Raw genomic sequence first — 60,248 nt, 5'->3', positions numbered from 1 at the left:
GTTTATGTGTGTATTGTTTTCTTCTTTCCACTTCACCATGTGCATGTTTCACACTCGGCTGTAATTTCCTGAGATAAGATCAGTTAGATAAGACCAGCGAAATGTATAGTTAACTCAGGTTCTATATCGCTGATGTTAAACTGCGGTGCCGTCCGCACAGCTGTTTGGTTGTTTTTATTTGTTATCTGTGCCTTTCACTCCGCACGCAGCGGCAGCGCAATCATAATAGAAGATTTCACTCGATCTGTAAAACTACAGACTAACTGGACAAACTCCAGCTAAGCTGTGTGATTGAGATAAATGTTCTATTTCCCCCCGTGCTCTCCCACTATCGCTGTGGATTGTCTCCCTGTGTATTACGATCATCCTGTGTCCTCAACACAGCTCGTGATCACGTGGTGAGAGGAAGCTGCAGTTTAAGTCGGTCATCGCCAAACTGTGTGATTTGCAGAAGTTTTCTGATTAGCCACGTCTCCTTCTACCTCACTTCCTTTTAAATTTTCTGCGTCACAGCTGACTCCATTTCCTCCCTCAACCCTCCTCTTTCACTCAGCGCCTCTGCTGGTGAGACGGAGAGCTGAGTGACGAAATTTGAGCACAAGCGCCATCTCGCGTTGCCTCGCCATTATAGCGAGTGACGCCATTTTACGTGACGTATCGGTCATTTTAAGTTCCCACGCTGTCACCAGCTGCCAAAGAGTGACACGCCTCCTTTTCTTTACACACACACACATTTCTGCATTCATATCTATGTCCCTTTTTATACATATTCAGACAGTTTATCAGTAGTTATTTTAGATTAGAGGATTGATGTTTGTTTTTGTTATTATTAATACATTTTAAAGCTTTAATAAATGTTAAGCTTTATCTTAAAGTACAGTTTCTGTCTTTTGTTTGCTTGTTTGTGACAAGGGTAATTGAAAGAAGCCAGTGCACGACCTCACACCTTTCCTTCTTAAATTTAATCCTAATTAATATTAATATGCTTATTATTAATTAGCGAAAACTGATAGTCGAGAGACACTCTAAGGTCATTAAGTGACAGTCCTTCTGTCATTCTCCTCGCTTTGAGAGGAGTGGTGCCCCGTTTTCATATATTCTTAAGAAAATGTGTAATATAATTAATTAATAACATTAATTAATCATTCATACTCATATTTTCTCACCAATCATCACCTTAAATCACAACACAACAGACAGTGAGCAAGTATGGGCAGGTTACACCATACAAATCCATCTCGCCTGTCATCAATTAATTACTAGGAGAAACACTTAAGGTGTGTCTTTGCTATTTTCTCACTCTCCTTTCACAATCCAGCAACAACATTATGTGTTATAATTGCAAACACCAGCAAGTGTTTTTTACTAGTTTAAATAAAGTCTAAATATACTCTTATAGAAATTCAATTTGCAGGTGCTCCACTGTGTTTGCAGAATTGTAGGCTGCTGAGCTTCTGAGATATTAGAAATTGTCAAATGTGATGGCTGAATGATTGAGCTGTCTCTAAGCTTTCACACAGTTTCGGGAGAACAGGGTGTAAAATGCCAGACTTTTGAAATTAGCCTAATAACTTAAAAAAAAAAAAACATGTTTAAGGTCACATAGAGTGGTCCTGTTGCACATAAATGTTAGTTATGGAGGTCTACTTACATATATTAACTTGTTTTTATGGTCAAAAACCTCCTAGTTGCTGTAAACCAGCCAATTGAAATCCTCTTTTCTGACGCTGTTCGTCAGCCGCGATGTTTCAGAGTGAACTCTGACCCCCAGAAGACAGAGTCTTGTGATTGGCTAATACTATTCAGCACACCAGCTCTCAGAAGCGTAGCTCCCCCCTCTGGAACGGTGGATGCACTGCTACTCATTATCAACACATTGTTTTAACAGTGTTTAAAAATAGCTTCTTCACGACTCCCCGCCGCAGTCCCTTTTATGACTTTGACCCGGAGTCAGACCCAGAGTCAGAAGACACTGTCGCTCGTGAAACACCACAACGGACGTTATTCTTCTTCTGCGGTTCAATGTACGCAACCGGATGTGCCCGGACTAGTGCCCGGAGCAGGAGGATCTGCTGTTCAGGAGAACCGCTGTTTACGTAACTATTACGGGATTTTCAGAGATCTCGCTGAGCCCCGAGATTACAATAAACACAGCGTTCTCAGCAGCGGCTGAACTGTTTGTTTCGAAACTTCAGGGCTTCATAAACAAGGTAATGACGCAGATACACACCAGACAGCGTTAATAGGAACTTCAGGTCGAGTTCCGCTTTAATGCCCTCAAACCATCTCATACATATTCTTAATGGTCTGCTTAGTATTTTCTAAATGTGCTGTTAACAGCTTAAATTCAATTAAGACTGGAATTCATGGGTCTGGGTCTGGCCCCTGACTATGAGGTGAACATGATGTAGTATAACCTGGCAAGACATTGTGATGGAAATTAATAGCTGGAATAAAATCGGTGAGCAAGCACATGTCCATAGGTCATTTCAGCTTGAGACCACAATGGTGTTTTAGTTTGAATGGCAGTATGAAAGGTAGCAGTAGGGGAAGAAAATAAGCTGCACCCAATGCTACACAGGTTGCCGTGCTGCTCACTCAAGCGGTTGTAGTAAAGAAATGCAACACTAACCCAAAGACAAGAAGAAAAATGGCTTTGGTGTCTCAGAAATTTTAGTATTAATAGTAGTTTTAAAAAGATGTAAAAAGAAAAGAATTATAAATGAGAATAAATACTGTCCTCGTTTCTGGACCACACTATGATCAATGTGATCTTCCTTAGCCCACACCCCCATCCATTCTTTCTTTCTGGCAGAGGTAATGGCAGGAAACAGCATGACTCATCAACTGCGTGTATGATGTATGCCTGTTACATAGGTGTTGCTTTGCAGCAGGGTTCAAGTCTAAAAGTTAGTCCTCATATTGTCATTGTTATTCAATTTAAAATATTAGATTATTGATATTTTTTTTTACCTGTGCTAGTGTTTTTTTAGATATGGTAGAATATGGAGACATCCACTCTATCACTCACACCTACAGTCAATTTAGAGTGTCTCATTTACCTAATCCCCATATTGCATGTTTTTAGACTGTGGGAGAAAACCAGAGAACCTGGAAAAAAGCCATGCACATGCGGGGAGAACATGCACACTCAATGCAGAGCGGACCTTGTCCGAGCAGGTCACAAACCCGGGTCTTCTTGCCGCAAAAGCAAGAGTTCTAACCACTGCACCAACTGTGTGGCCTGCTCTCATGTCCTTTGACATAAAGGACATGACATCATGTCGACTGACTCACCTAACTTGTGTTCTATAAGCATATGAACAGCTTCAGTAAAAACCGTAGAGGCTGTGCAGAAGCAGAGAAGATAACCAAAAGTTAGCATGTGAGTGACGGATAACATAACAGAGGAAATTCACAGTTGACAGTTGGACTGCAGGCAATGATTTCCAGTTAGGTATCAGAGCTTGAATCAGAATTGGACTCAACATACTTTATTAATCTCAGGTATAAAATGAGAAGACTGTCAGGAGAGTGTGGGATGTATTGATTGCATTTTGTCAAATTGAAACCCGTCACTGCTTGCTTGTCCAGACTCGCAAATATGAACGTGATAGAAGTTATGTAATTTTTGTAACCAGTCTTTCCTCACCTCAGGAATTCAGCAACTGATAAAAAAAAAGAAAATATTTTCCAAATTATTTTCCCTCTGAGAATGACCAGACTGCTACTAACTGTGGCAACATATGCAAACCTCTGAAGCATATCGAGTTATATAACGAAAATAATGAGTGATCCATTCTCTTATAGCACCATTCTGAGAATCGGTTGTGAAAAATATACAAGTGCCGAAATCAATCTCCTTCCAAATAGAAAAAAAGAAGATTTCAATGAGGAGGGACTGAAAATAAACAAATAAGTGATTGAAAAGAATAAAGCGTTTTGGTGCTTTAACAAATTGGTACATACGAGCCAAGAGTGGTTTGTGGCCTGATGAAGCTAAAGGATAAAGAACGATGGATCAGATGAGGCTGTGAAGACTTGGTGGTGATGGATAGGTGGAGGGTGCACATGACAGCCAAATAAGAGAAAGCAGAATGAGACGACACATAAAAGAAGACAGCAACAGGATGATTGGCTAACAAGTTTGCTGTGATGCAGTGCTAAAGAGGCAGATGAGCCCAGCATATACAACCTTTGAAAGCAAGGAGTGACAGAGCATACACTTGAGAGGAGATGAAAGCAGGAGGTATGAGAATTAAACTATAATTGAAACGGAGTAGTCTTCCTGACTGAACTTACAAATGTATGCCGTAGAGCTTCATTTGTGTTTGTTATGCTTCAGAGTGGCTTGTACCAAATGGTATGCAACCATATCGCTTTCGTCTCAGCAAATCCCCTTTAAATGAGCTAGGGTTAGGCATAAGCAAACAGCTGTTTGGGGGCCCCCTGGTGATCAGGTGTGGGAGGAAAATATTTTATCATTTGTTTTATATTGCATCATCATAGATACATTTTATCTTCATTCATATATATCTGTGTTATATCAGTGTTAATTCAATATATTTTTTCAAGTCAAGTCCATAAACACCACACACATTGTTCCACTTTGAATATGAAAGTGTAAATTAAAAATAGGCCATGTGATTTTACTCCCCCATAATGCAAAAAAGTAAACAAGAGTGACACTGGTTTGGAGTAAATAACACAGCTATAATATAGTTCATGCAATTTATTGAGGTACAAATCAAATTCAGCTTTGGGCCCGATAAATGTTTGGGCCGGCCCTGAAACTAGTTAATAACAATGCAGCCACATAACGCTCTGAAACGCACACTGTGGGTTATTAAAAGACAAAACATTGTTTTAATCCCTGTATGTCACTTCAAATGAACACTAACGTAACGTAGATTAACAACGTAAATGAAAACTCAACCCATAAGAAGATAGAAGGTTAATTAGAAGTTTGGGGTGCTGGTATCACGTCATCATCTAAGTAACTATTGTGTCTGTTCCTCAAGGTGTCCAGTTATTCTCATGTGCTGCTTTTGACCGCTAAATAATCCATCCGTTTGTTGTTTTTGCAACAATGAAGTCTGCAAACGTTTAGCATAAAGTCCCTTAGCTTAAATGCTAATGCTAACGAGTCTACTCACATAGCAGAAGTGAGATCTGTGTCTGCCTCTGTCTTTGTTAAGAAGTACAGCCATGATTTAGTTCTGTATTTTTCCCTGTCCAACTTCATTCAACGATGAACACACACAGCTCCACAGCAGCAGTGAGGAGCCTCCGCTGCCTCAGCTACATATTAAGTAGCCATGTGTTTTCTCCGTGACCGTCAGCTGATTTATATCACTACAACCTAACTAGGAATGGATTCACAGCGATCAAACAACCCTAATTCAAATACAAAGTTTATGGCTTTAAAGAAATACTTCACTGATTTGCATGTGGGCAGTAATATTTTTTTTTAAATGTGCTTCCCTCCCTCAGTTTTTCACTGAGTTGTAAAAAATCCGTTCTCCCTTTTCAAAACAGACCCTATCAGAGCGTTAAATGACGCGTTTTGTGTCATTTGACGCCCTGTTAGGGTCCGCTTCGTTTCAGTGTTGAAACTCCAACTCTAGTTCTGCACTTTTTAGACTCACCCATAGCGGGACAAGCCTTTCCAGAATGTACAAGACTTCATTCCCTGAATGTAAACACAGTGTCCACCATCTTTGCTAAAATTTACCACCGGCTCTGACTCTCTTTAATGTGGCCTTGTAAACTGTGAAGACAATGACAGAATGTAGTTTTCAAACTGATATGGGAAAATGATGGGAAAATACCAGCTTTTTGGCGGTGCCCGCAACCAGAACCACGTTTCTTTTTAAGACTATTAATATTAAAAATGTAAATTCATATATGTTGTGGTTTATTTTCTAGCCCTTAGTGTTCCTCCATTACAGTATTATTAGTTGAAAAGTGAATTAATTTGGAGAAAAGGGTTGATAAACCTAACTTGTCTAGTATACTAATATAACAGAATCAGTAACTTTTCAGCTTCCTTCCACAAGTCTTTACTTTACACACGTGTACACATGCATGCAGGGTGTGAAGGTGAAAAAAATAACTTTATTATTCCCAAAGGAAAATGTTTTACCATCATATTGAAATAAACAAGGAGCCAAATCTAAAAGCACATCTAACACAATATGCAAACAAAAAAATAAATAATGAAACATGTAGAGCGGTGTCAGAATCTGATGTGGGAAAGCTGGAGTCACAGTGGTGAAGAGGAGCAGAGCTGGATGCTGTGAAGAGTTTCTCCAAGACTTGATTAAACCATGCTTCAACTGTAAAGGACAATGAATACATTTAAACATAAAATATGAACGAAGATTTTACTTTTTTTCAGGAAAACAAACCTTTCAGCAAAATATACCAACTGGGTGAACTGTGAACATTCTAATGTTGTCTATATAGACGTCTTGAACAAACATGAATAACAATAAAACATTTGAATAACACTGACACTATTGTCCAGCGAAAGCAAGGTGACTCTACTTTGCTAACAGTTTACGTGTATATAACGTGTGTGTAATTGTCTATCAAACGTTACGTTACAAAGTTGTCGCTTCACTGCCGACAACTATATCACATCGATTATGAGCAGAAATAGAGTGGAGTATTACCCTGGATTTTCACTGGACGCGGAACGGCAGCGGCGCGGTCGCCGTTGCAATTCGCTTCCATTCCAAAACAATGAGAGCATTTCCACCAGACGTGCTGCATCTCTATCGATAGGAATCAGTTCTATTTTTTCCGTTGCCGCTGCTAAACCTCGTAAATTTCAACGAAGCAGATCGCACCAGACAGGAAAAGCGACTGAGAATCAAAGTAAAACATTTCCGCCCCCCTTTCAAAATAAAAGACAATACACAGGTCATATAGCCTGTCACAACTTCACATCAACATTACGTCGTGACCGGTGCTGCCAGGTCAACAGTCAATTAATCAGAGAGTCTCGGAGAGTCATAATGTACGACGAGAGACTGATTGTTGAAGTGGAGAAACATAAAATCATTCATGACACCAGATCAACAGTTCTTCCACATCAGAGAATGAAAGAAGCTGTGTTGTTGTTGTTTACTTTATACACACAGTCTATAGCGGGATCTCGCGAACTCGCGTCCGTTCGAGATTATTGCGCGATCTTCCGTGAATACCACTGGCTCCCAAGGCTCCGCGCCGCTGCTAACGCGCCCGGTGGGGATTGACGCTGGGCAGAGGACGAAGCAGAACCGTGCCGTTCTTCGAAACATTAACTTCTTCTTTGTTTACTCAGTTTGTGCTGGGCAGACTTGTTCCCTCTTTTGCTTATATACTGTAGAAATATTGATTCTGATAAGAGTTGTTGCAAATAAAGACATAATAGATCATTTTGTTTGCATGTGATCGATGGGGCTCAAAACATTTCTAAACCAAAGGGCATCTCAAAATAGAATAAAACATCCATGGATTCAGCAAAGCTTGGAAAATCCATTCGACTGTATGGATTTCAATCTGAAATGTCAGAACGTCAATTAATGCATTGAAACTGATCCCCGTGCTTTTCACATAGGGTCATCTCAATTGCTATGATTAGGGAATTTGACAAATTGACAATTATTCACTGACACACACGGGATGTGGTTGGTTTGAATTTATTCATGTGAAATGCCATCCACAGACATAGAAGACCATGAGGTGTGGAGTGACTGAACAGATATCACATGGTCAATAAACATTTTTGCAAGATCCAAAGACAAGTATCAAAGTACAGTTCAATGTAAATATAACATTCAATAGACTATCAAGAAGTTCATACAATTTTTCATAAATAATAAATCTATGATAACATGTTTATACACAATACCAGTGTCTCAAAAAATAAGGCAACAAATTAAATTATTTATATTCTATCATCAATGGAAAATGTCTCCCTCAGTAAAGTTAACAGAAATAAATAGAAAACACATAAATAGAAAACGCATGAGACGACTTCACAATCTATTCCATCGCATTCTTGTCACAAAAATAGATACATCTATGGTAAAGTAATTATTTATCTCTAAATGGATGAAACAATCGTGGCGGTGAGTTATTGTTGTGCACTGAAACACGTCTTAAAGTGGAAAATGGAAACAAATGTATGATTTCATAATTTGGCTTTTTTTCTCGATTTTTTTTTTCCCTTGGTGTTTTCCTCACAGATTTGACACTTCTGACAAATTGCCCTGGTGCATCAGATAATCATTATGCTGTCTGGCACTGGGTGATAGGCCAATGTCATTCTGTAGCCTCTGTAACATTCTGGCTTGGAGATCCAAGTTTGGGGCCAATACCAAAAGGGGGACATTTATAAGATATGAATTATTTAGCTTTCTGTATGAACTGTCTTGGTTTTGAGGGCATTTTTTGAAGGGCTTTGTTCTTTCTTTTAACATTGCCAACATATGGCTGCACTGTCAAAAATTGAAATTTGACCCTTTTTTTTCCACCCAGTAGTTACAGTTACAAGTGAATCATTATGCATGAAACTTTTCTGATCAGAGTTTTAATGTGGGACTTTGTACATAAATCCAAAACTATAATTAATACTAAACAGTGTTGTACACTCGTAAAAATAAGGGTTCCAAAAGGGTCCTTCTACAAGGGCTGAGGTTCTACCTGGAACCATTTGTTTCTGAAAAACCCTTTCCTGAAGAAAGGGTTTTTCAAGGGTTCTTGGTAACACTAATGGTTCCAGTAAGAACCATTTTGATCCAGAGAATCCTTTAAAACCCTTTTCCTAAATAAAGGGTTTTAAAAGGGTTCTTGGTGGAACCCTCCAAAAGGGTTCTACCTGGAGCCAAAAAGTGTTCTCCTATGAGGACAAGCCAAATAATATTATATGGTTCTACTTCGCACTTTTATTTATAAGAGTGTAGTTAAGTTAATGAAACTCAAGTCAGCACTCAAGCCGACAATATCTGAGTCACCAAAGAGTCTGAGTTGTATTTCAAGATGGATTCCACTGCTCCAGATAGAGCTGACATACAAACTAAAAATGTCCACATCAAAAACAAATTGAATGTGTTATTAGAGTAGAATTTGTTTATGCAAATTACATGATTTGGGGCATCTGTTTAGGCTATTAACACTTTGGCGCTGTGGACATGTGCCCAAATTTCTATCCTCACATACTGTAGGAGTATAATTAATATTAACTGTGCATCATCAGTATACCATTATTGCAGTGCTACAGCAGCATTATTACAAAAATTCAATGTATTCAATACCAAAGTCCCAGTCTACAAAATTTGAGTCCAAATGCAGTAGTCTTGAATCAACATCTTGTTTTTTTTAGCCAAGTTTACACATGACTGACTTTTCAGGAGGAGTCCCAACCAGTATGTCTCACATGTCACATCACACAAATGCAAGGTCACAAAAACATACACAGAAGATGACAGTATTAGATTACTCTTTCTTTCTCCTCCCTTTCCCTGATGAATCGGTATTGTGTACTCCTGCCGCCACTCTCGTTTTGGTCTCTCATTGGCAGGGGTGGGTGGACTTGTTGCACAATTGTCAAGTTTCCAGCAGACTGGAAGTGAGACTAGGTGTGCGGGGTCTCCACAGTTCCTGTCTCTATATACTTTACACTGACGATTGGGAAGGTTGGCCACAAAATGTCAAAATATTAACAACAACATCATTCGATTGAAAAAAATGCACAGCGTGATCCAGACTTGTGTCCAAGCTGAGTCGTGTCCTAAAAAATTTGAACTCGGTTCTCATTCAAGTCCTGGACTCTATCAAAAGTTATTACCGAGCTTCGCTCTTCTTTTGTGATCCAGTTGCATTGTCACATATTTCCCTCAAAACTTTGGTTGAAATTGATTTATATGCACAAAGCACACAAAACCAGATGCATGCACAACGATCTAAACGACACCCAAACAAGTTAATGAGGTGCGAAACACATATTAATGTTTTATTGCAACGGTTTACACAATTTGGCCCCTTGTGTAACTCTAATGAGACAGGCACCTTCTGACACTGGTGGGTTCCACTTATGTCTGATCTTTTTTTTTTCACAGGAGAGGAGCCATGCTCCCTGTTGGAAAATCAGAACCAGTGTCTCTGCTGTATTGCCAAAACCCTAATTTGAAAAGTGCAATAGAAAAATGTCTGACCTCAACAGTTAGCAGGTCAATTGGATTTGTTTTTTTGTTTTTTTTTGAAGAATCATGTCAATTCATTGTGATATATCTATTTTACACACAGTTATTGCTCTATAGCAACTACTTAAAACAAACAAACATAAACACACACACACACTCCTGCACATATATATATACCCAGTACCAGCTCTGTTTTATGCATATTCTCTTAATGGTTGAGTGACACATCTTGAAGTCATTGGTTGTAGTAAGAGAGGATAATCAGGTGCTCTTGCGAGGCAAAAGGTCCATAGTTTAGCAATCCCAAAATACTTTTTATGAGCATGTGCTAAAGCAGCCCTTCTTTTTCATGCAGTTGTATGCTTTACTTTTGTTGTTGTTGTTGTTGTTGCTGTTAACCCTGCACCACATATGATTGCTCACAGTTGTCATGAAGTAACTGAAATCAGCTCTGTTACACATTAATAATGGTAACTACCATTGATAAGAACTTTTTTTTTTACAAATGTGTCAAGACAACTGTTTAAATCCATGCACTTCATGCATAGATGATGGTAATCGTCTGAGGCCTGCAAAGGCTTAGTGTGGACACAGAGAAGGTTCCAGCCAGTTACCTGTCCATTCACACTGGCTTCACCCCTGCTCCATAGCTACAGCTCAGACTCAAGCCCTGTCAATGACATTATCCACACAATTGCATGCAACTCCCTGCAATTCCAAGCTATAGTTGTTTCCCAGTGGTTTTTCAAACAATGTTGTACCACATGTATTCTACACAAAGCTGTTCACTCCACACCTTGCAGAAAAAAAAAAAAAAACGTTCCAGTGTCTGTATTTTCTCCAGTGTCCCTACAATATGTCACAATGTTTCTTTCTACTCATTTATAATAAACCACATGGTACAATGACAAATATACAACTGGACAGTCACAACACTTCTGTCTAGCTGCCACCATAGTGAATGCAACACTGTTCAAATGCAGACTAATGAATAGTCAATGTTTTATTATGAAGAGTGATATGTTTAGTCAGGTGGTCATACACGCTGTTGTCGCTTTGTGTGACGTCTCATTCTCCTTGTTGTTTTCCATGTCTCTGTCACCAAGACAAATTCTTTCAAGACTCAGTTTCATGCAGTCATATGTTTACCTGCTGTATTATTGTCTGTAGTATTTCTTCTTTGTTTTCTTTGTTGTTGTTGTTGTTTCTTTTTTTTCTTTTACACAGTCATTTCTTCTGTAAATGAGCCTTAAGGTATTGGTAAAGGCTGAACATGCAGCAGCTTCTATTTCATGCCGCTTCGCAGCACTTGATTGGCTGCAATGAGCATGACACTGATGATGAAAGCGATGGCAAAGGCGCATATCAGGCTCTTGCGCACACATGTTTGCTTGACTTGCTGCGTCGGGCTGGAGCCTGGGAGGGAAAAGTGAGAAGAAAAGAGAAAAATATTTATATTTGAAGGTCTATTGGATCAGGTGTTATTTGGTGATTGAACAAAATCTGATAGTAATGTCCAAATGAAAGAGCGCATCACAGAACCTTACAATAACATAAAGGCAATTATAAGGAATGAACACAGCCAATAAATTGTGTTTTCACACCTGCATGCTGCATAATCACATCCAGATTAAACCTGATTGGACTTTTGGAGCAACAAATTGAGTCGTACCTGACTAGTATATTAAACGATGCTCGTCAAAACGCCACATTCAAGAAAAGCATACCTGTAGAATCATCTGACAGATGAACCAAAGCATTTAAGGACGATGATCATGATACTTATAGGTTTGTGGGGGGAATTGGAGGCAGTCCCTGCTGACTTTGGGTGAGAGGCAGGGTGAAACATGAACAGGGCATCAACCTATCACAGGCCCAAAAGACAAACAACCATTCACACTCACAATCACACTTGTGGGCAGATGAGTCTCTAATATATTCTACAAGTCTCCAATTAACCTGCATGTGTTTGGACTGTGGGAGGGAGCTGTAGTAGCAAGAGAAAACCCACACAGGCAATAAGAGAACGTGGAACTCAAAAAGGGACAGGGATTTAAACCTGGAACCATCTTGCTTAGAGATAACTTCGACCAACTGCATTGCCATGTGGCCTGATTTCAAAATGCTTATAATTTGCTTTGTCTTGCCAACAGTTAAAAAAAAAAGAAGAAGAATGGAATTGTTGGATGGGTTTGTAATGGCTACAACAGTCGTTGAATCTACACATTATAAAATGACCATTAAAGCCACATAAAATATATATACAAATATCTATAATGAAGAGGTTTAATTAACTTTGCCACCGTGTGAAAACTTTCCCTCAATGTGCCTCTGCTTCTGCTTCAGTTGGATTTTATACATTTCCGACAATGACTTTCAAATGAGAGAATGGGGTTCTCCATGCAGAGTCTGTGTGGGTGGATGCTTTAGCGATAGTGTAGTCATTTCCACTGGTGAGAAGGAAGCATCGGGTTGGAGGGCAATGCCATGGTTTTGCTGTGCACCATTGGCCAAATTGCAAAACACACATCATGTCATACACTGCTGATGGCTGCTTCTAGTGCATTATGATCTATTTATGGCTGGTGATGGGAGTAACTGGCATATCTGTCTATGGCTGATTGCTAAATTTGGTATGAGACAATATAAAGGAAATGATAGTGAGGAATTTTTGAGGGTGAGATCTGTAATGTGGTATCTGAAAGAAAAAAAAAGAAAAAGAAAAAACACCAACATGGTGTTCATAGTTCACATATTCAAGTTATTCATTAATTTCCTATACAACTTTAGTAGTCATTTAAAGTAGCAATAATTGCGCAGAAGTCCAAAAAATAGTCCCAAATGTTTTATTTTTGTTCATAAAAACAAGCCTAGCAAATTTTGAATTGTGGCGTATTTCCAAATTTCACAAATTCAATCCGATTTTAAATATTTTGTACTTTTTTAGTTGAGTACTTTTTGCTCAGGTGTGTTTATATAGTTGGTGAATATTTATATATATGTACTGTAATGAGTAGTACTCATTAGCACTTAGCATAGCATGCTAGCGACTGCGGACCACGGCTAATTATTCACTCATTTAATGAATATATCATTATTATGTGCTGTTATGCTTCTGAAAAATGTTTTGGAACCAACTGCATGTATATAAGAATGTGTTGAATTTGAGAATGTGGTTAATTTTATATTTCTGTGTGGATAATTGTCTTTGCTAATCGAAGCAGTGCTATGTGTTAGCAATTGGGCTATTGCTATACAACATGTTACTGACCTGTACTATTGCTATATGCTAACTAATGCTGCAAAGCTAAATAAATTGGTGAGCTAAAACACATGCAGTTGTGTGCATTTCAGTTATTGAGAGACAGTAATTCGATGAATCATTATCAAACATGATTGACATGTGATTTAATTCATAGTTTGTGTGCACTATGCGGTGGTAAAAGGTTAAGAACATTTAAAAAATATTTCATATACCATTTTGTGAACAGCCCACACACACACAATTGTATATGAAATATTTCATGTTATAGCTGTATATGCTACACTGTCAATGTGAATGGTTCACATTCACTGATTTAAGATCAAGAAACAATTGCACAAATACACTGAAGGACTAATGCACACACTGATTTCGGACAAACTGGACGGTTGACTATATTTTTGGACATTATTGTTTGTTTATCACTTTGTTCTATTTGATTTGCACGTTGTACAGTATTACTTCTTGTTTTATATTGTAAATGTGTTTATTTTGTTGTTCTAGAAATCTATTAGTTACATCGTTTTCATTCAACTCCGGCTCGGTCTCCCCTGATTTGTCTCTGTCCTAGAGCCAGGACGTGACAGTTTATTGGTCATTCTAAGTTGATAACTATTTTTTTTTTAAGAGAAATATAAATTCAATCATAGCTGAACTACATAGAGCCATTTCACCCATATCATCAATTAAACAGCAGATATTTATATATTTCTTAACTTTTGGAAACCCACCTCCTATGATTTAATATGAAAGCATATTAAATGTAAAAAATTATGCTTGAAGTCAAATAATATTCAGAACATTTTATATAATTTTCTGAGAAAAAAAACATGGTACATTATCAAAAAAGGAGGAAAATGAAGTGTATATAGTAACAGTTATGTGGACATAACATAGGAGGTTCTTTCTTACTGTCTATATCCACCTGGCATTCTTCGGGATTCTCTATGTGGTTCTCCTCAGTCATAATGATGTTCTCGATGTCTTTCATGGAAAGGTGATCGCAAAAAGTGTCGTAGAGAAGCCTCTTCAATTCCTCTACCGTCAGCTTCTGCATGTCACACTGGAAATACACACACACACACACACACACACACAAATACGTGTAATTGAGCACAGGCTGGTGGACACACGTAAATACATACAGAGAGAGGCATTTACACATGTGTTTACGACATGTTTCTCCAGCTATATTCTCAAATGGAAAATATGTGGTTCATATGCTGGACATATGAAGTGACCAAAATATGTAAAGGCAAAAATATAGTACATATAGTACAAATTCAAATGAGGAATTGTGGCTGCTGTCTGTGTCAGTACAGTAATTCTAATTGTAAATACATTTGTGAGTGAGCAGAATTATAGTGGTGTGGTTGGCCCATTGAGCTCATTTTGATTCCCTATTCTGTGTATACTGGACTGTTGGTTTAGTCCACAGGTGTCAAACAAATTTTTGTTCCTGGCCACATGCAGCGCAATTTGATTTCAAGTGGGCCTGACCAGTGAAAATATGTTGCAAATCAACATAAAATGTAAAAAGTAACTTTTTTAAATGTAAAATTTGCTTTGGCTGAAGCAAAAATAAATATCTAAGATCAAAACCAGTAAAATAATAGCATAATAACCTATGAATAAGAACTCTTATATTTTCTCTTTGTTTTACATATTTTACGAAATATGAAATTTCTTGAGACAAATAATTGCAATTTCAACAATATTAAGCCTACATTTAGCATTTACACACTATTAGTTTTCTAATAGTCACTATTAGAAACTCACTATTATCACACTCATAGTTTAGTATAGTATTTCAACAATAAAAGAATCCTGCGGGCCGGATTAGACACTTAGACAATTAGACCGGCCGGTTCTGGCCCATGGGCCTTTTGTTTGACACCCCTGGTTTAGTCTACAGTAAATTTAACTGTTTATTTTGCATTTAAAAAAATATTCTGCAACTGTGAGATAAATTATGATTGACAAGTTGCAAATCAACATAAAATGTAAAAAGTAATTTTTTTAAATGTAAAATTTGCTTTGGCTAAAGCAAAAATAAATATCTAAGATCAAAACCAAGATCAAAACCTATACAAGCAGAATTCAGTCATTAGTCATTTTCAGCTCAGCCTGAGCTGTAGTTAATCTGCATGACTCTCAGTCAGCAGCACATTACTGATACTACTATCCTGTTATATGAAGCAGCTATGCCGCATTTCATTCATTTTCAACAATTTTCAACAACAACAACTGTAGGGACCTAAGGCATGTGGATGTGATCTATTGTTCTTTGTCTAAGGCCAATATGCAGACAAAATGCCTGTTATGAGTGTAACACACCTACACCCCTCCATTTTGTAAACTATGTGGTTTTATGACTGGAGAAGACTCTCCGGGTGTTTTATGGTCTCTCCTCTGTCAACCATATAAAACCAAAAGACACACATTCTTCTCTCTCTTGTTGCTCCTCTTGCTCTTGTTCATCTGATTCCTCTCCTTGCTGGTGGCTCTCCGGGCCCGGGCCTCATGGCTCCAGCCATGGCCTCTGGCATGCGGCTCTCGTCCCATGCCGCACAAACGATGCCCTTTTTGAAGGAGCCATGCCAGTTTCACACTCGCTGCCCGAGTGAGAAACTTGTCTTGCATCTAACCACGCATTCCTCCCCAACCGAGATGGCGCCGTCAGCTTCCATCCCTCTGCCTGTGGGGATCTCACCTCGGGCCGACGCATCCCTCCGTATCTGACGCCCGAACTGCTTCCATTCAGAGACACAGAGGATCAACAGCTGTGAGCCAACTAACGGCCCGTCCACACTCCACGGCTCCAACGAACTAGACCGGACCCACGGACGGACCACACAACCTGGTATCGGCTTACAGTAAGAGGCAATATGTTCTGGGCAGAGTTAGATTATGTGTCTGTGTTTGTTAAATTTTCTTTGTGTTAAAACGTCTTGGACTGCGCACCCACACGTTGGCATTTGTATTATTTTCATAACTACGTGTCGTGTTTGTTTACGTTTTGTGTTCGTTATTGTGGTTTTCCTTTTTAATGCGGAGCACATCGCTGTAGCGCTGGGTCTCCCCCCGCTCTGAGTGAGCAGACAGATCACGTGGTGAGATAATGGCTGTATAAACGTTACGACTCACAGACCGGCCTGGCTTCGCCTGTGTCAAGTCTGTGTGGTTTACACTGCCATCAACTTACGTTACACCCGATCCTGTGTTCATTCACAGAACACGCTGGGCTTGTAACACACTCTACGTCTGCACGCAAATGAATCGTGTACTCTCGCTCTCTCACTTTCTCTCTTTCATTCATGAATGAAAGCTTGCTCACAGACGCCATCTTGCGTGGTGGAGGCGTGCGTTTACAGTCACTGCTACTGCGCATGCCCCCACCATTTTGGTTCCAGGAGTTGGGAGTGGCCACCAACCGCGTCACTCCCTTCTCTTATCTTTCTTATCTCCTCCTGTTTCACTAACACAAACAAACACACACACACACACACACACAAACACACACATCCACTGGTGTTTATGTTGTATATAGTTTGTGTGATTTTAGCTTTAGCAAGTGAGATTTATTGAGTCAAATTACTAAATTATCATTATGCTTTAATGTTCATTGACTTAGATCATTCAATTAGCCTTGGATATTTAATGTTGGTGAATCAAATTGTTTAATTGATAATTTAATAAATTGTTACTTTTGTTCACTTAAAGGAATGGTCTGTGTCTTTTGTACATGAATATTGTGACAAACGAGGGTTGAGAGTCAGTGCTTGGATTCATACCTTCATTACTGTTCAATTGTACTGTTCAAAAGTGATTATTTAGACTGATTTTGAAAGGCATAGATTGATTGTCTTTCCCCTGGTTACAGGGTGGTGCCCCGATCTAAATTCAATTATTATTAAAATCAATTAATTCATGTTTATTACTTTTATTTTTATCAATCAAATTATTTCCACTATTGTTGATCCTAACATAATGGTGCCCCATGTGAGTGTTTTAAGAAATGTAATAACATATTTAATTATTAAACATAATGAATCATTCATATTCATATTTTCTCACCGATTACAACACTGGATCACAACACCACTCTACCATCAGGTGGCTTTGGCTGTCATTCTTTTTCCGCACTACAAATTCCCAGAAATCCTTTCTGTTTTGCACCCAGTTTTGACGCTTTGTGGTCGCTGCTCCACTGATGTTATCACAACAACAAACGGACAACCTTCCTATTAAATACCATCCCATTATCAAAGTGAGTGGTTCATTTATCTAGCAAGGTGTTGGTGAACACATTTGTTGAGGTTTTACGTTTTTAGTGCCACACACAAAGACTCAAGATGGAGACATTTCTTGTGAATCTTAACCTCTGAAGAGGGAAAAGTCTGAATGTTTCTGCACTGTGACACGGTTGTCGTGCCTTCTCTCTAATTGGGAGTAAATTAGTGACAGAATAACAAGTACCTTCCAAAAGACAGAGTCAAAGTCAGTGCCATGGAACTTGTCTGGCAATCCAGCTGCTGTCAGCTTCGGGCCCAGAAGAGTGACAAACTCCTCAAAGTCCACCTGGCCATCGCCTGCAGAAAAGAAGGATAGCTGGTGTTGTGATTTTTATTGGTTTTTACCCATCACTGGAGTCCAGTGTTGTTGGCAAACAAAGCTCCTGCCATGAAATCAAAGCTCACCATCCATGTCCAGTCTCTGGATGATGACTTCCAGCTCCACCTCGTTTGGCATATAGCCGAGGGAGCGCATGGCCATTCCAAGCTCCTGCTTCGAGATGAATCCGTTCCCATCACGGTCAAACACTTTGAAGGCCTCTCGGATTTCTGCAGAGAAGACACACACACATACACACACAGCCACACAACCACACACACACAAGTTTAGTCTTATAGCAGAGCAGAATATGAAAGTGGGAAAAGGTCCAGGCACTGAAGACACATTTGTTATGCCGCATCAATGCTTGAGTCATAGTCATATGTGGGTTGGGAGCTTAGGATAATAAATCCCACCAGCAAAATGGTGAAAAAATAGCCAAAATAAATAAATAAAAAGAGCTGAAATCAGGAGAAATGTAATTGATTTTAAGGCCTGTACATGCTGACCGCTTTTTGTATTTTCCAATTTTAATGGGGACAAAATAGAACCTATGAATTTGCTCATTCGTTTCCCTACTGGACAACATAATTATAAAAATGCAAGGCTTCCATTTGAACTGTATTCCCAGTAAATGACTGCCTTATCTGGTTTTTATTAACTAACTGTAACTGAGGTAAATTAGTACTGTTAGTACTTTGCTTAGCGGTAGTTTACACAAATAATAATGTTATAAGCTGATGTGTTTTGTATGTCAACCATTTTCTGTAGGGAATCTACAGCTGTCAGATAAATTATGAGAGAAAATTCAAATTTCATGGAGATGACTCAAACCTATGAAGACTTGTTCAACTGGCTGGCAAGATCTGAAGAGCTTTGATGCTAAAATAGCCCAGTGAGTAATAAGTTCTGGCTACGTATGACGTGGACAATGTGTAGAATTCAGCTTGTTTTGCCTGGTTTCATCAGCCCAGTATTTCCTGAACAGAATACAGACCGTAAACAGCAGAGCAAACTCAATTAGGTTAATTTCATGTGAAAGCTTCGATTTCCACATCATAAAACATCTGGAATGATGGTAAAGAATGTTAAATATTTAGTGAATCAAATGGACGCGAGGCTCAGTGAACCAAATCAAAACAAAAATGGACGATAATTGGATTTGTTATAAGTGTGTATTATACCCTATTAACACAAGTTAAACTAGGTCCTGGTGCCCTAATGAACATGTCTGTGTCATGCTTTAGTCAAAATATCATAAGGATGAAGCACAATAGCAGTTCAATAACTCTGCCAAAACAGCCTTTTTCAGAACGCTCGGTTTTGTGCCTGGTCATTTACATGTGAATGGGACCCAGGTAAACACACATCCACTGCTTCCAGGGGAGTGTCGATCTAACTTACTATCCACAGCCATACTGTCACTTATCACCTATTGTCATGCACCGTCGTCACAACCCCCGCTCCATATACCCCATAGTAATGTCCGTTTACCCGTTGTTACTGCGTTTCCCCGTAATGCATAGAGTGACCACAATTTTGGCTTCTCGCGGTCATAAAAACATTAAAATCGAAGAAAAAACGATAAATGCGCCGCGCGGCGTGTATGTAAATTTCCATGCTAGAAAAAGACCCTGAACGCACCAGTGTTACTGCGACGTGTGTGGATCAACAACACGAGGAGAGAACGTGGAAACACGACAGAAAGGCAGCCTTTGGTTGAGAAGAAATGTAGGACAACATCTACATCTTTCTGCAGTGCTTTCAAACGCGTGCTCCTCATATCACCGATCCACACACGCCACTCGCTAACCGCAGGCACGTAACTGGTGCGTTCAAGGTGTCCCTCCAGCATAGGAATTTACAAACACGATCAACACAAAGGGCTTGTGAAGCTTGTGGGGAGCTACGGTGGAGCTGTGAAGTACTCTGCCTGGCGGCGTGCCAACATTCACGGTGAAATGTGTTGCTATGTCGTCATTGCGAGGGGCGTTAAAACATCGCGTGTTTTATCGCCTATACTTACACAAAGTGGAACCACTAAAACATGACTGAGTCTTGTTTTTTCACATTTTGGGGACTGGTATGGCCCACTGAGTCCCAAATAAAAGTACTAAAAGATTAAAAAGTTGATTTTGCACAATAGGGGACCTTTAATGTATTCATTATGGTCTATAAATCATTTCTGTTAAGAGCTGCAACTTAATTAATTATAGGGCTCATTTTTCAATTCACGCGATAGTCCCACTGCAGTAGACGTTCAAAGACGCTCAACCCTGCGCGATGACTGTTCACAATCTGTCTCTGCTCTCGCCACGCTGGCTTCATAATTCAAAAAATTAAATAGTGGAGACACCTCACAGGAGCAGCAGGAACGACAACAGAAGCACAAAGAAAACGTCTCAAACTAAAGGGTGATATAAAGACAACAACCTTTCCGAAAAACAACAATAAAACTGTTCAAAGTGCAAAAGATGCCTCACAGTTGAGGATAAGGCAGATGTAAAGTTTCATAAAATAACAGAACGTAATAGCTGTAATCTCTTAATGTAAAATAAAAGGTGTGCAGGAAGAAATTGTACTTTCTGTCCCCCACCTCTCCTCTGTCCCCCATTTTTTCTTTCACCCCAACCGGGCCGAGGCAGATGGCTGCACAGCTTTGGGTCTGGTTCTGTCAAAGATTTATTCTGTTAAAAAATAGTTTTTTTTCTCTCCATCAGGATTCTAGTGTATATGGCGATATTGGTGCAGGGAGAAGGTGTGGGACCTGATAAGTATCGACTTCTTCCCCCTTTTCAACATATATAATTTAGAGTAATAATGAACCTAATCTCTCTTTTTTGTCATTTATTTATTTTATTTTATATTCTCACAAAAATAAAAAATAAAATCATCATTTTTTTCTTTCTTTGTTTAGTCAATTAGTCGCTGTCATGTGATGAAAGTGAGACACTAAAAATCACTCTATCATGTCTCTGCAGAGCCCAGTGTTGTAAATGTGAATTACTGTTCTGATGATTTACAGCGATGACTGGCCAAGCCTAAGGCCAACAGCCACACTGTGACAATCTGTGACAAATATATTTGCGGGTAAACAAAAATATCATTGATGACAGGAAACAGTTTTTGTGTCATTGTGTGTATCATGTCCCCAGCATGGCTTCAGAAAAAGGTTGTAATCAAGCAAACATCAACAGAACAGAAAATGTGCCATGGGAACAATGAGAACTTGGCAGTTTTAAAGTGTATTACATCTGGGCGTGCAATTTATAAAACCATGACATTCTCAGCAGCTACTTTTCACATCGTTTTCCCTCTGAGGTAAATTCTGAATAACGGAGAGGCTCGAGCTGTGTGTTGTTTTACTGCGGTGTTTGATTTCATTGTTTATAGAATAACAACACCTCAGTATTCACCTGAGGTCTCTGCTCCCTCTGTTTACTTCAGAAAAAGCTGCGGTTTCCCAGTAGACACTTGAACCTGTTATAAACTCAAACACTTAAAACAGGGTGCCAAATTGTGTGTCTCCTCTATGGGCTTTAATTGTCGATCAAAGGTAAATGTGAAAAAAACATCCCGATTCAGACAGACAAATCGAAACAGTAAAAGCTGGCATTGCATATGAGCTTTTTTCTGTAGAGTGACTTTATACTTATAGCACTCTTTCCTTTGCAGCAAGAAGCCTGAACAGGGAATTGAAATGTTATCGAAATCACAATACAGCTTACTGCAATTTTCAAATTGCAGGAGACGCAATATTTGACAAGCCAAAATGTGTGTCAAAATATCATTTTAATGAATGAACTGGTCAACACCGAACAGGTCAACTTTCTGAACAAAGCTACATATTTGTTTTTTAACGTTTTTGTTTACATGTACAGGTATTTTCACGTCATATGATGCAAAATTGTATATTTCTTGCAATAAACAAATTCTGAAGATTTTGCATGTGCCAACTTATGACTAATTGTTTTTTTATATTTTCCAAGTGAATGAAATGGCTTCGACGAGAAGATCTTTAAAAAAAAAATAAGCCTGACATATTCTGCGGTGAATACACCATTGTTCCGAACAGGAAACGGTTAGAAAACCATTTTCTCCATTTTTGGATGAGGAATATTAACACACATCAACTGATAATGGCCGCGTTTCCCAGATTTCGATCTTTCTTAAGGACTTAGGAAGGCTCTTAAGAAGGAATGGCTAGGAGCGCTAAGATACGGGTGTTTCCCTGACGCGTTCTTAACTGCCTTCTTAGGAGAACCGTAAGATCAAGCCAAAGAAGCTTCTTAAGAAGCTCTTAACGAGAGCTGTTCACCACGGTGGTGCTGAAACTGAATCAATCTATGCCAGGCAAATCGATCACCCACCGCTTTATCAGTGCATAAGTCACACACAGCGCCCCGTGGTCCCCCCACACAGGTGCAATTAGGCTCAGGGGCGCCTGCAGGAATTAATGCTATGGTACGCACGCCCATCAACGTTACACAGCCCTATAAAGGCTAAGTTACCTTTAGATTTGTTCTAGCGTGCCGTTAACGTATGGCGTTTTGTCAAGCACACCAGTTGTCTACCTTGTTAGTGCCCATCTGGAATAACTCCTCTAGCTTAATGCGTCCATCCTCCATCCTTTCTATTGTCGTTGTTTATAAGAACTTGCCATATCCATGATGAGTACTGAGTTAGTGGATTAGCTTCACATTATTTGCTGATAACCATATATATATATATATATAAAATAAAAAGAAAAGAAAAAATGATGAAAAAGAAAACAACAAGTAGCCTAGTTGCGCGTCTACGCGCGTCTCTCCCGCTCAAACAAAGTGTTTGCACGTGGATATAGCATTTAGTTCATTTCGATGACGTGTGTGTGTGCCATCAGGTGTATCCAAGTAGTAATCAAGCCCATTAGCGCATATATACCCCCGTGAATATTGGCACACACATGTGAGAATGGAAGAAATTGGCAGCAAAAAAACAAGCGGGCACCGTCGTTTACCGCGGAGGAGATGGGCGTGTTGGTGGACGAGGTGTGGCAGCACCGTGAAGTTTTATTGGTGGAACTAAAGGAAAGAGTGTTTTTTTATGTGTAGTACTATAAACTCATAAACGCGTAATTCAATAACAGTTTTTCTTCTCTACTATTAGCCTATGTTTCTTGCGCCAGTGGTCCACAGCTATGAGCGCATTTCAACATTGAACATTGAACATTGTTTTATTATTTCAAAAAGTGGAGGATATAAATTTCCCTGATGCGGCTTGATCACTGTAGCCTAGAAATCTAGACGCCCCTAGCGGCAGACTATGATCACTGGACATGTGATCGCTAAGAAGGCTGTTAAGAGTGGGTCAGCTCGATCTTACGTTTCCTTCTTAGTGAAAGATCTTCTTAAGCTAAGAGTAACTCTGGGAAACACGTTCTTCTTTCACAGCGTTCTTAAGAGCACTCCAAAGAAGATCTTAGCGTTAAGAGCTTCTTAACGAATCTGGGAAACGCGGAGAATGTCACAAAAATGTAATCCGTTTAGTCAGATGATTTTTCAAACTCAAATTAGCATAAAATCCTGACCTGTATGAGAAAAGTGTCATTTTTGGATTCAGCAGTGCAAAATGGTCCTAATTCAGTTGAAAAGACACTGGGTTTTTTTGTAACCCAGTGTTATTATTACACATCTTATTCTTCAGGCTGAAGAGAACATATTTGTTTCTCACAGAGCTGCACAAATATCACACATTAGTCCCATTAAATACGTTTTTTTTTAATGAAAATGAGAATAATGATGTAAAAGTTACCATTCCCTCTGATATCTGATACCTTGGACAGGGGCCATAAATAATAGTGTCAACAACTGTAATTAAAATTCGTACCACTGCCATTCGTGGCTCGGGCCCTATAATAAGCATATTTTTATACGTAATTGAATGTTGTATATGATACATTTAACAATGGGGTAATTATGACCAAATGTCTTATTATTACTGTTATAAAAACATTGCTAGCAAACATGTATTAGAGAATATTATTCTCACCTCACTGGCAGCTGTTCCTCAGCTACAAACTGTGTTTAAAAGACGTTGAGGTCATGGGCCATGTTTTCATTATAACATGATTATAACAAGTGGGGGGGGCGCATGTAATCGATTGGGGGGCCTCATGTGGCCCCCTGGCCACCAGTTTGAGACCCCTGCTCTAGATTGATCATAGAGTGTGAGAGTGTGTGTCTCTTTGTGGTCCTGTGATAGACTGGTGACCTGTCCAGGGTGTACCGGGAGAAGATGGGATGGACTTTATACAATACATTTTTTGCATCCAGAAATAAAAACAATATATAATACAACAATACTAATGTTTTTTTTTTCACATTCTACCAGAATAGATAAACTCTCTGTGGGATAGCACTCTTTCTTAATTATCCACAGGCGAAGCAACAATGTGGCCAAAATGCTTAAATACACATGACACCCCTGTAGTCACTTGTGAAAGAGTCATTTTTAAGTGAGCAGGAAAGCTGTATCTTCCTTCCTGCAAATTAGTGCTCTGCCAAAGTCTAAATAAATACATACAAAAAACAAACAAATAATTCCTCCTAATAGATAACCGGTAAAATGTGACCCCAGTCATGTAGCTTTGAGATTAAATTGACAATTCCGTGTCTATTGTAAACAAATATACTGTATATGGTTTTTGCATTACACCTCTTTGAAGATGTAACATGCATTACTCAGCTTTACAAGATGATGGAAAACAAATAGAAGAGTGATGTCACACTTCTTCTGTGTTGCTATATTTGCCTCAGTTGTGGTTGCCATGCCTGCTTGTGTGTATTTGAGCACACTCTGGAAATGCTGTTTATGAATATACTGGATAAATGTGGCTGTTCACTGATGAGCTCATTTGTAAACTATTAACCTGCGACAGTGACTCTACATTTTCTAACAGCTCCTGGGTTTAACAAGTTTAACATGAACGCAAAATGAGACACAGTGAGTTACAAACCCATGCGTCATTAAAACAAATATCATGCTGCAAATAAGTCGTATTTTTTGCCATTTTCTCTTTTATTGTGTGGTGCATAAAATGAGAGGAAACAATAAAACAATCAGAAATTCCCAAAGTCTGTATGGTGACTATCAATTTGGTAGTTTTGTGTGAGCCGTGCTTCAAACTCCAAAAAAAATGACATTTCAGAGGCTGAAAGCAAAGCGAGTTTGGCATTTTTCATCGATTAAAGATTTAAATTAAAGTTGATTATATGAAAATATTTGTTGAAAAGATGAAAATTCTCAAAGGTATTTGTTCGTATATATGTTATTTGATTCCTCAAAAACATACTTGCTGTATATTGGTTGCATATAAATGTGACTTCTGGAAGATCAAGTTGTTTTTTTGTTTGTTTATGTTGTGTTTGAAGTGGCTTTTTATTTTTGCATAATATTATTCATATTGCTTGTGTCTTCTTTAAACCCCACCTAATATTACTGGTGCTATGGTGTTGCCTCTTCCACTCAGGGAGGTGTGACTATTTTTGTTGAAAGTATGCGGTGTTTGCTTTGATGTTAGGGAGGCGCTTGCTGGTCTTCAAAGATGCAAAGCTATGAGGTCCCATGTGGCGTGGTCTGACAGAAGATGAAAAAGCCCAAGTTAAGCTCGTGAGCCACGAGAGACAAACATCTGAAGCTGTACTCCCACAAGAGAAAGGTGCAGTGCACTCTTTTTGTATCACTCTCCTCCATACATTGCTGTAAATATATATATACACACGTATATATGAATGAAGTGCAGTGGATCTCTGAATTGCCGCAGCACAGAGATGCCAACAGTCTGAGAACTGTGTACACTAGACAAACGCAGGAATCGCTTGCAAGTGGAACTAATTCATGTCGGCAAATAGATAACAAAAATGCTCAGTATGATTTTCACTTTCTGTCTTGTGTTGTTCTCCAGAGGAGATAAAGCCATGTTCAGCTTCACACATCAGACAAAAAAACAACTCTCCTCATAGAAAGGACAGATTACATGGGAAAAAAGTTTCATGCATGCAAAAAAAAAAAGCTAAGCTTCACCTCTGCTTTAATTTAGCATCAGTAAAAGTATTTTATTTTTGCTAATAACATGTAATGCACTTTGACCAGAATGCCTTCTGTGGTGTCTTCCGAGTGGTTTTCCAGGCAGAGATGGTCCTTGCCTCAGTGAGACTTGCATCTGCTTTGGATCCATAATTGCAGCACACCCACTCTTTATGTAAGACCTTATGAGTGTGAGGAACAACAAAGCTTCGCTGTGTACATGTGTGTGAACAGTGGGACTATTTTTAAACACCCCGAGGAACCTTAATCCATCTTTATCTGGAGATGGGCCAGCCTGGGAAACCAGAAGATTTGAATAACTGGTTTCTAACAAGGCTCGAGAGTATTAAAAGAGGATCTATGGCACTGTCTTAGTCATCTGTGTCTCAAGGAAAAATCTCATATCTGGGTTAGGACAGAAACATTTCCTTACATTATGAAATAAAACCTCAACTGCAATGGTGCAAAGACCAGAAGGAGGAACTGAAAGAGGGAAATAAACATTGGAGAAGTCCCTTAACCAGCTCTGTCACTCCCACTTGACCCTGAATGATTGGAGTCAGCCATTCTCTGATTCTCTTTCACTTTTCCCTTTCCAGCAGTCTCAATATTTTACCCTCACTCTTATGTTTTCAAAGCTACAAGTTTTAATAGTCACAGTCAAATGATGAGAAGCTTTATGCTTTGCAATTTGCCCATGACTGTGTCATCAGCTAGGTATGTACTCACTTATGGATGCCATTTTTAGATGACTGGATTTTGTTATTACCTATTTTCAACTTAGTAGTGTTCATCAAATGTAAGAAATATTACCTGTGCGAAAAAGCACTTCACCGTCCAGAACTCATTTCAGTTCATTTCACAGGTAATAAAGTCTGCTACCTCCACTCTTTCACAGCAATCCATCAAAATGGAAATAAATGACTTAACTTCATCCTACCTGACAGCCGTAATCACAGCACTCCGTGATATTGCCGGCTAATCTGCACCACATGCTTTCCAACAGAACCCAATTTGGCAAAGTAGGATGTCACACCATATTAAAGGAAGCGATCAAGACGTTGTGTCAAACATTCAGAAAATTGGTCTCTATGACGTTAATGTGTCAGGACAATGACACAGTTTTAGATGCACCTACTCTATAATGTTTATTCTCCATCCAGAAATGACAAATTAGCCCAGTTAATAACTTGAACACCTCATTAAACAAACGAGACATAAGTGCTAATGTATGTCAATAGTGCTTGCAGGTGTAGTTAGAAAGAACCAAATTATCTGTTCGCTATTAGCTATATAGTCTTAGTGCTCAGGAAGGGTAACAGTAATCTTGTACTCCATTGGTCATATTGTCTGGTGACAAATTTGCCTTTAGGGCCAATAAGTAACAGAAGCCACAGTTGAATGTACACTGAAAAATAGTAAACATTTGAAGATACAAGATATGCCCTAACATGTCGGCCCTCATTAAATAGCCCTCAGTTGTGTTTTCCTGTCCCTTGTCTGTATCGATAATCCCAAAGGCCTGTAGTGTAAATGAAGAAAATTTCACAGAATAATTAACATTTAATGTGAGGCTCAGCAAATATGTGTTTTGAACATGACCGACATGACGCTACACTATAGTAAAGGCTTTTTAATGGTTTAAAGCAGGTCTAGACCGGAAGTTCCTATTAATTATTCCTATTGTTTTTTTGGTGTGTATCTGCGTCATTACCTTGTTTATGAAGCCCTGAAGGTTGTAAACCAACAGTTCAGCCATTGCTGAGAACGCTGTGTTGATTGTAACCTCCCGTAATAGTTACGTAAACAGCGGTTCTCCTGAACAACAGATCGTCCTGCTCCGGGCACATTCGGTTGCGTACATTGAACCGCAGAAGAAGAATAATGACTGCGGCGGGGAGTCGTGACAAAGCTATTTTTAAACACTGTTAAAACAATGTTTTGATAATGAGGAGCAGTGCATCCACCGTTCCAGAGGGGGGAGCTGTGCTTCTGAGAGTGGGTGTGCTGAATAGTACTGGCCAATCACAAGCCTCTGTCTTCTGGGGATGAAAGTTCACTCTGAAACATCACGGCTGACGATCAGCGTCAGAAAAGAGGATTTCAATCGGCTCGTTTACAGCAACTAGGAGGTTTTTGATTACAAGTTTACAAGTTAATATATGTAACTAGACCTCCATAACTAACATTTATGTGCAACAGGACCACTCTATGTGACCTTTAAAAGACAATACCTTGGGGTTTTTTCTTTAGCAAGGTTATAACATTCCCATCCAAAGAGCACCACCTTATGTGAGTCCAAGAATGGCTCCAACAAAGATTTTCAATCAATACGTAAACTGAAAACACAAAATGTCAAAAGAAAAACCTTTCAGAAGCAGCTTAGCTGGACTGATCCAACCTGTGGCTCAGCAGCTGTTGTGCTGGGTCACTGCACTCTCTGAGAAATGGCTCTTCTCTGCTTCACATCTTTATCACCATCTATGTCAAGTAGAGCTTTTTCATATGCTGCTCCTCTCATCCAGGCAAGTAATGCAACATAGAGGGCCATTCTAAAATCCATTTCTGCCTCCATGTACCTGTCTTTCTGGCAGATTGTGCAAGGTGGCTCTCCATCATTTATGTGAATGGTAGATGCACAAAGTGGGATTTATTTTCCTTGACCTAATTATATTCAGTGAGATTTCAAAATGTAAGACCACTTGCCCATTAAAGGTACAATATGTAGTATTTATGGGTTTATATAACCCAAAATCCACTTTTTTATACATATTATGTGCTCCTGCATTGTCTAGTCGCTGTATAATAGTTTTTGTTTCATTTTCGTAGTGTTTCAAAAAGTCATGTTAAATAACATGACCGCGGACCGCGGTTGCATAGCCACCGTTAGCAGCGAGACGCCATGTTTCTACCGGAGCCTATAAGGACAAACGTGAGAGAACAAAACAAGCGTCTCTTTACTTGTAGCGGAAGTCCCGCCTCCTCACTCTCCGCTTCTTTTAACCCTAACCCGAACCCTCGGTAGCTCGCCCTCTCCCTCACCTCACGAACCTCATCTGCTGACACGGAGAAAGACGACGAGGACGACATTTGACCAGCTGCGGATACCGTAGCGCTCAGGGAAGGGAGGGGGTGAGGAGAGCAGCAGGTCTTTGTTGTAAATTTCAGCCTCTCCTCTAGATGGCACTATAAACTACTTACTTCACCTTTAAGAAAAACTGATGCAAGCAGGATCCATTCAAATGTTTCCTCAATACCAAGCATCCATGTCTGTATTTTTTCTCTCTTTTTTTAACACTACTTACTTACACTACACTCACTGTACGTCATGGGATTGGATGTTTTTTTTCGTGTCTTCAAATTAGGTCATGTTTGAAACATTTTCAAGATGAATCCAGTAAAATGCCTCCCCCTTATTTTGTTTTAATGACATTGTGAGAGAAAATGTTCAGAGAATTCCAACTTGAGACAGCTTTGCTGACATTGAATAAAATGACTGATGGTAAGTTCAGTAAGTCGTACAAAGTTTGAAGGCGTTTGCTTTGCCTTTTGTGACAGGCAATTTCTCCTCTGTCCATATTCCTTGTATTCTCACTCGTGTTATTGTGTTCAGCGATTCCCATCATGAATATATGTTTACAGGTTGAGAGACATCAGTTGAGAGCAACCTTATTTCTAAATCATGTGTTGCAGGCTTTATAGGCACTTAACTTTGGAATAATTTAGCAGTCGATGCTGTTGACGCTGTACGTCTTTCTTCTTTGTTCGTCAGGAACAAAAGACGTCTCGAGTAAATGTTTGCCACAATGTCAAAACAGTCAGAAAGGAAGGAAGAAGAAATGGTTTGGTGTTAGCAGTGGCACTTGAAGCCAGACTGAACACTCTTCATTCTTGTTACAATATTGTGAGATATTTATTTTTTATTCCTTCTTCTTTTATTCTGTTAAAATACAGGAGAGCTTTCTTTCTTCCATGCAATGGAAAGCAAATCATTTGTTTAGGGCATTCAATTTGAATGAGGGTTCATTTCCTGAGAGAAAGCCTTGCTTAAAGCAGTCAACAGCGAACGCAACAAATAGGTGTTTGGTTTTCCTCTAACTCATTCACACTTGTCGAACTTCACAAAATGAGCCAACACATCCACTGCCATCCTGATTGGTCATTTTATTATGTGTTGTCCAAATCATCCTTTCAGCAGCATAAGTTTTATAATGGTCTCAGCTGACCCCCTTAGAAGTGCACCCCCTCAACACCCACGGATTCTGCACCAGTGATACATCGCGTGTATAGTTTCTGTCTTGCCGAGCAGCTGCTGATGCCTTTAAATATCTTCATTTGGATTTGTGTATGTATTACCAAAGGAATGGAAGTCAACCCTGTGCCTCAGGGCAAAGACATGAGTCAATGTTTTCTGCTGCAGCTACAGTAGGAGTCGAGCAGCAACACCAAGATCCCCTCACAGGCATTTTATGCCATTAGGAACACAGGGATGTCAATGATTTCTTATGAGCTGTCAGTCAGAGCGTTTGCAGAGTCCCAAAACTGCCACAGGAAACACTAAAATATGATAAAACAGTGGTCCCAGTTGCATGTCAGTGAAAAGCAACACAAAATGTAGAGGGTTGTAAAGTTTAAATTTCGAAAAGTTCTTGCATGCATATTTAGCCTATGTTATAACACGACTAAATAGAGCATTCATCCTAACAGACTTGTTGCAGAGATGACAACTTTGTGGGGCAAATAAATCCCAGCTCTTTTCTCTCCCAAAATAAAGGGTTTTTCAAGGGTTCTTGGTAACACTTATGGTTCCAGTGAGAACCTTTTTGATCCAGAGAACCCTTTAAAGCTCCTTTCCTGAATTAGGGTTTTAAAGGGTTCTTGGTAACACTAAGGGTTCCAGGTGGAACCTTTCTCCTATGAGGACAAGCCGAAGAACCATATATGGTTCGACTTGGCACTTTTATTTGTACCAAGAGTGTACCACACGGCTGGTGTAGTGGTTAGCCCCAGACAAAACAAGGGCCTTTCTGCATGGAGTTTGCATGTTTCTGGATTTTCTCCAGGTTCTCCAGCTTCCTCCCACACTATGGGGATTAGGTAAATTGGTCACTAAATTGACCATGCCTGTGTGAAACTGAGAGTATCTGGTTGTTTGTCTCTATATGTGGCCTTGTGATGGCGATCTGTCCAGGGTGTACACTTATTTAATCTGGCTTTTAACTAATATCTTAGCTTCTTAGTCAGTTTTTATATTTTAGCCCCCCTTATTTTCCATTTATGAGAGTTCATTTTATCTATTTTTATTAATGGTATTTAATTACACTTCATCTATTTTACTAGTAGTATTTCATTTTTTTAGTTTTATATTTTTAGCTTATGTAGTTTTTATGATTTTATTCCATATATCCATTAGCTTTAGGTTTTTATTCAGTGTCTCCAGTGTTTCCTCGGTGGGAGCCGTCTGCACTGGGGGCTGTGATTACCTCTGGCTAGGACGTCTCTAACTTGTGGCGAACATCGGCCTGTCCGGTGGAGGGTCTATGGCAGTGCTTCACAGCTGTGGGCCGCTCGCTGGCCTGTGGCTAGGTGGGTGCCCGGGTGGAGGCGTCCTGGCCTCGGGTCATGAGCAGCCCTTAGTGCAGACGGCTTCCTGTGATGGTGTTTCCTGAATTGGCTCCTCTGTATCCAGCAACACGTTTCGTAGATCTTGTTTATATGTGTGTATGTGCATGCGTATGAGTGTGCGTGTGTTCATGTGCCTGCATTTGTGTGTGCGTGTGCCTATGTGCAGTGGTGGGGGTCTGGGTGGTGCGGGATGGGCTGTTTTTAAACTTTGTGCTACATATTTTAAATGTATGAAAAGTGCTTTATAAATAAAGTTATCATTGTTATTATTATTATTATTATTACTCCACCTATCGCCCTATGTCAGCTGAGATTGGCATAGCTCCCACCACAACGCTCATGTGGAGGATAAAGTGGTAAAAGATGGATGGATGGATTATTATATTTCAGTGGAGGTGCACATTACTGAGAATCAAACACAAAAAGACAAATTGGACAAAACAATAATATCACTCATTCAGAGAAGATTCATTTTCTTTTTAGGATTTATCGTTTGGTGACTACAAATGAAAATGTGATGATAATCCATGTACATGTACTGGTTATTGACAAATTCCAGTCTGGATCCTATTTGATCATCAGTGGTGACAGCACTGCTGAAACAGCTCAGTCGGCGTTTGATCTTGAGACAAGGAAATCCGCACTCGGTCTCCCACAAGTGTGAACAAATGAAGAGGAGGCTTTATAGACCGCATTGATTTTGATCACTGCAGCCAGTAACTCTGTGACTTTCTAATGCTCCTTGGAAGATTTTGTCCATGCTGCGGTGCCCGTGACAGATTTGACTCTGGATTCACTTTCATGTTTCTTTGGTGTGGACATGAAAGCTGTATCTGGGGTAGAATGTGACTTTAATCATATTAATAACCATAAATGTACCACACATTGACAATTCAACCATTAAATTGTCCTGTTTCAAATATGTCCATCAATACAAACAGTCTAACTGCCTGTATTTTCCTTGCTGTGCAGCATTTGGAGATTGACGTCTGCAAGCAAATTGTAATTTGTGTTGTTACTTTGTTCGCAAAAAAAATTAAGCAGCATATGAGTTGAGGGGCAATAAATGTTTGAGCTCCATGTTTCTGGCTACTGCTGGCTTTTCAAATTAATTACATTGTTATAATATTCCTGAATATCTCCCACCCACTGCATACTACTGAATTAACTCCTACAGAGGACATTTATTTTTAACATTTTAATTTTTTTTTTTCCTGGTAGACAGTAAGATATGAAACTTGGCTATTTTAACAACAGATGGATTGTTCCATTTTCTTGGCACTGTGCTCATGTATGTCAAATTAATTCATTTACCATCATGTTAGATTTTATTATTGGATATTCACAAATGCATTAGTTTGAAGGCCTTAGGGTTTGGGGGTGTGCACCTCTCTTCTGTAAGCAACAACATTATATAAACAATCATTCTTGGACTAAATCACTTCCCACCAACAACCTTTTCCACATGCATTTTCACAAGAATAGACAAATGAAGTTAGAAATGGGAATATGTGGGACATTTTGTCATCTCATTTGTTTCTAATTCACTTACATGAGTCTAAACATACAGCTCTGCAGAGGTCTCACGCCACCATTATACTGTATTTGTTGTTTTAGCAATGCTATTAAATTTAAATTCAAATGTACTTCATTTATATAGCACCTTTCACACATAGGAATGTAGCGAAAAGTGCTTTACATTAAAATAAAATAAGACAAAACAAACCCCATAAACATCTCATAAACACTCGCCTCACCCTCATGTAACACACACACACACACACGTGCTAGACCCACACATACCCCTCATAATAAAGTGGAGTATGGCTGAGCACTGATAGACCAAGTGAGGCTAGGTTAAGGCCATTGGAACACATGCAGAAAATACAGGAAACATGTATGCAGTTTTAAAGCTCCCATAGACCGGAAGTTACAAATTTACTCTGTAAATTGGCTAGAGGACGTGTGTGTGGTGCCATGAAGAAATTTCTGTTTCTCGACAGACCCTGAGACTTCACTAGACCTGCTAATTCTGTGGAATCTGGGCAAGCAGCCCTGATCTTCCAAGGATAGTTTTTCACTAACAGTATAGTATAGTGAGTGCAGAGAGACCATCATCTCCCTGAAATAAGCTATTTATCCATCACATTGATGCTGATAAATTAGGGTACAAATCCTGGTTAGGTTTGATCTTAGGGTACCCCTGCTTAGTTCCATAGTCCAAATACACTTGCAGATTGTGGATTAGGTCAATTGGATACTCTAAATTAGCCATATAGGAGTGAGAGTGAATGGTTGTTCTTCTCTACAAGAGGGCCCTGCAGGGACAGGAGGATAAAGTGGTACAAAATGGGTAAATGTGAATACTTTATGTCTAGCTCATGCAGAATGCAGTACAAGAATGTGCGTGTGTGTTTTTTATCTGTGAGGAGGTACAGTATACACTGTATTGAGCTCCTCCCTTTTGTGTAGGAGGGGAAATGGAAATATGGAATCCAATTCAATGTATGCTCTGCTCACATGATTGTACATTACGGTACTTGCTACCAACCCCCACCAACTACTATGGAAACGCACACACAGGCTTATCGAGCATGTGAAAAATAAGGTTTTCTTCCAATTAAACCATTGACAGCCTCTTCATTCTCTGCCATTTGGTCCATTTTCTCGGTTGTCCAAGCCAGTAACTGAGAATCACGTCCATGGCCAAGCGTGCCAAAGGGCCAGGCCTTTTGTCCTTACGTATGCACTTAACCCTAACCCACACACACCTTAACTAATGTGCAATTTCAATTTGTGACAAAGCCCGGTCTCCTTGACGGCAGAGCTGATGCATGAGACACTCCAAACTTCCAGTCAGTTCTCATACGTCTCCCATGAGATGATGACGAGACTAAGAGGCTGTCGATCTGATGAAACACCACACAGCTGTCTGACAGCTGACTGACAGCTCCTAACATTGTTAACTATCTATTATAATTGAGAGCCTGTCGACCTTTGTATTATCTGGCACATCAACAATATTAAGCACTGTTTTTGTTTTGTTTTTTAAACTGGCTTTACTGCTGCATCTTTAAGGACAGTAGCACTGCTTTTTTGTCCTTATTTACATTCACTTTTAATTAAGCTGAACCAGAAGGCATTACAACTAAATGATATGTCATGTTTTTACCTACAGAAAAGAAGAGTGTAGTGGTTGTGATCATTATGTTTGAGTTAATTAGATGTCAGACAGGTCTGATGAGCATTACTTTGAGTAATGAAACCACAACAACAAATGCTATCAGATTTCAGATGCCGGTGCTCTGGGAAAGGTGCCATCTACCATATCAAGTTACTCATTCAAACAGAAATCCTATAGAAATACACTTACATGAAAATAAAATAAAATAAAAACTGTAATAGATTGATTGGTGATGATCCTCTGTCCTTCGACCCTTCGAATATAACACTCTGTCACATTCATGTTGGTCCCATTTTGTGCTATGTAGCAGGAAAAGGCTTTAAATCTTTGTTGTACTCTTGGTGTTAACATCAGCAGCATCAAACATCTGCCTTTTAAATCTGCCTCTCTCTCTCTCTGCAGGACAGCATTTACAGGGGATCACCATTGCTCACGGTAGCTGACAAAGGCTCTTTCACCTCCTCTATCATCTAATTTCCTGTGAGACTGTCATTATGAGTTAAGTACTAAAAGGTTCATGTCACATGACTGCAGCAACACAGCACAACTTGTTTTGCGTAATTCAAGTCAAAGTGAAGTGTTGTCTTTTGATTGCGCACAAAGATAGTAAATTACTATTAAGTGGGAGGCTGAAAATGAAACAGAGATGACTTAGTCACATGTCTTTATTTTTCTCCATGTGCTAAAAATGATTTTGAGTGCAAAAAATAAAAAATGTCTGGGAATGATTTTCTGGAAACAAAAAAAAGAAGCTGATGCAATGCTATAGTCATAGATATGGCGTCATAGACGGATCACTTTTGCTGCTGATATGTTGACACACCCCTTTTATCACAGACAGGAGAGACATGCGAGTATAAAGTGCATGGGGATAATTGACACCCATGTGGCATTTGCAGTATTCCGGTGCTATGATTCCTTTTTTTGGAGGTAAAACCAATTCATTATCTTTCTGCTTCATTTTTAGCTGTGTGCAAAACTTCAGGTTCAATTAGCAATTCATTTCTGGTCTCAACCTGGAATATTCTGCACCAGCACCCACTGACAATACACCTCACAAGACTCAGCTTGTCTGAAACTCACACACATACATGTCAGTCACACGCTCATCAGAATTATAGCACCTTTAAAGACACCTGGTGCACAGTGAACACTGCAAATCTGACTCTGAAGCAAAGAAAAACATCACAACGAGAGCATAAATAAGGAGAAGAGTTGCAATTTAAATAAAAAAATCCTTCAGTAGAGACATGTCAGCTATGTTACAGCTATGTTACAGCATCGCCGCAGCTAAAAGGCAATGCTAGAGCTTTGGGAGTCATGCAATGCCCAAAGGACCATTGCATGGTAATATACAGATGTGGTAGGTTCACATCACTGAGAGCTCCAGGCGGCAAGGGGGGTGTGGGGGGGGCTGCTCAGAGTAGGTCATCATATGTCTGCATGCTTGCTGGAGAGTGTTACTTTACAGTATGTGTTGAAGAGAAGACAGTGATGCACAGAGAGTATTTGCAAAAAAATGTTCCTCTTAATCAAGAGGAGAGTTACCAAATAATATGCTGTAATCCACAGTTCCTGGACAGAATGTTAAAGGAGATGGAATATCAAAAAATCTCATCAAAAACCAAAAACACCACTTCATGGAAAGATGTCTTTCCTGTTTTGACCAAACACTCGCTGACCTAAGAGCTCATGTGACCCTTACTATTCCTCCACAATAGTTCAAATAGTAAGACCAGGAGAGGACATGTAGAAAAAAAAAACAACCCAAAATCGTTAAACATTTTTAAACTGAAAATCAACTATTTTAAAAACCTGAACCGTCAGAGACCTAAGCGCTGTCCAAGGTGCTGACCGCGCTCCACCGCATAGAACTGACCACAGATCACACACAGCGGCCTCAGAAGACTCGAAGAGCCGCACAGGTGAACTGAACACACGAACAGGTGCCATCTCACCTTCAACTTCGTCCTCGGGCAGGTTGACCGGTGCGCTGTACAGCATGTCAGGGATGGTGCAGATCCCCCGGTACATCAACGTGGAGGTGACTGGATGCATCGGCATGACTGCGACCTTTGGCTGTCACCTGCGCCCTCGACATACAGATATGTCTATGGAGATGACCACAACTTCCGCCCACGGTCACCAAGGGAACGGAGAAGTAGATGGGGAGAGGGCTGTAGTGGCGAAAGGTGGATTCCGCAGCGTGTCCGTCTCAATCTCGCTTTTGGTCAATTAATGGAGCGCAGGGACGGGTAGACGGTCTCACCTCATTGCATTTGTGTTATTTGCTTGCAAGAACTAAAGCATACAAAGTCACGAGAGAGACAGAAAGAGACTACTTCAGAGCGAGATAATGCGCACACATGTAAATCACTATTAATCAAGACGAGCTCCACATCTGTGGCGAAACGAATGAGCGCTCGTGTCTGCGCTGTAACCCGGTTAAACAAACACAATTAAAAGTAGGTAACGAGTCCACTCACAGTTTGCATTTTTAGTTCCAGGGTTTTGTCTTCTGCGAGTCAATTCGTGCATCCACTTGTTGGATACCTGCGCTCACTTTGACCCTCTCAGTCCTCGAGATCCAGACCGCGTCTTGTAATCCACAGAAACGAAACACTTGACAAATGACATTTATATTAAAAAAATAAAATAAAAATCCAAATGCGCCCTCACAGTTGACATGTCCGTGTTCGGACCCTCAAAGACGACGGTGATCGCTCGGAAACGAGAGGCGCATTGCGATCCGACTGTTCCATGTGGAGGAGAAGAGAAGTGTCATTTGTGAGCGCCGAGCGGAGCCTCTCTGCGCATCACAGTCAGACTCTTCTCCTTCTCTCCTTCTCTCCTTCTCTCCTTCTCTGCCTCTCACATGCGAACAGTCTACTAGATGTAGACCGTCATCCTCCCTCCCTCCGTGTTTTTATTTATTATTCTCACCCTGAGCATTCCAAGTGTGATTGATGAAAATGTATATGGTATCTGAACGGTTGATTTCCTCTTTCCGCACAGAAGCTATGAGAAAAATTATTGCCCTTTGCTTAAATTATGATCTATAAGGATGGTGCCTACAACCCTATAGCATCTGGGGTTTTGCAATAGCAGGGAAAAAATGCATCTGCTGTTGATTTAGTGATTCGTCACTAAAGATGAGTTTTTCTGTCTCGTCATTTACAGTTGTAGATTTAGCTGCAGTGACTGCACATTCCTTTTATTTTTGAGGACAATTTAATCTCTCGTGTACAATTCTCCAGAAATGCACCACTTTGACAATGCGGAGTGGGGTCGAACTGTGGCAGCTCCTTCAAAGAGGGTTATCTCAGTGATGATAGTCCAAGTGGGCATGTATACTGCTGACGGAAAGCTTCAGGGGTTACTCCTTTTTCTCCAGTACACTTTGAAGTAAAACTCAGAACAACATGCTGCTTGAATGGCTGTGGCATTTATTGAGAACTTTTAACGGCTTACTGGAACCTGGAGCACTCACTGCACTGTTGTTACTAACACTCTCTGTCTCTTGTGTTGTTTTTACACTCTGCACATTCTACTGCTTTCTACACACAGGCACACTCACAGACGCAGCCAGTGGCTTTGCCTGTAACAGGATGCAACAGCAATTTTGCACTAGTACAGGGCTCTGCAACCTTTAGCCAAAAGCAATTTATCTGGAGCCGAACAAAATTCATGCACCCTTGCTGCATATCACTATGCAGTTACGGGTAACACTTTACAGGAAGTGTCCCTCACTTGGTGCATTATTTGTGTCACCTTGAATTCGGCTTTGTCTCACCCTGAATTCTGCCGGACATCTCACAGTGACTTCTGCTCCTCAGTGTCGTTCACTGCCGTTTCCATGTGCTGCCTGTGACTGCATTGTGTCTGCATGTCTTAGTTTGATGTCTTAGTTTAGGTTTATTTCCTTTAGCTTTGATTCCCAATATTTATTTTGGTTGATTAAATGGATTTATCTCTTATTTTGTTTGTGTTACGGATATTTGTTAGGTCATATGTTTAAGATTTAGGTATTATATAGGTTATTTATTTTCTTCAATTATTATCTAATTATTCTGGGCAATCTTATGTAGTTTAGTTGCCCAGTCGTTATTGTAATTCTTTTGTTTAACCTGTTTATTAATGTCTTCATGTAGCTTGAGTTATTTACTTTGATTTGTTTTTACTTATTTGTGTGCCTTGGTGGTGGTGGTGCTGGTGACCTGGGTGGCAGTGTTTGTTTTCACCGCGTGCTGTGTTACCCTGGGAGTTTGTGTGTGTGTGTGTGTGTGTGTGTGTGTGTGTCTAATAACTGTTAGCTTTAGCGATATTACGTTACTTTGTTTGGTTCCCTCCTTACATGTAAACATATTAAAGTATTAATAAGCAGTTAATTTATGTGTAAAAGTCAAAGTTAGTTACTCAATAACTAAACATTAATAAAAGTTTAATATTGTAATTGATAATTAGGTATGCATTACTCATTAACACACATTAACACATTATTTGGAGTGAATAAGCATTAAGTAACAGCTAACTAATGCATCGTCTAATCATTCACTATATGGTGTACATGTTACCTGGAGGAGCATTAATAAACTTTGTAATGAATCTTAATCGTTTACTAATGCTGTGCTGTGTATGTCATCAGACAGCACCTCATAAGCATTAATTAACCATTACTATGGTTAGTGGGCCTATCCCCCATCTTCCCCTCCAGGGGTCTCCGCTCTCCCCCAATATTTTATGGCATATTAGACACTAGGGCCTGGGGGTGGGGTGGGGCATATATCGACTACCCCGCTGTCAGCAAGCAGCGGGGTGTTGTCACCTCATCCTCCCCCCCACATTTTTAATGCATACTAGAAACATCCCCCATACACACATCCCACAGCACACATACATACACACCATGTGTGAGGGGGGTGAGGGGGCTTGCCCGGGGCGGATCCGGGACCCTGCTGCCTCCTGTTCCTTGGGGACCCCCGGCTGGGATCCCTACATGAGCCTCTGCCGGCTCCCCTCTGGGGGGGAAGTCGTGTGGTTGGCTCCGGGGTAGGCGTCGGGGATAGCTGTGGCGGGCTCCGGCCTGCCTCCTGGGGGGGGCGGTCTGGGGGAGGCTCTACTGTCCCTGGTGGTGGGCTGGGCTGCCCTGGGGGCCTGGGTGGGTCCCGGGGTGTGGGGACCTGGGGCCTCAGGACCTGCCTCGGCGTGTGGTGGGCTGGTCTGTGCTTGTGGTGCCGTCGTCTCCTGCCCCCTCGGGGCGTGCTCTGAGAAGTGCCATACACGGTTCTTCACCGTGATGTTTTTCTTTCCTTTAGTTCCACCAAATAAAACTTCACGGTGCTGCCACACCTCGTCCACCAACACGTCCATCTCCTCCGTGGTAAACGACGGTGCCCGCTTGGTTTTTTTGCTGCCGATTTCTTCCATTCTCACGTGTGCCAATATTCACGGGGGGTATATATGCGCTAATGGGCTTGATTACTACTTGGATACACCTGATGGCACACACACACGTTATCAAAATGAACTTAATGCTATACCCACGTGCAAACACTTTGTTTGTGTGGGAGAGACGCGCATAGACGCGCAACTAGGCTACTTGTTGTTTTCTTTTTTGTGGATGCAGTAAAGCTAGAGGAGTTATTCCATAGGCAATAACAAGGTAGACAACTGGTGTGCTTGTCGAAAAGCCATACGTTAACGGCACGCTAGAACAAATCTAAAGGTAACTTAGCCTTTATAGGACTGTGTAACGTTGATGGGCGTGCGTACCATAGCATCAATTTCTGCAGGCGCCCCTGAGCCTAATTGCACCTGTGTGGGGGGACCACGGGGCGCTGTGTGTGACTTATGCGCTGATAAAGCGGTGGGTGATCGATTTGCCTGGCATCGATTGATTCAGTTTCAGCACCACCGTGGTGAACAGCTCTCGTTAAGAGCTTCTTAAGAAGCTTCTTTGGCTTGATCTTACGGTTCTCCTAAGAAGGCAGTTAAGGACGCGTCTGGGAAACACCCGTATCTTAGGGTGTTTCCCTAAGATACGGGGAAACTTTCTTAAGAGCCTTCTTAAGTCCTTAAGAAAGATCGAATCTGGGAAACGTGGCCAATATCACTGGGCACACGTGTCAGAGACTCTCAGTGAAGAAGGATGCCACCACTATCCTGGCTTAATTTATCTGTGATCTGGTTCACAATCAGGATAGGGCAAAGCAGGATATGTTATGACATAAGTTACCATGGAGATTTATCCTGTGGCGTTAGCCTGGTCTGGAGCAGGCTAAGTTCCAGGATTTATTAAATCTCTTCCCTCATCTCAGCCAGCAGTCACCACAAATGGAAACCAATAGTTATTCCACTGCCCACTACACAATGTTTTCACATTCAACTATACCCACGGTCATCATCTAAACATTTGCAATCATTGATTACAATAATCAATTATTATTCCTCGCCTTATCTCTAAATAAGAGGTATCCACTTTGAAAGAAAATGTAAACATATATTTCAAAAGCTTCAGGGAGCCACTGCAGAGGGGCTGCCTGGTAAAATGAGAGTGCAAACCGGTTGGAATATGACTTATAGCACAAAGAAGCACCAATGAAAAGTAAAAGTAAAGCCTGTGACTCACATTGCAAGACCTAAAAAACGTGCAAAACACAAGGACAAAAGCACACAAAATCAACGTCAACAAAACTTATGCACTGTAGCCTTTAAAATTAAGTGAGTAGAGGACACGTCTGAGCCATCAGGGGCAGCGAAAACAAATGAATTCAAGATAAATCATGTGTTGGACATACAGTATATCTTATCTTATCATATAACAAGTAAAAATAAGGAGGCAGGGGTGGCAAGTCTCAGCAAGCAGTCTTCATTGTTATTCCACTTCAACATGAATCCACTAGAAATGCAGCCGAGGAGTCTGAAAAATTTTTGAGGGGAAAAAACAAATACTGGGTCCACAAATATAGGTTGGTGCTCCTCTAGTGTTTGCAATGTGTTGTGTCCGTAAAGGTTTTTTCTTTTTTTACAAACCATTTAAGAAAACATTTAACTTCTCAAATTTCCTTCACTTGCTCACTCAGTTGCAAAAATCCCTTAGTCCACATCTAATGTGCTGGCTGGCATTTTCCAGAGCTCAACAGACCAAATCTGCAGTCAGCAGTCCCCAGCAATCACTGCCGAAAGACACTAAAGGGCACCACAAACTTTGTGTTCTCGGGTAACATGTTTTAATTCTGAAGAAACAGCCAACCCTAAAGCCCTCTCAACAGGAAAAGGAAATTTGAAGGTCAGAACACTTTGTAAATCGAATGGACCCAGTGTGCAACACAGGGCCCTTTTGTCACTGCAAATGTTAAATGATTATATCCTGCTAAGGTGGATCTGAGGCCTCTCGGGCTCTTGTTATACACCTGCAGTGAGAGCTGGGAATAGATGTCTACAAATCAAACTCATATTTTGGAATCAAAGTCATATTTTCATTTCTACAGACGTGCATTTCAACATGGTTTTGTTCGGTTGAGGCACAAAAAGCTCTTGGATAGATCTAAGGGGGAAAAGAAATATTCAATATTCAAATTATACATACATACATTTTGATTCCGTTCAAAATGTCCAAATGATGCAAAAATCACATTCTCCACAGTTTGCAGGGAAGTGTCATATAGGGACTTTTATTCTGAGAGTCCATTCTGCCACCTCTAACTCATTTGATGGGTCATTAAATGCTGCAGATACCTATATATCATCATTTATAGGTAGTAATAGAGTTTTATTTGACGTAGTGATGATGCCAGTGGACTGCATAAAAACAACACACAATTTAAAGTTTTGCTTTAATAAAAAAAACTGTTCAGTAGAATACTAAGTACGAGCCATATGTTTGAATTGTGTATTCAACAGTCACATTTTTCCCTCATTAAGACCAAGATTTCTCTAATGTGCCGTGTATGCAGCAGGAGAGGAGAATTCTGCCGCCTCTTCCCAGGAATGAGAGTTGTGACGACGAGCCAAAAGGTTATTGTGTGAGCTTTCAGTATCTGAATAATCACCAAAACTGCAGAATTAAATATGATAATCATTATGTAAATAAGGACAAGAATGTCACAGATAAAGACGACCAGTTGTGTGGCTTGCGAGTATGATTTCATTCTTACTGTCTTACCGTTTTTAACATTTTGTTTGTTTGGTTTTATGCGACTAAGGCTCAGTTCTGCAGTCTTTTCACCTGACAGCAATAATATGGTCTGGTTTTGGACTTGGTGTTTGTATACTTGGAGCTTATAACAGCTGCATATTAAAGCACTAAAGCCAGTGTGCGAAATACCCATTAATAATCGGGGGGTCCCCATCTCCCATTTGTTGCGCAATACTGTTTCACCAGCCCAGGTGCCACCCTGCAGTATTGGCTATCTTCCCTGTCAGATGTACGCTTGTGTGGGCCTTTTCCACAGCGCCATTTGGAAAGCAATTCATTAAAACATTAAGAATACACAATTAGAAATAAAATAATGGACATTTTGTAGGATAAGAAAGAATGCAAAGTGTATTATGTATGTAGATCATGTATGATAAACTGACATTACAAAAATCTTTAGGAAAAAACATGCTTTCCAATTACACTTTAACATGTTTAAACCCCCCCCCCCCCAGACCCCCCTGTATTTCGCACAGTGACTAAAGCTGCATACTGGGGAAAGTTTTAAAAGATGTACTTCTACAAAGCATACATTCTACACCTGTGCATTGCAACACCTTTGCTTTCGAATGACAGCTTGTCTTGACAGATTTCAAATTAGCCAGAAATACATAAGTTGCTTCTTTTCTTTCGCTCTTGATGAGGCTTTATAAACAGCAACGTGCAGACAGAGAAAAGCCCAAGTAGTACAAACCCTTACAAAATGAACTGTTGCACATTAAAGGGAAATTAAGTCAGACTGAGAGGAAGTTATTACGTCTTGGAGTTTCTGGTGGTATTTCAAAATGAATAGCAGCATCAAGCAAGCATGAAGCTATAGTCTATATGATAAGGGCTCAGTGTAATGGTGCCCCTGTTGTCAGATCTCTGTGCTCTCTGCCTCTGTGGAACAAATATCCCTTTTCAATCCTGACTTCAGCCTCGGCAATTGGCCGGCACAGAGAGAAAAAAGTATTGAAGTGAATAATGACTCACACTGTCAGTCCATTGAGCTGCTCCAGGATTATGAGCATGGGCCCAGAGAGAGTCAGAGACTGAGAGGGGGAAATAAAACAAAGACAGATGTGGTCATTTCACATCATAAGAGACATATGGCATCGAAGCTCTCTGCATTACAACAAGTTAATGTTGTGAGATGATGCATTTACAAAACGGGAAGTTTGGGAAGTCAGAAATCCTAACAAAGACATTACTGATTGCTCTACCTGGGATCACTTCATCATATTTTAGTGTCATTGTACATGAGATTCTTTGTTGTCCCTCTTTTCCCACGGCAGGCCTGGAGCTGCCATTCTTAAAACTTTCTAACAGTGAGAACAGTTCCAGTCTATGAGGGAATTATGGATATGACAGCCGCTGCCAGCTGTGCTGAATCTGCCTCTGAATGAAGCTGCAGGATCAACATAAGCTGCACTGCAGCCTCAAACATGAATTCCCTCAGTGTATTGGCTTGTGTTTATCTCCACAGTATAGACCCGACACTCTTCCCTCTCCTTCCTCCTTTCCTTGCTGGGCAGCACCAAGCCCAACCCCATCAGTGGTTTCAGAAAGGATCTCAGCACCTGTTTCAAGTATCGCTTTGCTATTTAGGGAGCATCCGCTGGGAAGAGGTGTGGGAAGAGAAGAGATTGGATTTGGAAGCACAAAAAAAAACCACTCATTATTTGCAAGAAACAAAACAGCAACCCCTGGTGGCCAACAGATGTAGGCAGTCTCCTCTCTGTAGTACCATTTACAACATTATTTATTATTTTTGTGATTATAAACAAAATAAATAAATAATTCCTGTGCCTTTGCAGGAGTTCAGACTTTGAGGGTATTTGAGGTTCTGTTGAGAAGGAGAAACATACAGAAACCTTGCAGTCATGTGCATCTAAACAGGGATGTCAGCTGCTATGTCTTGTCTTGTGTACAGCTTCTTTAATCTATTTTGGTATCACATATCTGTTATTATACTCTCCTATGGTCAAAAATCAACGCCCAAAACACTCAATATCAAAATGGCCTCAATTTTTTTGCTGGAAGAGAAGCGAGGAGGATTGGAGTCGATGTAATCGTGTTGTAACGCTCACATACTTCAACGTTAATTGTGTCCTTAATTTCTGAAATAATATTATGACACTGTGACAACACAACTGGCAACGCAAGCCATGAATGACTGTATTGATTTTGTATGTAATTCGTTTTGAATATGCATTCAGTGTGAACACTCAGTCATTGTGTGCAGTGGAAATGCACTTTCTCTGTTATTTCTCTTGTCTCTGCTTCATTGGTTTTTGGTGTGAACACTCTGCAAGAGCATGAAGGCAAGCTGAGGTTCCTAAAATAACCATCACAGTCTTTTCACATAACCATTTTGTTTTCTCTATTACTTAACAAAATATACTCACAGAGACGTGAATGTCATTTGCTTTCCACATGAAGCACTAATAAAAGCCTAAGCGTAATTGTGTCACAAAATTTCACTATATAAAAGTGTGTTTCTAAGCATTTATTGTCTGAATTATCTTTGTACAATATAATAATAATAAACTTTATAGCACCTTTCATAAAGGATCGCAGCCCAATGTACTTTGCAATAAAAGGAAAATACAATTTAAAAATAAAAGATATGCATATACAACAATATAAAACGCAACACACGGTGGAATGAAAAGGAAAAAAAATAAAACCCTGTTAAAGCTTTAAAATAATCTAAAAATATGCAAATAAAACACAACATGGGCTAGGATATAAAGGAGCTATTTGAAGGCTAGAGTAAAAAGATAAGTTTTAAAGGTTCATTATGTAATAAATCTAAAGCAACTGGCCATAAAATCTAATATGTCACAGAGGACCAGAAATAATATTCATTAAACATACTGAACTCACCAACAAAAACAGTACAGCCAAAATGTTTGCATTCAAAAAATCTGTTTTGGACCGCAAATGTATGTTTATGTTTTGAAATTATGTTTTGGCATGAGGCGCCACCTACACCGTCTACCAATCATTGCAGTCAGTAGAGTCTTAGCTGCTGAGCAGTGGCGGCTACGCGCCAGGCAAAACAACCAGAACAACCGTTGTTCAGCATACATCTTCTCTTGCGTCTTTTATTCTCTTTCTAATCTAACCTAATAGTCAAGGTTGTTTGCCTTATTATTGTATAAAGCATTTATAAGCTTGGGGTGCATAAAATATTACAATAAATGAATATATTGGGTGTGTGGTGGTAATTTGCCCCGCATGCCACAATGTCTCACTCCAAGGTTGTCTCAAAAGTTGGCAGCTCTGCTATACAACATTATAGAAGGGGAGGCAAAAATTAAGGACAGTTCTGTCAAATATCAGCTAACAGTTACCATAAATTATAATACATTGTAATCTTTACTGAGAGAACATAATTGTGTGTCTTAGAGCCACTCATTTATGATAAAACGCTCGCTCCTCGCTCGTTGCTGCCGGAGGATATGCCAACCGTTCTGGCAACCTCAACTCTGGAAGGGAGGGGGTGGAGTGGGAGGGGGATATGACTCGCCACAGTGTTTTGATTTTGAGTGTAGTAACCGGTTTTGGCCACATTGTTACAGATGGCGCCTTTAAGTCTTCTTTTAAAGGTCACATAGAGTGGTCCTGTTGCACATATAATATATGTGCAACAGGACCATAACTAACTCCATAACTAACAGTTAGTTATGGAGGTCTACTGACATATATTAACTTGTTTTTATGGTCAAAAACCTCCTAGTTGCTGTAACCTAGACGATAGAAATCCTCTTTTCTGACAGTGTTTTTCTGCTGCGAGATTTCAGAGTGAACTTTCACCCCCAGAAGACAGAGTCTTGTGATTGGCCAATACTATCCAGCACATCCCTTCTCAGAAGCGCAGCGCCCCCCTCTGGAACGGCGGATGCACTGCTCCTTATTATCAAAACATTGTTTTAACAGTGTTTAAAAATAGCTTCGTCACGACTCCCCGCCGCAGTCCCTTTTATGACTTTAAACCGGAGTCAGACCCAGAGTCAGAAGACACTGTTGCTCGTGAAACACCTCCACAACGGACGTTATTCTTCTTCTGCGGTTCAATGTACGCAACCGGATGTACCCGGACTAGTGCCCGGAGCAGGACGATCGGTTGTTCAGGAGTACCGCTGCTTACGTAACTATTACGGGATTTTCAGTGATCTCGTTGAGCCCCGAGATTACAATAAAACACAACGTTCTCAGCAATGGCTGAACTGTTTGTTTCGAACCGTCAGGGCTTCATAAACAAGGTAATGACGCAGATACACACCAAAAAAAACAGCGATAATAGGAACTTCCGGTCTAGTTCCGCTTTAAAAAGATTTAGTGAGCTGGCTTCCCTTATAGTGTGTTCCAAAGTTTAGCGCGTTAGTTCCCCAGACAGCATCCCCAACTTTATGATGATGTTTCTTATGGAACCTCCAATAAAACCAGCAGTGGACGATCGCAGTGTCCTGTGTGGTACATGAAGTGCTTTGTATACAAGTGGGAGGAGCTTACAGTCAAGCTAAGACTGGACTATGCTCTCTCTTCCTGGTTCTGGGGTTGGCTGTTCCACATTCTTGTACATCGTCTACCTTCGAATCTTGTCATGTCATTTTGACCATGTTAGTAGCAAAATAAAACTGACAATCGTTCACAACAGAAAAAAATTCTGCTCGACTTCTTTGCCTTAAGCCCCTCATCTGAGGGTTATCTGATGAGCACCAGCACACACAGCCTGATTCCCCTCCAGAATATTAATGCCATCTCCCAAACATCAAAGTTGTGAAAACTGGGATAGGGAAGCTGTGTCAGGTTTACCTCTTGAGTGAGCTGCCAAGTGTTTACACACCTTCTCTACAGGAACTGTTTTGATGCATCAAAAAATGCCTGAGTCTGTTTTCCCTCTTGTGACCCAGAAATGAAAGAAACACTGAAGGCAGTTAAAAGAGAAATCACCAGGGAATTAAGCTTTTTGAAAAAAAGTTAAGCAAACTTCAAGTTGAGTCAGAGCGAGGTGAACTGTGACACTGGTGAAACTCTTCTTTATCGTTTGTTTTGTGTCACTGAGAGCAGAATATATGAGAATACGTGCATTTCCTAAAGGGTTGGTTGTAGCATATTACATAATGCTTGCATTTTAAATATTTCAGGCAATCTGTAAACTTAAATTATTATTATTATTATTATTATTATTCTGTGCAGACTTTTCAATAAACTTTGCATTATTTCCTCAAATCCTTTGGGACACACCCTAGACCTACATTTTATATTCCTTCAAACTTTCCAAAAGTGTTGCAAGTATCAGTCAACGACTGAATCAGCTCTTCAAGCCGTTCCTCCAAATGGAAATGGGGCAAAGAAGGCAAACATTTCCCTAGTTAAAATCAATTATTTACAGTCATCTCCAGGGATGTTCACACTCTGGCAGTTTCCTAAGATGATTCAAAGTGTGTGTTTCTGTGTGAACTGCGTGTGTGTGTGTTTGTGTGGAAGCTGAACCCTCAAGTATAATGTGAGCAACACTGAGGATGAAGAGAGTCTCTGGGCAAACCCCCATCCATGACTGTGCCCTGCTGAGAAATGGGTCTCACTGCTGAGAAGATCACTGAAAGTAGCAAGTGCATGCATGTGTGTATACATATGAATACTTTACACTTCATTCATTCATTCATTCATTCATTCATTCATTCATTCCTTCATTCATTCATTCATTCATTCATTCATCTTCATCCCATGTGAGCTGAGCAGAACGTTATAGTTCCCCAGGATATTGGGGATTTATAGGTGATGCAAGGTTAGAATAATCAACAAAAACAGCCTTTAAAGCAGACCTAGAACGGAAGTTTTTTTGCTGTGTATCTGCACCATTACCTCCTTTATGAAGCCCTGACGGTTTGAAACAAACAGTTCAGCCACTGCTGAGAACGCTGTGTTTTATTGTAATCTCGGGCTCAGCGAGATTTCTGAAAAAACCTGGTCTGGTTTACGTAAACAGCATTTCTCCTGAACATCGGCTCCACTAGTCCGGGCACTAGTCCGGGCACACCCGGTTACGTACATTGAACAGAAAAGAAGAATGTCCGTTGTGGAGGTATTTCGCTTGCAACAGTGTCTTCTGACTCTGGGTCTGACTCCGGGTCAAAGGCGTAAAAGGGACTGCGGTGGAGAGTCGTGACAAAGCCATTTTTAAACATTGTTAAAACAATATTTTGATAATGAGTAGCAGTGAGTCCACCGTTCCAGAGGGGGAGCTGTGCTTCTGTGAGCTGGTGTGCTGATTACTTCACTTCCAGGTACCTGGCAAATCACAAGACAGTTGGGGAAGCTGTCATTGGCAGGCCAATCACAACACAGTCGGTCTTCTGGGTGTGAGATTTATGTTTGAAACACTGTGGCTGACGAGAGCTTCAGTGAGGAGAGATTTCTATCAGCTCGTTTCCAGCAATTAGGAGGTTTTTGACCATAAAAACAAGATAATGTATGTAAGTAGACCTCCATAACTCACAGATATGTGCGATAGGACCACTCTACTGGAGCTTTAACTGCATCTGCCGTCAGCAACAAGTTGACAACATAATCACAGAAACACTCCTGCTCCTCAGTTTGTGTTGGCTTTTAATATAAAGTGACTTAAAGGGGAAATAAGTAGTTTATAGTGCCATCTAGAGGAGAGGCTGAAATTTACAACAAAGACCTGCTGCTCTGCTCACCCCCTCCCTCCCACCCCCCGCGCGTACGGTATCCGCAGCTGGTCAAATGTCGTCCTCATTGTATTTCTCCGTGTCAGCAGATGAGGTTCGTGAGGCGAGGGAGAGGGCGAGCTACCGCGGCCGTAGCAGACGAAGCGGAGAGAGAGGTGGCGGGACTTCCGCTACAAGTAAAGAGACGCTTGTTTTGTTCTCTCGCGTTTGTCCTTACAGGCTCCGGTAGAAACATGGCGTCTCGCTGCTAACAGTGGCTATGCAACCCCGGTCATGTTATTTTACATGACTTTTTGAAACACTACGAAAATGAAACACAAACTATTATACAGTGACTAGACAATGCAGGAGCACATAATATGTATAAAAAAGTCCCTTTAAAGGGACACTGTGTAGTATTTATGGGTTTATATAACCCAAAATCCACTTTTTTATACATATTATGTGCTCCTGCATTGTCTAGTCGCTGTATAATAGTTTGTGTTTCATTTTCGTAGTGTTTCAAAAAGTCATGTAAAATAACATGGTCGCAGGCCGCTACTGCATTGCCAAGACGCCATGTTTCTATGGGAGCCTGTATAGACAAACGCGAGAGAACAAATCAATTGTCGCTTTACTTGTAGCGGAAGTCCCGCCTCCACTCTCTCCGCTTCGTCTGCTACGGCCGCGGTAGCTCGCCCTCCCCCTCGCCTCACGAACCTCATCTGCTGACACAGATAAAAGACGACGAGGACGACATTTGACCAGCTGAGGATACCGTAGCGCTCAGGGAAGGGAGGGGGTGAGCAGAGGAGCAGTTCTTTGTTGTAAATTTCAGCCTCTCCTCTAGATGTCACTATAAACTACTTATTCACCTTTAACAGAACAAGCTGGGCATGGAGCAAAAAAGATAACTTACTCAGAGCAGATCGTCATAGATAAATAACAATAAAATACAATAATATAAGAAACTTAAAAGACTATAAAGAGCTATCAAGAACCCGAGGCACATATATCTTATTTATCATGGTCTGCCATTGTTAGCTACTGGTACTAGTTTTTCAATCTGCTTCACTCTCATTGTAAGTCCCACTCATGTGTTTATTTACTGTGTAAGCCTGACGTTGATCATAGCAGTCAATGAGGTCTGACAGTCAGACACATTCACTTGTATTTGTTGGCTGTCAACAGCTGCACTCCACTCCACCACGCTGGCCTTCCTCCTGAACACCAAGTGAGAGATGCTCTGGCTTCAGCGTCCTGTAACAGTATTTATTAACATTGCCAAATATAGGAATATATCTGAATAAAACTGAACGCCATGCATCTATTTATGTTTTAATAAATGGATGTTTGTAAGTAATCAAATTGATCAAATGTAAGTTGCACATGTAGCTCTGATATTGGAATGAGGGAAAATGGGATAATATTCCTCTTGGTGCTCTAATGTGTCTAAAATTTGCAGGGTCCTGCATTACACCCACATTTATAAGAAGGAACATTGTTCTACAAAATATAGTCAATACAGAAGTGCCACAAGTCTGGATTTTCTTGGATGGTCATGGCTGAGTTTCAAAAACAGATATGTTTGAGAAAATGCTAATAATCCCATGTTATATTTTTTAGTCAACATTTTCTGACATCTCTACTGATTGGTTCAGGTCTTCTTTAGCACACCATAATGTCAATTTAGTCAATTACATTTCTAAATGTACAGTGTTTTGCCTCAGGGCATAGGTGTGGTATGATTGGCACCTCACTTCTTCCTTAGCATCATTTCCTGAAATGGATGAGAAAATGAAGTTGAAGAAGATGTGACCATATTATGATCTGTTCTGGGGGTATTTCTGATGACCAGCATTGTATCTGACAATACAGTAAGAAGTTGTTTTTGATGCGATACATGCATCGGTGTATTACATTTCTCCCTGAATTGTAAAGGTGTTTGCAGAGATTTTATACTTAGGGGTTAAGGGTTAAGGACAGGGTGTGTCATCAGGGTAAATACCCATTCTTTTGTGTCTGAGCACAATGCAAAATGTGAGGCTCCAAAGCTGCAGATTAAAAACCAACAGGTGACATAATTTACACCCATATGTACAATGGCCGACAGGGGCAAAAGCACTGCAAACCCCAAAACGCCAGCAAGTAACAAAACGGCAGCAAGTAACAAAACGCCAGCAAATACAAAAACGCCAGCAAGTAACAAAACGCCAGCAAATAACAAAACGCCAGCAAGTAACAAGACGCCAGCAAGTAACAAAACGCCAGCAAATAACAAAACGCCAGCAAGTAACACGACGCCAGCAAGTAACAAAACCCCAGCAAATAACAAAACGCCAGCAAGCAACAAAATGCCAGCAAATACGAAAACGCAAGCAAATAACATAACAACAGCAAATAACAAAATGCCAGCAAATACAAAAACGCCAACAAGTAACAAGACGCCAGCAAATAACAAAACGCCAGCAAATAACAAAACGCCAGCAAGTAACAATATGCCAGCAAATATGAAAACGCAAGCAAATAACATAACAACAGCAAATAACAAAACGCCAGCAAATAACAAAACGCCAGCAAGTAACAAGACGCCAGCAAGTAACAAAACGCCAGCAAATAACAAAACGCCAGCAAGTAACAAAACGCCAGCAAGTAACAAAACGCCAGCAAGTGACAAAATGTCAGCAAATACGAAAACGCAAGCAAATAACATAACAACAGCAAATAACAAAACGCCAGCAAATAACAAAACGCCAGCAAGTAACAAGACTCCAGCAAGTAACAAGACGCCAGCAAGTAACAAAACGCCAGCAAATACAAAAACGCCAGCAAGTAACAAAACGCCAGCAAATAACAAAACGCCAGCAAGTAACAAGACGCCAGCAAGTAACAAAACGCCAGCAAATAACAAAACGCCAGCAAGTAACACGACGCCAGCAAGTAACAAAACCCCAGCAAATAACAAAACGCCAGCAAGCAACAAAATGCCAGCAAATACGAAAACGCAAGCAAATAACATAACAACAGCAAATAACAAAATGCCAGCAAATACAAAAACGCCAACAAGTAACAAGACGCCAGCAAATAACAAAACGCCAGCAAATAACAAAACGCCAGCAAGTAACAATATGCCAGCAAATATGAAAACGCAAGCAAATAACATAACAACAGCAAATAACAAAACGCCAGCAAATAACAAAACGCCAGCAAGTAACAAGACGCCAGCAAGTAACAAAACGCCAGCAAATAACAAAACGCCAGCAAGTAACAAAACGCCAGCAAGTAACAAAACGCCAGCAAGTGACAAAATGTCAGCAAATACGAAAACGCAAGCAAATAACATAACAACAGCAAATAACAAAACGCCAGCAAATAACAAAACGCCAGCAAGTAACAAGACTCCAGCAAGTAACAAGACGCCAGCAAGTAACAAAACGCCAGCAATAAAAAAACGCCAGCAAATAACAAAACGCCAGCAAATAACAAGACGCCAGCAAATAACAAAATGCCAGCAAGTAACAAGACGCCAGCAAGTAACAAAACGCCAGCAAATTACAAAACGCCAGCAAATAACAAAACAACAGCAAATAACAAAATGCTAGTAAATAACAAAATGCTAGCAAATAACAAAATGCTAGCAAATAACAAAATGCTAGCAAATAACAAAATGCTAGCAAATAACAAAATGCTAGCAAATAACAAAACGCCAGCAAATACGAAAACGCAAGCAAATAACAAAATGCTAGCAGATAACAAAATGCTAGCAAATAACAAGACGTCAGCAAGTAACAAAATGTCAGCAAGTAACAAAACGCCAGCAAATAACAAGACGCCAGCAAATAACAAGACGCCAGCAAATAAGAAAACACCAGCAAGTAAAGTGATAGTTTCATGGTGGTTCTTTTATACATTCGGGAAAAACGAATGCCATGTTTACTGAAAAGACACATTTTCATCACCTTCATCCATCACTTACCGGTATTTCAGTTTGGCCCAACACTGCAAGTCAACAGGTTGGTCGAAGACCTGCACGACAGAGTCCTCACAGACCCAATGAACTTCCGTTTTGTTACTTGCTGGTGTTTTCTTATTTGCTGGCGTTTTGTCACTTGCTGGTGTTTTGTTATTTGCTGGCGTTTTGGGGTTTGCAGTGCGTTTGCCCCTGTCGGCCACCATACATGTGAATTACTGATTTCTTGTGCATTCACAAAAGCACGAGTATAATTGCATTTCATTGATCCACATTTTAGCATCCGAAAGTAGCTTTATTGGTTGAAGTTCATGATGACTGACGGGTACAAAGGTAAAATCACTGTGCACTTTGTTGTGTCTCAGCCTGTCAGATGTGCGGTCAGAGAAAAACAGCTTTCCCAGCACCCATGCAGGACACACGGACGGTTCCCATGTGGAGAGATGCTAGCAGCAGTGACTGATGGATGGGTGGGATACTAATCACTGCTGCTCACCTTTGTGGGAGCCCTTTAGATGCCCCATCTGCAGACACTGCTGTTGATGGATGGACTTCTAACAAAGCACTGGAGCCAGCCTATCAATCTGTATCCCTGTTATTCCCTCCACCCCAAACTTTTCATCACAACAACCCTATTTCTCCTGTCTAAGAGTACCACGGTCAATATTACCCCTTGTGAAAGACTCAATTTCCCTGTGACAGTGTGTGTGACAGAGTGTGTTCACAGCCAAGGATTGTCACAGATGGACATTATTTCCTCGTCCAGAGCTTGCAGTCCACTCAGTGGAATGTGCTCAGTATTAACAAAAAAGCTAGAGAGAACCTTATTTATGTTTTGTTTATGGACAAAATGGACATAAGAAATTCAGAAATGAGGAAAATAAATTGATGCAAGAAATATGCAAAGTGCAAGAATCAGAAGATGCTACCATGGAAAGAATATAAATACATTTCTCAAGAGAAACATATGCAGGGGGAAAATATGTACCTTCAAACTGTAGAAGATGACAAAAGAAAGTCTGGTGTGCTCTTTTAGAAGATATGAAGACATTTTACATTTTTATGATGGATGAAAAAATTAAAACTACATCAGGTTGCAACCATGTGTGCAACAAAAACTTTTCCATTGTCGGAAGCAATTGCAATACACTCTTAGAAATAAGGGTTCTAAAAGTGTTCCTCTACAAGGGCTGAGGTTCTACCTGGAACCATTTGCTTCTAAAAAACCCTTTCCAGAAGAAAGGGTTTTTCAAGGGTTCTTGGTAACACTAATGGTTCCAGTAAGAACAATTTTGATCCAGAGAACCCTTTAAAACCCCTTTACTGTATAAAGGGTTTTAAAAGGGTTCTTGTAACACTAATGGTTGCAGATGGAACCTTTATAAAAGGTTCTACCTGGAACCAAAAAGGGTTGAAGAACCTTATAGTTCTACTTAGCACTCTTATTTAAAAGAGTGTAGAATCTTTTATGTTTTCAGATTTTTACTCCACATTGGTCTCAGTACAGTGTTCAGGACATCATTATCAGTGATTAAAAAGGTCAAAATACACCTGCGTGTAATGGACAAAGGGCCCTCATTAACACATAACCTTACCTGGAGCAACTTCACCAACAAAGCAGGGACAGTTCCAGACTGACGAAGGTCAATAAAAAAAACTGGAGATCAGACGACAAGTCTACCACTGAGAAAGATGAGCACACATTTAATCTGCAGATTAAATGAGTTTATACTTTCAGGGACTGACAGATGTATCAGATGAACGTCAGCATAGGGTGATATTCACCTTGTTTTCTCTGATTCTCTGCTGCCATAAACACTGACGTTTATCTGAGCTGTCTTCTCCTCTCACCTGTCCACACCCTAGAGTAATTAGGTTCACCTGTGAGTGGTCAGTTGACCTCAGGATGAGGCTGAACCACACAGAGACATTCAAATCATGGTTTTGTGTGCAATTTAACATTTGCTCAAGTACATGTGTTTGTTACGGGATTCAATTTATTGATTTGTTTGTTATAGTTTATCTACCATTTTACCTTGACAGGTAAAGTCCAATTAGGGCGGAGCTAGGAGGGGTATAAGAAGCCAACTGGCCATTATGTTGGTGGGGAAAGAGCTGGTTGTAGCTTGTTGAGAGGGTGGCGGCATGGATATATGTTGAATTTGTTTTTTGCTTGTATGGGACCTTGGCTTTTTCTTCTGTTGCATGTTTGTTCATAAAACCACAACATGAAGTTCTTTAACCAACGTGCTCCCAACCACACTCAAAGATAGGGGAAAAACTAATTTATAGGCTGACAGATGTGCCCTGAAGTATACCAGGGCCTTAAGAAGCTCTAAAAACATTATTTTTGTAGCAGAAGGTGGTATTTCAGTAATTTCATAAAGAAGTCAGATGTGAAATACATGCAAGAGTGACAGAGTGAGTGCTGGCATGAATGAGTATACATGTAAAGAAACATACATCATGATATTTTAGCCATTTTATGCATTCCCAGTTTTTTTTTCTCACATTTATTATTTACATGACTGACAGCACTGACTTGAGGTGTCAGTCAAACCTGTTATAGTAAAAGGGGAAAGTTGTAAGGCGATCCCTCAATGTTCTCTGTTCTGCCGCTGCCTGCTTGTGTAATGCTTGTCAAATGGGAGACAGTCTGTCACAGGCTAATTTATTGCTGCCTGTCGGGTGAATATTAAACCTTGTGCGTTGCCGGTGGGTGAGGAGGATTCATTTTAGTGGAAAACACCCCTCCCCACAGCACAATCTGAAACGGGCTACCATTTCCATCCCCGAGTTGAGATTAGGGATTCTGTAGCCAGGGGAATCAGGTAACTGATAAGCTTGAATATTTAAGACAGGCAACTCTGAAGTTCTGCATACATTCCCATTAAATAAGAGGGATGAAGGGGTTTGCCTACACCTAATATACTTTTGCTATCAGGCCCCTTAGACACAAGTCCAACTCCAATTTTTGATAAGGGATTAGATTTATGTTTATTACATGGACCGAGAGAGGCCACAATCATTTGTTATGTCAGAGTATAAAAAATGTTGAGAAGAGTTGAGGTTAGGCCTGTCACGATAACAAATTTTGCTGGACGATAAATTGTCTCAGAAATTATTGCGATAAACGATAATATTGTTGTTCTGAGATCATTTTCATCTAATACAATGATAATGGTATAATAATGCAGGTACACCTTTTCAAAGAGAAATAAACTTTTATTTTAAAGAATATTTAACACTAGAACACATTAAATTAACAAACAAGCAAAAGCAATAAATAAAATGGATTAGCTGCACTCTGCTGTGGTAGGCTACGCCAGGAGTCCCGCCTCCCCACACACCATGCGACTGACAAGTGACTGACATGAGGGTTTACTCATCGTTACTCTGGCTTTACACGGCAACGCTCCCGGGTGAACCCGACACAATATTTTATCAGATGTGCCTTTCGTTTAGACGGCGACGGCGTTTTTGGGGCTTAAAAACGCAAAAAAATGAACCCACCCTCCATAGTGGAAATCTTAAAAACGCTCCGCTGTCAACCCTTTAGACAGGAACGCGACAACGCTGCTCATGCTGACACGATGCTGAAGTTGGCACCACATTCGCCCCAGGTTCAGCGTCGTGTCAGCGAGAGCAGCGCTGTCGCGTTCCCGTCTAAAGGGTTGACAGCGGAGCGTTTTTAAGATTTCCACTCTGGAGGATGGGTGATACCGATCCAGGAGTCATTTCAGCAATTACGCCGAGTCAATGTTTTGGTTTTCGACTGTGGGCGACTCAGCGCTACTAGAAAGAAGTAGAAGGAAGTTTCAGCGCATGCGCGCGCTCCTGGTGTTGTTGTATGGCAGTGCTTCACAGCGCCACCTAGCCACCTGGCATGCATACTACATCAAATTTCACACACTTTAGGACCCGAGAGAGAGAGGGAGAGAGAGAGAGACGGGGAAAACAAAAAAGCATGCAAATGGCATTTATCGCGGCCAGAAAAATTATCGAGCTCATTTTAATTATTGTGCAATTAATTGATTTATTGAATATCGCGACAGGCCTAGTTGAGGTCAGCCTAAGCTACCTCACCCTGCTCTGATGTTTCTCCTGCAAGAGCTCAGTCAGAACTACAACAAAGTGAGGTTTACACAGAAATGTATACAATGTGCAGGACCTCATGTGTAAGCATTTAGATAAAGCAACACCAATCATCGTGTGAGATCATCAGGCAAATGTCCAGATGAGTCTATGGCTGCATTTTACATGAGAGCTTTAATTCGGAATAAGATGAAATTAATTCTGCTTTAAAAATAATCATGTAAACGTGGCCTGTATCTAATAGAATGAAGCAAAAAGCTTCAATGTTTGTTACTGAAAGCATATTTATTTAAAAATAATAATATTCAAGTTGAGGGTGACATCTGTCTCCATTAACAGATATGTGAGTAAGACAGGCGACAGACATCGCTGGCATTTTGTCACGAGGTGCCAGATCTGTTAGTGTTTTGCTTTGTTTAATCGTTTCTTGTGTTAGTTTATTTTGGTGTTGATTTTCACTTCTCCTTTTATTTTGGTAAACGTTCGTGTCTTCCTGTCACTTCATCTGTCTTGACACATCTCCTCTAATTCCCTCTTGTCACCAGGTGATCCTCAGTAATCACTCACACCTGCTCTTGATTCCCTCTTCCCTATATAGTGTTCCCAGTCCCTCTGTCATGTGCCAGTGTGTCATTCATGCTGTTTCTCTCATTTTGTTCTTTATTAGCTCAGTGATAGTTTTGTTTTGTTTTTATATTTTGAAGACAAAGAGCTCCTGTGGCTTTGTTTGTTTCTTTGCAAGAAGAACAACTACAAGTTTTGAATCATTCATCCTGCCTCCTGTCTTGTGCATTTGGATCCAAGCAGTGTATTCACCTCCTTAAAGGAGTCATAGTATACCCTATTTCTCCAAGTGAACCTTGTTCTAATGAACATGTCTGTGACATGCTTTGGTCAAAATACCATAAGGATGAAGCACCACAGCAGTTCAATCACCCTGCCAAAACAGCCCTGTTCAGCACGCTTGGTTTAGTAGTATCTCTTTAGGTCCACCTTAAAAAAAATAAAACGGAACAGGAAATGACATCAGACACAGAGGCCACTGGGAGCTAACAGCAGTTAGCATTTGGAAAAGTGATCATTTGCAGGCTCTAGCAGACACATTGCCGTCATATAGAACATGTATCCACTGGACAGATAAATCCTCTGAGGCTGGAAGGTTGTGTCGGACTCTGTGCTGCACTGTGGAGCCAAGAATAGAACTTTTCGCAGACTTCCAGCACTCTCGTTTGTTTTACGGACAAAGCGGAGCTCCGCAATGTGACGTCCCAATGAACGCGTAAGTCAACATCGCGTGTTTTATCTCCTGTACTTAGACTGAGGAGGACAATAAAAACATGAGTGAGTCATCTTTTTTCATACTTTGACGAATGATAGGGCCTCCAGATTCCCAAATATATGATTTAAATGATTGAAAAAGTTGATTTTGCGTAACAAAGTTGATTCAACACATTTCTTATCCAAACAAATTCAATGTTGACACCACACACACACACACACAAGTGTGTCATTTGCTACCTGTTTTTTGCTGTGGTAATTTGCATACAGATGAAAGGAAGGTGAGGGCAGCGTTTGTCTGGAATGAAGCCTGCTGTGTGGCTACTAGGAACACACAATTTGAAAATGTGTGTTTTAACTGTAATTCCTGCAGCATTTATTGGAGTGCACCAAAACTCTGTCAGATCACAGTTCTGCTCTGCTCTCTTCTGACTCTGTGCTGGACTGTGGAGCCAAGAATAGAACTTTTTGTGCACTTCCGGTTGTCGGATACTGTTGCCCTCACCAGCATTCTCACATGTTTTACAGACAAAGAGGTACGGTGGCCCAGAGTTGTCAGGCCAAATACAAAAGCCACAACACAAATACAAACCCCACAAGAGTGTTATAAAACTACTTTAACACGTTGTTATTGTACCTAATAATAATTATATAATTATATAAGGGAAATCAGTCAAAAACAACTGCATAACTGCATAAACTAATAATCACGGTCCTAACCGCCGCATTTTCAACATCGGTTACCGTTCACTTCCGTTGTAGGTCACTGCCGTTGTGGCGTTTGTATTTGTGTTGTGGCTTTTGTATTTGTGTGTTGTGGCTTTTGTATTTGTGTTGTGGCTTTTGTGTTTGTGTTGTGGCTTCTGTGTTTGTGTTGTTGTATTTGTATTTGTGTTGTGGCGTTTGTATTAGTGTTGTGGCGTTTGTATTTGTGTTGTGGCGCTTGTATTTGGCCTGACAGCTCTGGGCCACCGTAAAGCGGAGCTCTGCGAAACAACAATTCCAGGAATTAAGTGCATTGTGACGTCCCCATGAGTCAACAATTCAATATTGAGTGTTTCATCTCTTCCCAGAGTCCCAAATATAAGGATTTAA

At 40.3% G+C, this 60,248-nt stretch overlaps 1 protein-coding gene across 1 annotated transcript; it reads right to left on the bottom strand.

Moving 5' to 3' along the window:
* Positions 1-11,478: 11,478 nt before the first annotated feature.
* cabp7a (calcium binding protein 7a) lies at positions 11,479-37,009 on the bottom strand (the record flags this gene model as incomplete). The annotated part of the gene is made up of 5 exons (XM_083904865.1): positions 11,479-11,609; positions 14,368-14,518; positions 17,935-18,047; positions 18,156-18,299; positions 36,904-37,009. The coding sequence occupies 5 exons, from the start codon at positions 37,007-37,009 to the stop codon at positions 11,479-11,481; spliced, it is 645 nt and encodes a 214-aa protein (XP_083760991.1).
* Positions 37,010-60,248: the final 23,239 nt, after the last annotated feature.

Source organism: Microchirus variegatus (genome assembly GCF_963457635.1).
Source record: "Microchirus variegatus genome assembly, chromosome: 18".
NCBI classification, from domain to species: Eukaryota; Metazoa; Chordata; class Actinopteri; order Pleuronectiformes; family Soleidae; genus Microchirus; species Microchirus variegatus.
The sequence above is the reverse complement of the archived record's forward strand: the minus strand, read 5'-3'. Positions and strand labels throughout refer to the sequence as shown.